Source organism: Panicum virgatum, chromosome 2N (assembly GCF_016808335.1).
Source record: "Panicum virgatum strain AP13 chromosome 2N, P.virgatum_v5, whole genome shotgun sequence".
NCBI lineage: Eukaryota > Viridiplantae > Streptophyta > Magnoliopsida > Poales > Poaceae > Panicum > Panicum virgatum.
Window position 1 is genome coordinate 30671871 of NC_053146.1, and position 72089 is coordinate 30743959.

Below are 72089 nucleotides of genomic sequence, written 5' to 3' on the forward strand. Positions count from 1 at the left end.
CCTGATCAGGTATAGGTCAGGTGGCACGCCTTACATTCTCCGGAATCTTCGGCGTGTGCCGGATTGCGGGCCGTTGTCCGAGGAAGCAGTGCCTACCAGCGCCCCGGCAACCTCACGGCTCTTCGTGTTGCCTGTCGCTACTCGCCGGTGGGTTTTGACTGACAACACATTTTGGCACGCCTGGTGGGACCCTCATTAACAACAACACCCGCCGCAGAGATGACTGGACCCCAAGATCAAGCGCCCGTTCCGCCGGTCACCAAACCTGTCACGTACGAAGAGCTGACTCCAGAACACAAGCAAAAATATGATGAGGTCAAAGCTCAGTTCGAAGCCGATCTCATCGGCTCTTTTGAGAGGACCCGCAACCACAACATCAGGTAGAAGGGGTTCTCACCCGAGGGCGCTCTCGACAACGTTGACCTGTCCGTGCTGTTAGAGGAGCGCACCAGGGCCCTACGCCAGGAGATGAATTATATGGTGGCTCACATGCTTCATCGGCACTCAGAAAGCCTGGTGAACGAGCTCGAGCTCGTGGCACATCGCGTTGTCCAGGAGGTGATCAAGAACCAGTACTCCCCATCGGGACCAGTCCTGGGGAGCCACAGAGGGGAAGCTGCATTGCAATCTAGGCCGCCAGTATCATACTCGCTCACTGCAGCAGGACCGCAGAGTTCGCCGATCTACGTCGTCTACAAGATCGGCGGTGACCCCGGGAAGGGATAGTTCCTGAGCGAGCCGCCCAAGGAGATCCCGCACGGCTACACGTGCGTGTACATACCTGACAATATCAACCCAACACGCATGGGGCAGCTGGTGAAGTACGCGGAGAAACAGGCATGGCTGGCGAAGTACGCTACCGGGCCAAGAACTGAACCCTTGGCCCCAGGAGTTCTTAGTGTGGAGCAGGTCAGTGTAATACTAAGGGACCAGTTCGGCATCTTGCCCAAGAGAAAGGCGATCGGCTATTGTAAGCCATATCCAAGTGATTACGACTTGATCCCGTTGCCACCTAAGTATCGGCTCCCAGAGTTCACCAAGTTCAGCGGGTCAGAAGGGGCCAGCTCTATCGAGCATGTGAGCCGATACCTAACGCAGCTCGGGATGATCTCAGTGTCGGATCCTCTAAGGGTCCATTTCTTCTCCCAGTCTCTCACGGGTTCAGTTTTTGGATGGTATACATCACTGCCCCCCAGATTCGATCCGGACTTGGAGGCAGCTGGAAGATCAGTTCCACACCTAGTATCATTCAGAAGCTGCTGAAGCCGGGATTGCTGACCTCGCCCAAGTCAAGCAGAAGCGAGGGGAAAGTGTGTCAGAGTACGAGCAACGCTTTAGAGAAGTTAAGAATCGATGCTACTCATCGCGCATCACAGAGAAGAAGGCAGTCGATTTGGCTGTCCTGGGGCTCGCTAAGCTGATCAAGGATCTGGCTTTTCAGTTGGAATTCACCTCTCTGGCACACATGGTGTAGAAGCTTACAGCGTATGAACACTATCACCCTGAGCTGTACCAGGAAAAATTCAAGCGCCATGTCAATATGGCCCAAGCAGGTGATTCCGATGATTCTGGCGAGGAACAAGAAGTGGCTGTGGTAGAGTGGACCCAGGGGGCAAACCCCGTCCCGTGCAAGTGGGTCAAACAAAAGGGGCTTGTGAAGGGCTTTGACTTTAATGTGGCCAAGGCAGAGCAGATATTCGACTTACTGCTCAAGGAGAAGCAGTTGAAGCTCCCAGAGAATCACAAGCTGCCAATGACGCAAGAGCTGCAGGGGAGGCTGTACTGCAAGTGGCACCACTCGTTCACCCATGCCACGAATGACTGCAAGGACCTACGTCGGCAGATCCAATCGGCTATCGAGCAAGGCCGATTAATTTTGGCCCAACACACGATGAAGGTGGACAGTCAACCATTCCCACAAGCTAACATGGTGAAGCTGTCGGATCTTGGACATGAGGGCCAGAACTTGGCGTTCCAGATGAACAAGGCGGGACCCATGCGCCGCCGTGTTGAGCAGAGGAAAGAGGCCGCTTCTGGCAAACGGCCCCAGGATGAACACGAGCCGGAGCAGCAACATGTCACTGAAGAACAAGTGCGTCACATCCGCAATCAACTCCCAGCTTCTAATCGGCTTCTGGAAAAATACCAGTATCAGTACAAGTTGCGCCGCCGATATGAATCGGAAGAGGCGGAGTATGAGCATCGCACAGGGAGAACGCTGGGGAGACGCCAGGCTATACGCGACCACTGGCTTTGCCCGTTCTTCAGGTACTATTGGAATTCCGACATGAGCCGATTGCCTACTATCGATGATTGCTTGGAGTGCAGGCCTCTGGGACGCCATCTAGGCGAGACGTCGGTGTTCCACCGCTTGGGGCCCAAAACACGTCACGACAACCATATTGAGCGGCCATCTAGGGACGATCTTGAGCTAGAAGAGGAAGACAAGTATCATCATCCATGATGGTGTCCTGATGGGCTCAGCCATTCACAGAAGCGCCAAGTGCAGCGTCTACGCAATCTCAAAGAGGCAAAAGCAAGGTACCTCGACATGCTGAGGAAAGCGCGTCCGGATCTCGCAGAGCAAGTCAGGAACCCGCGAAGGGTGGAAAGGCGTCCTCCAAGCAGGGAGTGGCGCCCCAAGCAGCCAAGAGCCGATGATAAGCCATCGGCTGATGTCAATATGGTGTTTGTGCTCCCGTCGTAGTTTCGGGCGCCCCAAACGGAGGAATTGGCTGTCGCGCAGCTGGATCTCGGCCCACAGCCAATCATCTTTGAGAAGCCCAAGGAGAAAAGCTACAAGCACCTGAACGGATTGTATCTCAAGGGCCTCATCGATGGCAAGCCTGTGAACAGGATGTTGGTCGACACTGGCGCCGCAGTCAATTTGATGCCGTACTCAGTGCTGCGCTGATTGGGTCGTTCCGCTGCTGATCTTATCAAGACCAATGTGATGCTCAATAATTTCAATGGTCAGCTATCGGAGGCACAGGGTGTCCTCAATGTGGAGTTGACAGTTGGCTGCAAGACCGTCCCAACTTCTTTCTTCATCGTCAACAGTAAGAGTACATACACAGTGCTGCTTGGGAGGGATTCGATCCACGCCAATTGTTGTGTTCCTTCCATGATGCACCAGTGTTTGGTCCAGTGGGATGGTGATGAAGTAGAGGTGGTCCGTGCAGATGACTCCAGTGAGGTTTCGCTCGCAGACATGAACGCCTGGGACGCGGAAGGGCAAGAGCCGATCTCAGGGATTGCGCTAGAAGACTGGGATCGGATTGAAGTGACAAAAAACAGGCTGAGGCTGGTCTTATCCACTGGCCTCATAGAGTAAACACATCCTGGCAAGCTACGGAATCCAGCAAGATTAGACAGGCCGGTCCCAGCGACCAGCCCCAAAAAATGAGTAGTATGTATTTGGAGTTAAAATTGTTACAGTATGTACAAACAATGGCCTGCTCTGGTAGTTGGTCAGTTGCTGAGCATTTAGTTTTGAATGATAATGGAAATACAGGAACGGCCAGCCCGTGCGGTTGGCCGGAAAATTTTTCTTGTTATCTCCCTGTGTTTGCTGTCGATGTTGATCTTGCGGTTTCATGATCTCATCGGCAAATTGGTAGAGATCTATATTGATGATGTCGTGGTCAAGTCCACGTCGGCTGGGGGACATCTGGAAGACTTGCGTCAGGTCTTGGAGCGGACACGAAGGTTTGGGCTCAAAATGAACCCAAAGAAATGCGCCAAGGTGTATCGGCCGGTCAGTTCTTAGGATTCCTTGTGCACGAGCGGGGAATGGAGATCGGCTTGAAAAGTCAAGAAGCTGTAATGACAATGAGGCCGCCTACTACGAAGAAAGATTTGCAGAAGCTCATCGGCAAAATCAACTTTGTCAGACGATTTATCTCCAATCTGTCTGGACGCATCAAGCCGTTCATGGGTTTGGTGAAAGTCAAGTCTGATGCTGAATTTCGCTGGGGGGCAGAGCAACAGTAGGCTTTTGATGAAATCAAAGAGTATCTATCGAAGCCTCCAGTGTTGGTTCCACCCCAACAAGATAGACCTTTCTACATGTACCTGTCCGTGGGTGATACTTCCATTGCTTTGGTATTGGTTCAGAAGCATGATGGCCAGAAGAGGGTGGTTTTCTACCTCAGTAGGCGCATGTTAGACGACGAGACCAGGTATCTCGAGATCGAGAAGCTTTGCCTCTGTTTATTCTTTATATGCACAAAGCTTCGTCATATTTTGCTCTCGGCGGAAACGATTGTAATCTGCAAATCGGATGTCATAAAGTATATGCTGTCGGCTCCAGTTCTGAAAGGCCAGCTTGGGAAGTTGATGTTTGCATTGTCAGAGTTCGATATCCGATATCAGCCTGCGAAGGCAGTCAAAGGACAGGCACTGGCGGATCTCATGGCAGACAGGGTCAGCACCGATGTGGCTGCACTGTTTATACGTGCCTGGGCCATGTTTTTTGACGGATTGGCATGCGATGATGGGTGCGGCATGGGAATTCTATTGGTATCACCTTGAGGGGTGACTTATTCTTTTTCCATCAGGATGACTGTTCCATGCACCAATAATTTAGTGGAGTATGAGGCCATTCGCAAGGGGATGGAATTACTCCTGGAAGCTGGTGCAGAACCAGTGGAAATATTTGGGGATTTGAAACTGGTGATTTCTCCGCTCACGGAAGAATATAAATGTGAGAGCGAGGCTCTTTTCCCAATATGGATGCAGTGCCGTGAGTTGATGTCACAATTCAGGTACATTAATTTCCACTGGATACGAATGACTTTGAACAGTGAAGCCAATGGCTTGGCACAGATGGCTTCCGGATACAAGGAAACAGCCGATGGGGTCGATGTGGAGGTTCAGTTTCTAGAACCTGGAGACTGGAGAGCCGATATCTTCAATTATTTGAAGGATTCGGCTCAGGGGCACCCAGAAGGATAAGACTCAAAGCTATGAAGTATGTTCTGATTCGGGACGACATGTTCTACAGGACTTTGGAAGGACTGCTGCTTAAATGTTTGGGGCCTTCAGAGTTGAATCGGCTCTTGCATGAGGTTCATGAAGGAGCCTGCGGTACTCATCAATCGGTTCATAAGATGAAATGGCTGATTAGACGATCGGGATATTACTGGCCTACCATGCTTGAGGATTGCTTCAAATATTACAAGGGATGTCAGGCATGTCAGAGATTCAGCAAAATTCAAATGGTGCCGGCATCAGTAATGAATCCTATTATTAAGCCATGGCCGTTCAGGGGTTGGGCCATGGATATAATCGGCCAGATTAACCTGCCGTCTAGCAAAGGTCACCAATGGGTGTTAGCTATTACAGATTATTTCGCAAAATGGGTAGAGGCGGTACCCATGAGATCAGTGGCGTCAAGAGATGTGATCAGTTTCGTTAAAGAGCACATCATTCATAGGTTCGGGATTCCTCAAACCATTACGACCGATGGAGGATCGGTCTTTATATCAGAGGAATTTAGAAAGTTTGCCGATGACACGGGGTTCAAGCTGATCAGATCATCCCCATATTATGCCCAGGCTAATGGACAGGCTGAAGCATCCAACCAGAGCCTTATCAAGCTGATCAAGAGGAAGATCGATGAATATCCTAGGCGCTGGCATGAGGTGTTGTCAGAGGCTTTGTGGGCATATCGAATTTTGTGTCATGGATCCATCAAGACGTCACCATACCATCTGGTCTATGGTCAAGACGCTGTGTTACCATGGGAGATCACGACCGGATCAAGGTGTGTTGAGTTTCAGAATGATCTATCGGCTGAAGAGTATGCAGCCTTGATGAACGATAATGTGGAGGATCTTACAGAGCTAAGACTTTGGTCACTTGAGAAGATTAAGGAAAACAAGGCAAAAGTCGCTCGTGCATACAATGAAAAGGTCAAGCCGAAAGAATTCCAGGTTGGAGACCTAGTTTGGGAGGCAGTGTTACCATTGGGAACTAAAGATAGAAAATGTGGCAAGTGGTCTCCAACTTGGCACGGACCGTACAAGGTTGATCAGGTTTTGCCTGGAAATGCATACATGCTTGAGGAATTGGATGGTGTCAAGTTTCCTGTGGCGGTCAATGGCCAACACCTCAAGAAGTATTTCCCGAGCATGTGGGAAGGCGAGTGATAAAAGCCGATGAGATCCATCTGGCTGCATTATAAAAGGCCAACACGTTGAGTTGGCCAGTAAAAAAAATAAAAAAAATGAAATAGGCCAACACGTTGAGTTGGCCAGTAAAAAGAAAGAGAAAGAAGGAAAGGCCAACACGTTGAGTTGGCCGATAAATATATATATATATATATATATATATATATATATATATATATATATATATATATATATATATATATGAGAAGCAAGACAGCCGATGTGCAACCATCGACTTAAGATGTTTTTAATGAGTACAAGTTTCAGGTCTAACAGGCAAACATTTAATGTTTTCTGAATTGTTCTGCTAGTTCAGGAACTCTTCTATGGCATGGATGACTTCTGCGCGTACGGCGTCGGCTCTTGCGATGGTCGCTTCGTCATCTTTGTCATCACCTGTTACTATCTGTTGGCTTAAGGTGCTTATCTCTGCAAACTCTGCCCGTATCTGCTCGGTCATTTCTTGGGCTTCTTGTTTGGAGTTTGCAATCGAAGCTTTCTCCTCTTGGATCAGTCTTTGGGTGGGCGGACCTTTTCTTCTAGTTCCATCAGTTCTTTTTCCAGGAGGTTGAGTCGCCTTGTACTCTCGGAGATGTCAGCTTTAGCATCCAGAGTTGCTTTCAGAGGGATCTAAGAATGACGTAACTCTATTCTCTGTTACGCTGCTTTCACTTCTGCCTGAAAGAAGGGAAGATGGCCGGCTGGCCAAAGCTTGACCCGAAGTGACTCTGGGAGTTGGGATTCTATCTGCTCGAGGATTTTCTGTATTTCTCTGGAGTCATCGACCAGGGTACTGATTGGAGCAGAGAGCAGACCTTTGATGAGTTGAAGCTGATCTGCCAGGTTAGCCGATTGCTGTGGAGTTGGTACTTTTGCTCCAGAGGTAGTCAGACCCATTGATGCTGGGTCAAAGGAGAGCAAGTTTGAAATATCAAAGCCCTGTGAAAATATTGGTGTTAGTTTAAGGGCAAAGTGCATTAATGGAGTTATCGGCTGATTTAGAATTGACTTTTGTAGTGTTACCTGTTGTGAAAAAAGAAGTAATGGTCGGTCCAAGTGCGATCGTTCCAGTTGGGTTTGAGGCAACGACAAGGGCGTTAGCTATGTTGGCCTGTTCGTCACGCGTCTCCACCAGAGCATCAGGAGTTGCAGTTGATTCATGCTGTTCTGGGCTTTCAGTACTGGGGATGTCTTCGCCTGTGTCCTGAAAATAGAATTATGGTCAACCAGAATGTATATGCATGAGGAAGAAGTTTCAGGAAAGGTAAATTACCTGGTTGGAGTTAGATTCTGATGGACTCAGGGAAGGTTGTGTTGTTTTCTTGATGATTCGTCTCGCGATGATCTTCCTTTTCTTAGTTGGGACTCGGTGGGCAACATTTGCAGAAATTTGTCTCCGCTTAGAAGCTGATTGTAGTATGTCTGGCTGAACAGTCATTATTACTTTCTTCATTGACGGCGATCCCTTGCAAAAAAGAACATCAGGGGTAGTTGGAAGAAAGTGGAATGGTTCCCCGTTGCTGGTCACAGGTTCTGGACCATCTTGTTGCTGTAGGAGAGGTGAGCAAGGATTAGCCAAGTAAAGGGATGGAGGATTTAGAAAGAATAAGTGCATAGATTCAGTACCTCTTCTTCGGGGACCATATATTCAGGATCAATTTGCTGTAGTCGAGGACCTAGAGCTTTTCTGAATACATGAGTTTTCCACATTCCCCACCATGTGCTAAAGTTGATTGACGAGGAAGTAAAAGATAGATCGGCTGGTATTGGAATGTGGAGATTGTCAAACATGCTGTAGCATCTTGAACTCGTAAGACCATCAGGTAGATCGGCTCTACTCTCCACCAAGTGGTGAATATGGAAGTGGGGAGGGACTTGTCCTAGGCCGAATTGCCGAGCTGCTATGACTGGTTGATAGGTTTCATAACCTGGTTTGATGATTCTGTTGGAAGTGCTTATGCAACAGGATGGAAGCCGGGTCGGATTATTAGAGAATATAGACGCCGAGTGCTGTCGTCATCGGCAAAACCATCCAGCCTGAAGGCAGTTGGGTTCTCAAAGGCTTCAGATTCAGTAAATGGAAAATAAAGGGGATTGTCTAGGCCTTTGTAGAAAATTCTAAACCAGCTTGCTGCATCTGTTGAGTTCAGTTTACTGCCAGGAAGACTGAATAGAGCTTGGCCATAGCTGGTGCATCTAATTGGATTGCCATTCTCATCAGGGAAGGAATTCTTGGTTAGGCTTTGAAAGTTTGGGATCTGATGCTGAAAGTAGAGTCATGCCCATAACTGAATAAACCACCAAGGGCCTCCGGTTTTGAGATTCTTTTGGTTGAGCAAATTAGTTGTCATCAAATGGAGATATCTGTATGTTTCTCCAAGGAAAAGTTTGCCTAGGCTGATGCGGTTGCCATGGGCCAGATGGTAGGCCAAAGGGAGGTAATTCTTAGTTGGAGCTAAGGAAGGACCACAGAAAATGAAATGTTCTAGCCAGAGATTTAAGAAGGTTGTGTGTTCCTTTTCAGTTACTGAGCCTTTTGTCTTCATGTGCTGGTTCATGTAAGTGCTCCAGTTTGTGCAGTCTGCCTTGGATGAGAGTTTGAAGGGGACTTCTACCATTCTGTGAGCAGCATGATTGGGAGATTCGATGTCAAGGCCAGTAATCATGGTAACGTCCAGCAGAGTAGGGGTCATGGGTCCGTGACCAAAGAGAAAGCAGTTCAGAGCGTCAGACCAAAAATAGCCGATGGTCTTCCGAAGGTTTTCATCTTTGTCGAGAGGAGACAATGATAAACTAAGTGCATCAGCTATGTTTAACTCCTACCACAAAGGCATATGAGCTTTTGCTACTCTGCTATACCATGTAGTCCAGCTTTCAAGTGGATTGGGCCAGACTCTTAGGCAGTCGGCCCAGGAGTTCAGATCAATGTTTTGACTTACGAAAGGGATCCTATTTGCTTCACAGGAGATTAAATCTATGGGATTTTCATAAGTTCGTGGGCCAAGACAAAAGGATTTGGGATTGTAAGGATGCGGTAGAAGGATGTCTGACACCTGAAGTTCAGAGATTCAGAAATTTACATGTGGTGTCATATTTCAGAGTTTAATTTGTTGGAGGCTTAATGAGCTGAAGAAAGTTAAAAGTGTAGGCTGAATATTACCTTCAGGCCGCAGATTGCCGCATCATCGGTTGCAGAATTCGTTGTCTGAGCGGCAGAGTCCGCCATGGTTCAGATCTGCTGACTTAGGGTTTGGTTATTCTGCGGGTTCTGATTCGAATTCTGGATGCTTGGAGAGTCTTTGCTCGAACTTATAGAGTGGGATTTTTGAATTGCCCTTGGATTTGGAGTATCTATTTCGAGTTGGGTTCAAAGTGGAAGTGGTGTTCTGTTCTTATGCGGGTTGCTTCCAGTTTGAATTTTATCGGCTCTTGGATATTAATGAGGCCTGATGCGGTGCCATCGGCTTTTTGGGAGATGATTCAAACAAGTAAGATTAAGGGATAATAAGCTTCATTAAAAGTTGGATTTTAACAAAAGAGCCGATTTGACAAAGGGAGAATCCTTCGGCTTTACAATACTACTTCTACAGTACTACTTACATCTACTGCTCATTGGTACCTAGTATCTACGGCGCTTGGGGCTTCGAGCCGGCGCATCTCCGCCGTCGTTGTCGTCGTCATCACTGGTGCCGTCGAAGGCGCTGCTACCGCCGTCGGTCTCGGCGTAGCTGCTCCGGACGCCGCCGCCGCTGCTTTCTTCCTCGCTGTCTTCCTCGGAGGACCCAAGGAATTGGAAGGGGTTTCCTCCCATCGGGTCGTTGCCGCTGGAGGAGGAGCCAATCTCCTCTTCCGAGGAGGAATCGGCTCCATCCCAGGAGAAGCCTTCCTCGCTGCTGTTCTCCAACTCCTCTTGGAACAGGAGTTGGAGGTCTTCGCCTTCGGTTTGGGGCTCGTCGTCTTCGGAGGCGATCCCGAAGTCGAACTCCTCTGCATCCTAGTGTAGAGGAGCGAGCGCCTTGGACGCCGCTGCTGGATCGTACTCCGGCGTCGGTTCCCGACTCTCAGGAATGGAGTCGAGGGAGGAGGCGGAGAGGTTTGAAGAAGAAGGGGAAGAAGGGTAGTCGATGGAGTTGGAGCTGGAGGAGGAGGAAATCGCCATGGTTACTGAAGGTTGGGGTTTTCTGTGCTACTTGGCTTTGGGAGGAAGATGAGTTTGCGGTGAAGAGAGTCGATTCGGGATGAGATTAAATAGTAAAAAAATGGAAGATGGATCGGCAGTTTCACATTCTACGAGGAATCAGTTGCAGAGACACTGCGTCTTCCTTGGTGGTTACAGTGTGTTTTAATGGGCATTAACGGGAAGATGAAGCAACGGAGTGGTTTTGGAATTATCATTGCCAAAACCAGGGGGCATGTGTTATCGCCATAAATTAACAGGGTTAATTAATGGGCCGCAAGTGAGTTGGGCTTGAAGCAAGAATTAAAGAAGGCTTGAGAATCGGCTCCTGCGTAAGTATTTGGGCCGTGCAGGCCATGTATCTTTAGATTTAGTTCAGTTTGGATTAGAGATAGAGTCCGAATTGGACGCGTTAGGTTTAGATTGTTTCCCAAGTCTCCGGACTATAAATATGTACCTTTTGATATTTGTAAAAGAGAGAACGTCATCACGTTTTGCAACAACACATTGGCGCAACGCCACCCCTAATTCTAGGGTTTCATCCAAGTAAGCGCCATGCTGCCCTGATCGTCTTCTTGCGATCAAGGCAGCATTGTTCTTGCCTTTACCTTGGTATTACTCGTACTGAAGCGTTTTTGATGGCGAGTAATGCTAGTTATCTTGATGTTCGTAGCATGATTTTTAGTAGATCTATTATGCTTTTGTTGTTTACCATCTACGAATATCATGTTTTCTCTATGCGTTCATGCTTGATCTTAAGCTAATTCTCGTCGCAAAGGATTAGTTGCGTAGAGTTAACACCTTGCTTCTTTTCTATCTAGTAGATTCAATCTGTTATAGTTTGTTCTTATTTTATAAGGATTAGCTCAATTTCTGCTAGGTTAGGCCTTGCAAACGGATTGGATGTTCCGGTGATGTAATAGATGCTTTGTTCTAGCCTTGATAGGGATTGTTCCGGGAATCGGCTCTTGCTAGTTCTTAGGCCTCTGTTTTTTGTTATGGTTTAGTTATCTATTATACTCGCTAGGCCTAGTTACGTGTAGGATGTTCCGATCTAGCGGTGAAGCTTTTACTGTCGAGGGTTGGATTAGCTAGATTCAATTGAAGCAAGTTTTCATAGTTATTTGCTTTATCCACTGATATCCGGATATACAGATCAGATCTGACACTGGGACTTGATCGGTTCTTTGAAAGCCGATGCAAGAGTCGTCCCGGGGAGCCGACCATGGCTCGGACTAATATTTACACGTGTTTGTGCATGCAGGCGAATCGTTTAAAGCACGTTCGCACCTTCCTGATCAGGTATAGGTCACGTGGCACGCCTTACATTCTCCGAAATCTTCGGCGTGTGCCGGATTGCGGGCCGTTGTCCGAGGAAGCAGTGCCTGCCAGCGCCCCGGCGACCTCCCGGCTCTTCGTGTTTCCTGTCGCTTATCACCGGTGGGTTTTGACCGACAGCACACACCGAAACCACCAAGGTAACCCACTAATCAAAAGGAGGATCCGGGCCGCTCATGACCGTGAGCACGGCTAGTATACCAGTTTTACACTCTGCAGAGGTTGCACATCTTTACTCACAAGTCGTGAGCTACGCTAGATGTTCATCACACTTCCGTAGGTGAGATGACTAGCAAACTCACTACGAGGCCATTACAAAGAATCTCGTTGGTAAGGAGTAACCGCGAGGGTTGGATCGGCGACGATGGAGCAGGTCTAGTGGGCGTCAAGACACAAAGCACAGACGAGGCCACTCAGTACGAGGGCCATAGAAGCTTACCACCCTTGCCCCATAGGTAAGTTACTCCAAACCAAAAAGACCTAATTAGTAAGCCAAGATCGTCCCATTCTAGTCTTGTGGTTGCGCGGTTGTCCCAGGTTGTCGCTCTAATGACATACGGTCCTTATGGAGAGTAGCTAGCACAAAACACAGTGCGAGCCCCCTAAACCAAGTTTCTAGAAAAACATGTTTTAAGGAGACGTAAACCACTCAAGTACAAAGCACAGAGGGTAACGCTCAGAATTAAGCTGCATAAGGCCATTAACAATTTAATTAAAAAGGACCATGTGTGAGAGCGCAGCAACTAGCACAACTAACCAAAAATGCAACCCAAGGGATATATATAAGGTAATAAAGTGGCTAGGATGATCCTTATAGGCATACAGTATTAAAATGAAGTATGAAATTGTATTTAAAGGTGATAGGTGGTGTTCATGTTATACTCGCCTTCCTCAAAGTTCTCCTGATGCTTAAACTGCTGTGAAGATGGTGGCTGCTCCGGGTACTGGTACTCCTCCGAAGGATCAACATCTACTCACGACTGCAATGCCAAAACAAGTCCAGCACATACACATACATGCAAACAAGAGCAAACACTAAGAAACAGTACAACAATACATAAAAACAGCAAACAAAACTGAGCTAGAACTATTCTACGTGTTACAACGATCGCGTGAACATAAAGAACACCTAAAACAGAGCTAAAACTAGAACAAGAAAACTAGAGCTAAAACTAGATCTAAGTGCTAAATTGTAAGAAAAACAGAGTTTCCAGGGATTTCTGCGCAAAAACCAGGGACTAAAATGTAATTAAAGATTAGATCCAGGGTCTAACGCGTAAAACTGACTGGCCAGGACTGTGGGTTCTATTTGAAAGAAACTCAGGGTCTAAAACGTAAAAGCAGGGGCTAATATGGAATTACTTTTGAACTGGACAGGATGGCGGGTTGATTTCCAAGAAACGCATGGGCTCTTTAGCAAAACTGCCAGGTTGAAGCGGTATCTTCAGATCTGATCCATTGGATCTCGATCCAGTGGCTCAGAATGAAGGGGTACGCTGATCTAATCGTGCGCATTGATCGCGGATCGGACGGCTCGGACCTACTCCGCGCGCGGGAGCGGCGGCTCGGCTCGGGACTCGCCGGAGTATACCAAAATCGGTGCTCTGGGGGTCTTTTCGACCCGTGCTTGGGTCAGGTGTGGTCGGCGCGTTACGTGTGATACACCTAGGCCAAAAACTGGGTACGGCGGGGCTCTGCTCGCCGGGCATGACTGCCGCGGCGGCTCTGCGCGGTGGAGCTCACCGGTGCAGCGTGTTCGGGCCGAACCAAGCCTGGTCCAGGGGTGCAAAGTGTGTGCAAGGCCTCTGTGTGGCACAGGTGAACCCGTACGAGGGTCGTACAGGGCTGTGCTGGGCTGCAGCAAGCTCGCCACGGCGAGGCTGCGGTGCTGGCGGCGGCGAAGCGCCGGTGACCGGTGTTCCGGTACCTAGGGTGTGCCACTGGCCCTAAGATCTAGCGCAAAAGATAGAGCGGGTCGGTCCGGTGGTCACCTAGGATTCAGACCGGCCGGAGATGCAACGGAGTGTGGTCGACGTCGAGGTCCGGCGGCGGCGATGGGGCGGTGCTCGCGGAGGAGGGCGCTGCAGGTCTTCTCCCGGCGTCTGGATCCCACGAGCAGCTTCAGGGCAGCGCTGAAAGGATGCGCAGGGGTCAGCGGGGCCAGAGAGCCACCGGCAGCGAGGAAACGCGGCAGCGCAGCGAGCTCACCTAAGATGAAGTCCGGGCGCGATTCCGGCGTTTGTGTGGGCTATGGTCAAGGCAAGGTGCTCGGGAAGCTTTCTGGAGTCGAGCCGAGGCTGCTGCGCGGCTCCGGTGGGGCTGGGGTGCGGCGGAGTGGCGTGCCCGCGGCGGCGCAGAGCCTCTGCGCAGCGGAGCGGGGTGGAACTCTGGCTCTGGGCGGCGCTAGAGGGTGAAGGTGGCGGCGGCGTGGCGTGTGAGGGCGCAGGGGAGGTCGCAGGCGCTAGATAAGGAGGGCCGGGATTCCTGGGCAAGCATGCCATAGATGGAAAGACGGTGAGGATCGCGGGATTGACTCCGCGCGCACGAGAAGCGTATCACGCAACGGCAGGGCATGATCCCGGCTCTGGTGGCGCTTCTAGAAGGCTGGGCGAGGCTGACCGATGGGTCACGGGGCCGGGGTTGGTCCACAGGGCAGAGGGGCGAGCGGGGCTGAGCTGCACGGACGAGAGCGCGAGCGGGCGTCACGGCTAGGAAGATGGGTCTGAACTGTGGGGCCGGCTCGTCAGCGAGCGGGGCGTGGGCGAGTGGCGTGCGGGGCAGGCCGGGGGAGCGGCGCTGCTGGGCTGGGGCGTGGGCTGCGTGCAGGGTGAGGGAATGGCCTGAAGCGGAGTTAACGGCGGGCCTAGGCGATCCGCGGAGGGAGCGTGCGTGCGGCCTGAATGGGCCGGGCGGAGGAGGGAAGCTGGGCCACGGGGGAAGGAGGGCTCGGTCGCGGGTTGGGCTGGTCTGCTGGGTTGGGTTGGGTTTGGTTGGGCTGGGTTTTCTTTCTCTTTTCTTTTTCAAACTCAACTCAAATCAAATTTGAATTCAAACCCTAAGCACTCAAACAAATAAAACTTATGCACCAGCATGTATGCACAAACATGTTTAAACCTAGAAAATTTTTAATTCCTTGTGAAATAAATTACAATTAAATGCAGGCTACACAAAGAAAACCTTATAAACTTTATTAAAGGCAATTAAATGTATTATAAATGCTGGAATTTTACATTAGGGTGTTACACTCACCCAGCGGATTAAGTGGTTTGTGTGGCCAGTAGGACTTAACCAAACCAAGTACGTGTCCCACGTACTGTCAGGTGGTCGTGGAGACGTACTGCAGAAAGCATTCGGGAACTTTCTGTAGCTTCCCTGCCAACGTGAGCGGTTTGTCTGCATTCTCCTCCGGGATCTCCACGATGTCCACCACAGCTCGAGCTGCAACTTTAAGCTCCTCGATCTCCCGCTGCAGCACGTCCTTGGACTCTGACAACTCCTTCAAATTTTGGAGAGTTGTCGCCATCTCTTGGTCATAGTCCGCCTTGATCTTCTTTAGCTTTTCAATCTTATCTGTGTTTTGGTACCTAAGAATTTTTAGATCCAATACCAAACTTTCTTCAACCTTTAAAGATTTTGTGAGGGCTGTGTACTCGATTAAAAGGAAAACTCTTATAAATACCAGACGAATCAAACTAGTCGGTAGCAATATAAAAGGCAAAGACTAACCTTTCTTGGCTTTGGAGAGCTTCTTGTTCTTGTCCTGGAGAGCAGCCATCTTAGACATGAGCTTTTTCACTTGCTCCCTCAGAGCAAGTAGCTCTGAGTCGTCCCAAGGCTAGCTGCTCTTCTGTTCCAACAACTCCTGCCAAAATGTAAAGGCAAAAGATCAGTATCTACTACTCGGTCAAACAAAACACGAGTACTCGAATTATCCGAGTACTTACTGTTAGGAGCTGGTGCGCAAGCTTCATCTTTTCTTCTTGTGGTAGGGCACTTCCCGATGAAGCAAGGGAAGTACTCGCTCCCACCACAGGGCCCGCCTCTGTACGTGGCGCCTCATCAATTTTCTCCACAGTATTCCTTTGATTTTGGGAATCTAGAGAAAAACTTGGGTCACAAAAACCAATAAAATGAGAGCAAAAGGAAATTGGAGAAAAGGCATAACAAGCTTACCTGTGGGGGTCTCCTCCGGGCGTTTCTCGCCTCCTCCTCCCTTCGGAAGCATTTCACTACCCTTCTCAGCATCCGGTTGGTGAATCCCGCAGCATGGAATTCACCATCTCCTCCACCTCACAAGCATCCACATCAGGAGTGCTCGGGGGCTTTTCCGCTAAAGGTTTGGGGGTTGAAGTAACTTCAGTTGTCCCCCTAGCCTCCAAGAGCGCATCACTGAGAATGCACATCAGAGTTAAAATGTACTTGACAAAAAGATAAAAATCTGCAAACAAGTACCAAGAAATTTACGCAGATGCTCTTATCACGGAGAGCTTTTTTATGGCGAACTTGGGGAGCGGCTTATTCATTAGAGCACTGCTTCCGGCGTTCCCAGCATCACTGATGTGGGAACTACTCGCCGACGCAGATTTCTGCGGTGGAGTAGTCCCCGTCCCCTTTGTCGAGTCCGCTAAGGTGGAAGGGACCTTCGTTCCCACCACAGCATCATCCCCAGATGTTGTAGTCTGTGGCATCTTTGCCACCAGACTTGAAAAGCAAAATACAGATTACAAAAGCAAATTGAAAAACTTCAACAAAGTACTCAATTGCAAAAAACTAGCCACTTACATGTGGCTAGAAGCCCGCGTAGAGCTGGAACATTTCACCGCCACTGATCGGGTACCCTTCGGGTGATCCGCTCGGGTACCCCAAGCTCGGACTGGGGCTGCGCTCACCACCTTTGTCGTCACTTGCCCTTTTCCCATCATCTGCACAACCAAACTCAGATATCATTACTATCTATGTAATTTTCCATAAGACAAGACTCTTCTGGATCAGGTTGGCGGTGTAAGAGCACTTGGGAAAAGGTGGGAAGGACGATCAGTTCCTGGCAAGGGAGGGCTGCTCTTATACAGCTCCACGTCCTCCTGCACAAAAGCAAATTCTATTAGAATCCTGCTAAGACAAAAAAGTACTCGATAATTATAAATCGACTACTTTAACTCATACCTTCCTTGGAGGATTTGCTGTAGAGAAAGTATCAGGAACAAAAGGGACATCCTTCACATCCTTAAGAAGTCGTTGTACTCAACTGAAGACTTCTTCATCTGAGATCTCTTCCTTCGAGTACCGTGACAAGTCACTTGTTCCCTGATACTCAAACTCGAGTGTCTCTCGAGCCTGAAGTGGTTGGATCCTTCTCTTCATCCAGCCGAACACAACAGCATCCCTGGCCATATGCTTTTGCCTTAACCTGGCAATCCTGCTGAGTAGCTCGGGGATTTGGCTGTCATCAACTAGTTTCTTATTCCATTCAGGCTTCCGAGTCGGAGGGCCTAGGGTAATTGCTGGAAGGGTTTCCCATTGGTTTTCTATGTACAACCACTTAGGCTTCCAGTCAATTACTTTGCTAGAAAGCTTATAGGGGATATACAATTTATCCTTCCCCTGTCTAAGCTATTGACCAGCACCACCCACTACATCTAAATTGTAGGAGTCTGGCTGGGGCTTCAGATGGAACAGGAAGCGAAAGAGCTCAAAATGGGGCTCAATGCTCAGAAAGGCTTCGCACAAATGTGCGAAGATGGAAATATGAACAAAAGAATTTGGGGTCAAATGGTGGAGCTGGATCTTGTAATAAGACAAGAGCCCAAAGAAGAAACCAGAACATGGGAGCCCCAATCCCCGTTCAAAATAAGGGGCAAAAGCAATGATTTCGCCCGTATTTTCATACGGACGTTCTTGACCCAAGACAGGACGCCATTGGATAACCGATTTTGTTGGTAATAAACCCGCAGAAACAAGGGCCTCCAAGTCAGAGTCAGAGCACTTACTTGGCACCCATCCCTCGTCGCGGGTCGGCTGTGCCGCCACATTCTTGCCCTTTGTTGATTTCTTGGGTGCCATCCGGAAATGCACTGGTGTCTTCACGCGCATGCAATGGCTAACCCTAACCAAGGAATTGAGCACTAGAGAAGACAAGGAAAAGGTTTAGATCTGGGAGTTCTAGGAAACAGAGCAAGAACAGATCTAAACAGTGAAATGGGGAATGGCGTCGGGTGGGGTAAAACCTAGTTTACTGTTCTATTAAATAATAGTAGCGATGGCAAAATGTTAAAAACCCAGAAGTTTAAGAGTCAGTTACTATTTTTGGTAAAAACGGGATTTTTTGAGACATTTCTTTTTTCTGAGATTACATTCCAGAAAAGAAAACACTCACATCCCTTAACAAACTACTCGACATAACTTTTCTTCTAAGATTACATTCCAGAAAAGAGAAAAGTACTCAAACATAGTAAACTACTCGATATTACAATTCAAGTACTTCTTAGCTTTACAACGACTCAGACCTGCACGCACACCTCCTGGATCTCCTGGGCGAGACCTACTGCAGCTAGATTGCCCCGAGGCCGTTACAAAGCACAAACTTGTTATTTCCATAAAGGGAATAATGATACTCGTACTTTGGGAGAAAAGTTTCAAGAGCAAGGAGGCAGATTACAGTAAGCACCTCTCAAGACCTCTTCTGGCATCTTGCAAAGAATTTCTCTTTCTTCCTGAATACATTGTGACAAGATTAAGTCTCTCCACCAGAGATGTCAGTTCTTGGGTACCCACAACCTGGGAACCCCAAGAGTATGACACAACTAGATGCAACCCATCTACAGAGAACCTGCCTCATTGGAATATACAAGGAAATGATTTGCATCATGGATCCACTGAGAGAAGCAGGGTTGCAGGGTTTGGCAGCAGAGACTTCTCTTGCCACGCGCAAGAACTCTTGTAGCATCTTTTGCTGAAAAACACACTACACAACTTTCAGGAGGGCAAGAGCAAGAACACCAAATGTAAGCCATGGCTTCAGAAGGTTGGTGCTTCTAGCAAGGCCTCTCACCCACCTTATATAGCCGTATGGGCTTCACTGGAGGACAACCCGTGATACTACAGTCATGGCAATCACGGGTGTAATAGTGTAGATTCTCCACATAGTGAATTCCCATATGAATGCACAGTAAAGAGATAAACATCCCGAGTTTTATTTTTGAGGATATCACGGGTGCAATCAGTGTGGCATATCCAATCGTTTTATTTTTCTGGGATATTACCCGAAAAAGGGATCTTTTCGGATATCGGATCTGATTAAACTTGCAGATATTCTTGGAATAAAATTTGACGCCACGAGATACAGGATTTTGATTCAAGGCTCGGGGGCTACCCACAAGATACGGGATTTTGATTTAAGCCTCGGGGGCTACCCACAAGATACGGGATTTTGATTTAAGCCTCGGAGGCTGCGAGATATGTGACATCAATGATTTATTTTTCAAAGTTTTTAGAAAATAATGAAGGAAAAAGACTGAAGTGACCCTTAGCCTGATTTGCAATTCAACCTAAGGCTCAGGGGCTACACCATATGGAGCGCGAGTACTTCGCACACCATATATAATCAAGATTTCTGGGCTTGAGCACCTCACAGTCTCGGAGCAACCGGAAGTACTTGGAAAACTACTCGGCGTACCTGAAGGAAGGTCCAGAAGCAACCAGAAGGATGTTCTGACTACTTGAAGTACTCGAAGACGCCTCACCAAGTACTCGACGCCTATAGGACTCGGCTACGAAGAGCTCGGAGGCTTGTCAGACTTGGGACAACGGGACTGCTTATAGGCATAGAATGTTCTAAAGTAAGGGAAGGCACATGGATGTACCTTACCTCTCTTGTAACTACCTGAATAGGCATAGAACTAGTTGCAATACAAGGGAACTACCCGGACATGTTGTAGTAGGACTCCAACTGTACTCGGCTAGGACTTTCCTTGTAACCATGTCCCCTCGGATATATAAGGGCGGGCAGGGACCCCTCAAAACACATCAACACCTAAGGCAATACAAGCAACCACACAGAACGTAGGGTATTACACACCTCGCAGCCCGAACCTGTCTAAATCCTTGTGTTTCTTGCACCATCGAGTTCCAGAGCAGTAGATCCCTACCTACAATCCTACTACTAAAGGGTATCCCTGAGCAGGCTTGGCGGTAAACACCAACACTGCGCCCCTCCGCCGCTTGTCGCGGCCTCTACCTGCGGCCACCCGTAGCCACCATCCCCGCGCCGTCGCGGCTTCTTCCGCGCCACGCTGAAAGATATCTAGGCCCCTAAGTGGGTTTTGGTGTTCGATGACAAAACCATGTAAGTTTAATGTTGTTATCTAAGCATGTGTGCAGGAGCTACGGTTGGATAAACGAATAAAAATGATGAAGTACACTTCTCAAGAAGGGAAATGAAAAGCGGTGTTGGATATGAATTCATGAATTAGATTTTTAATTTATAATTGAGTATAGGAATGCCGTACTATCATGGGGGATTTTGATCTAAAGGTTGTGACAGAACTCCGGTGCTCAAGGAACAAAAACAAACCCAACGAGAGACTAAAACCACTCAAAATTCCACAAAGAAGCAATCTTGAGTGAGGCATGCTACTGAACCCGGAGTGTCCAGGTTTCAGCTAGGAGAGTCCGGGCATCCTTCCCGGAGTATCCGGGGGTTACCCGGAGTATCCGGGTAACCCTTGAGCAACGACTAGTTTTCTTTGAGATGAGTATATATACCCCTTATATCCCTTCACTCAGTCTCTCTCTTGCTTCATTTCGAAACTGAACATGCCAAACCCTAGAGAAGGCTCTCTCACTCCCTCCCCTTTGATTCTTGAGTGATTTCTTGAGGGATTCAAGTGAGAGGCTTGCAAAAGAGGTGATTCAAGCTAGTAAGCATCCATTCCAACCCTTGAGCACTAGTTCTTCGTCAAGCCGGCGGATTCAAGTCTTTTACTCTTGGAGCTTTGAGCTCCTAGACGGCTAGGTGTGATCGTGAGTGCTCAAGCTGATTTGTTAGCTCCACGAGAAGTTTGTAAGCTGCATTCCTCTCCGAGGAATCCATAGTAAGTAATCTCGGGCTTGAGCGGTGGTCTCGCCCTTGGGTGAGGAGCATAGGGGTTCTTGAGCACCGTCTCTTGAACTCTTCCTCAACGGAGATGTAGCACTTTTGGGTGTGAACTTCGGGAAACAAATTCTCTGTCTCTTGTTGTTACTTTGCTTGCTTTTACTTTATATTTGCTTGTGAGACACCTTTCTTAGGGTTTGAGCTCGATCTACTAGAATACAAGTGTTCGGTGAAGTTTATCTGGTTGAATAGTCTTAGAAGCATCTCCTGATACTCCGAAATTTACTCAATCTAAATTTCCTACACACTCTTTTAGTTTACTGCATGTATTGCTCTCTGACCCGGAGAGTCCGGATCTTCACCCGGATAGTCCGGACACATAATCCGGAGTATCCGGACCAAAACCCGGAGTATCCGGGTGTCCTGTTACTGATCATATTTTTAAGTGTTTAATTTTCAGATTTAGCCTATTCACCCCCCTGTAGGCATCTTCAGATCCTCTCAATTGGTATCAGAGCTTGGATCTCCTTTAGAGCTTAACCGCTCCGAGAAGAAAAGAAGATGTCGGGTGAACATCCAACCAAGAGCCCCATAGATCCGACGGATGAGGAAAACAAGGACAAGAGCAAGAATGATGATGGTAAACCTAAAGAAAAGAAGCATGATGAATCAAGTCGATCAAAATGCAAGAAGAAGAAGAAGAATAAAAATGATGATGATGATGACTCGGATTCGAGTGATGACGAAATGTCATATCGTGAATGGAAAGCATGGAAAAAGGAGCAAAAATTGAAAGGCAAAAAGAAGAGGTCTAGCTCCAAGATTGTGATTGATTCAAGTGATGACTCGGACTCCGACCGCAAGCGAAGATCATTTCGCACTTCAAGAAAAAGTCATTCATCAAAGGACGAGAAAAAGGTTGAGTATCACCGTGTTGCTCATCACTACACATTTCAACTTTCTAGTGACCATAGTGCATCAATTCATATGGGAAAGTCTCCATTCTTTGATGGAACCGGTTACAATCAATCGAAAACCAAGATGTTTGGCTATTTGAATGTAATTCACAGGATCTTTGGAAAGTTGTAGAAGTTGGGTGTGAAATCCCGGATGAAGATGAGACTCCAACACCACTGCAACAATATGTGTTGCAAAGAAACTTTCAAGCCTTAAACATTCTTCACACATCCATGAGCCCGGAAGAGTTTGACAGGATAGAAGATGCACCAACAGCCAATGATGCTTGAGATACACTACAAGTCAATCATCAAAACACAAGAAAATTCCGTGAGTCAAGAATCAAGACCTTGGAAGATGAACTAAATCTTTTCTCTATGAAAAATGATGAAAGTGTCAAAGAGATGTACAACTGTATGAAGAAGATCACAAATCAAATCAAGTCACTTGGTGGTGATAAATGGGGTGATCGTGAGATTGTAGATAAACTCTTGACTGTATACATGGCTAGGGATGTCACTTTACCTAGTTTGATAAGAGCCGAAAGAGGATTGTTGGGTACTTTAATGATGCGAATAAATCCGCAAGCGTACGGATACCGTCGTAGCTTTCCCAGTGAGTATTCAAGGGTATCATATCCACAGAGAACGTGCGTGCACTAACTCCTAACTTAGTCAGTCCAAGGACACACCAAGGTTAAGTGGCAAGGCTAGAGAAGACTCCTTCGGTAGCACTAATGATGAGTTAAAGGTCGATCTCTCGGGTAAGAATATTCGCTTCAGGCACCGACTTACCCCTGAAATGGTCAGGAGACTCCGCCCAATGGCTCTACGCTATACCCGAACGTGGAGGAATACGAAGGACCGATAGGGCTGTCACCACCAGCGGCCTACCTCACATATCGTGGGATATAAGGCAAACAAAGGTAACACTTAGCCTAGACATCATGTCTATGCTACTGATTACTACCATAGTCTAACTATGTTTGAGCTCCCATAGCAAACTATGGCACTCTGTATAAACTTAGAGCGACGAACCCGCGAGTAAGAGAACTGATCTCACTTAAGCAATAGTACTATGCAATACAAGAATCATAAATACTAACTTACTCATACAAGAAGAAGCCAGCATCCGTAAAGGTACAAGACCGGAGAAGACCGCCGACACGCCCGGCGCTTCCCCGAACTACTCCTCACCCTCATCCTACTCTAAGCGCTAGCCTAGGTAGGACCTCACCTTTGGAATGGAGCACTACATCTTCTTGGGAGGTGTGTTGAGCACTTGACGATCTGTTTGAGAGGGGAGGAGGCCCCCTTTTATAGTCTTGAAGAGATGTAGGGGCTACTCCATGTCGCCGTATACAAGGAAGCACCACGACATCGCCTTAAGGAAGAGTCGGGGGCACTGCCCGTCAAAGATGGGCCTGGTTGGGCTCATTAGGGGTTCGGCCGAACCACTTTTGTCACCATTTAGGTCCATTTTTGTTCGGCATACTCCTTGTGCGCTCCTTATGGGGATCGCGGGGTGCATCTTGCGTGGCATGCCCGTTTGCTCCGATTTGTGGACCCTTCTTGTATGTCAGACGCATGACCGGATATTCTGTGTTCTCTGCGTGTTTTCATGTTATTCCCAATTTGCGTCCCTGCAATCAACAATTCACCAACACTCGTGGAATTCATTAGTAATAACTCCTACCACTACTGTTGATGTTTATTCTTTATGTTTATATGCAGGAGTTGACGGCATATATTTTGCACTTAACAGCCGTCAACAACACCCCGCACTTAGCCCTTTGCTCGTCCTTGAGTAAAGTTTGAAGGATTAAGGTGGATGCAACTCCCTTATTGGAACTTGCATACAAGTTATTCTAAGCTTCCTCCGGACCTGTGAACTTTGGAGTGGCTACCATACTTTCTTAGGTAATTGAAGAATGGAACAATAAAGACTTCGAATTCCTAGCTTTTCCTGCTTAAAAACTTGGGTTTTAAAATTTTGAAACAAAAGAATAGTCTTTCTGCTCAAATTGTTCTCTCGAATCACTCTTTGTATTTTACACTACTACAATTCTGGATTTTGCGAGGCACTTAAAAAAGGCCTCTGAGGCGGACACAAAAAGAAAATGCCTCTGTTAATGCCCAGCATTAACAGAGGCGTTCGTTTCTTATTAACTGAGGCGGTTACGAAAACCGCCTCAAAAAATCGATTAACTGAGGCGGTTACGTTATACATGTCCGCCTCAGTAAATACTTCTATTTTCTGAGGCGTTTGCGTTATACATGTCCTCCTCAGTAAATAGGTCGGGCCCAATAATAATCCAAAGAGCCCGGTTCACCAAACCCTAACCTTTTCTCTCCCTCACCCTCTCTCTCTCTCCTCCCTCACTCCCTCTCCCCATCTGTGCACCTCTCTCTCTCCACCCTCCATCCCCTCCCGCGCATGAAGACCACGCCTCCAAGGCGAGCACCGGCGGCGGCGGCGGCGACCGCGGGCCGGCACGGTGCGGCGGAGGCGGCCGCGCACGGCAGTGGCGGACCTTGGCGAACGGCGTGTGGGCCCGAGGCGAGCACAGGCGGCGGCCGTGGGTGGAGCATGTCGGGTGGCGGCGCAGAGCGCGGCCGCGGGCGGGCGGCGGCGCGACAGCCAGCCAGCGACGGGCGTCGGACGACGGCACACGGATCAGGCAACGGCAAGCTAGGGTGGCGGCGGCCATGGCGGATTCAGCCACGGTGAGCCGCGGCCGCGGCGGATCTGGCCATGGCGAGCTCAGGCGGCGGCGGCCATGGCGGATTCGGCCACGGCGGGCCGCGACCGCGACGGATCCGGCCATGGCGACCTCTGGCGGCCGCAGTGGACGGTGGCGCTGTGGACGCGCCTGCGGCGGCGGGCGGCGCGCGGAGGCTGCGGCCGGCAGGCGGACGCGTCGGCGGCGGCAGCGGCACCCGATGGGCTCGGTGGGCCCGATGGTTTTTTTTTGTTTTTTCTAACCTATTAACAGAGGCGTGCGAAAAATGCCTCTGAAAATATAGCATTAACACTAACCCTAGCTCAGAGGCGTTTGGGTCTGCATGCCTCTGAAAATAAAAAATAAATGCCTCTGAAAATATTTTTTGTAGTAGTGTTAGATCCTCACCAAGACAAAGTCGTTGTCTTTTTTTTTCTCCTATCATCTAATCAGGCTTATGTGGAGCTCAGGGTAGGAGTAAAAGAGGCATGTCTAATTTTGCTTATGTTGTTAAGTCAAAGACTAGATCCAAGTAGAAACGAGTCATACAATTTGATCAAGATGTGCAAGTCTGTGGATTTTTTTTGGCAGAGGGTGGATGAACTCCTTTGCATGATCCATCTCTCTTCTTTATTTTCCTTTGATGTGGACTATCTTTCTTTTTTTTCTTTTGACATGCTTTGTGGGCATGTGGTATATTTTCTTTAGGTATGCATCTTTTTCTCTCTTTTTTGGCATGCCTTTGGGCATGTGGCATACTTCTTTTGGTATGGATCTTTTATTTTATTATTTTTTTGTTTTCATAGTCCACATTCTTGATGGTTACTTTAGAGAGAAAGAGTCATGGTATGTCATTGAGTTTTATTTTATGGGTGGATGATAATTTTTGTTATCTTCCGTTATAGAAGTATAGCATGTGAGTGGACGTGTACATAATCTTGATCATGAGAGTATGACAAATCTCTAGCAAGGGTCAAAGAATTTGACAAAACTCAAAGCAAAGTCAAACTGCATATGAAGGTTTGAGCATGAAAAATCTAACTTTGACTTTGGTAGAAAATTTCATTAATTTGAGGAGACAAGCTATTGATGATTTTTTTAAAAGAAATTCCAATACAAGCAACCACACAGGATGTAGGATATTACGCACCTCGCGGCCCAAACCTATATAAATCCTTGTGTTCCTTACACCATCGAGTTCCAGAACTAGTCAATCATTTGCCTACAATCCTACTGCTAAGGGTATCCTTGAGCAGGTTTGGCGGCTAAACACCGACATAGTTGTAGAAACACCGTTAATTTCAATGTATAAGATTTTTGAGGTATTTTTTCTTGATAGATATGGCTTGCCTCTAAGCATAGGACAGATTGCAGGATAGATGTAGAAAAGTTTGAATCCGTGCATAAATTTTTCTACTTTGTTCCGCCCATTATAGCACAAATCTTTTGACTTTGTTCGGCCCAGCATAAATTTCTAACCTAATATCATATCGCAATATATTAGATAAGTAGCGACGACTACAACGGAGCGTGATAAGAGAGTTCTGTTCACTAGGCTTGACAAGTTCCGCTCGACTCGTTCTTATCCCCCTCTACAGTGCTCAGGGGCGAAAGGGGCGACACCGAGGCGGAGAAGTTGCCGGCGGCGCTTCCGCCGGCCCCTCCTCCCTCCGGCGGCCAGACCGGCGTCGGAGGGAGGGGTGGGCCGCGGAAACGTCGTGCGACTGTAGATAGGGTAGATAGTAGTCTATCTAGGTCTAGGTCTTCCTCGTCGGCATCTTCGTTCGGCGAGGCTAGGGTTTGCCGGAGGATGGAGGTCGTCGATTCGGCTGGTTGTCAGCTTGAAGAGGTGATTCTCCTTCTTTTGCGGCTTTGGTTCCTCCTGTCGGTTGTCGGTGACGGCGGCGAGGCAGGGTGGATTTTGTTTCCTCAAGGATGTGTCGGGTGAGTTCTCTGCTTGCTCGATGGGTTCTTAGAGGATGGTTTGGGTCCATCTGCCTGCTTGCGGATGGGTCTCTTGCCCTGGGGATTCCTCTTCGGGGGTGCTGCTAGTCTCCTTTCCGCGCTTGCTGTTGCGGTGCTCTGGAACTTTGGGCGCTAGATGGTTCACATCCATGGTGGAAGATGGCGGATGCAGGGACAAATCGTCGGGGCCGACGGCCGATGCCCTCCCCTCGAGTATTTCTTGCGGTTTACCAATGCTTGGTGTCCGCCCGTCGATTTGTATCGGGGAGATGGGAAGTTTGGAGCTCCTGGGCGCCGGCATCCGAGCTCAGAAGGCGGCGACTCCTCGGCCTGAGGAAGAAGATATACAGTAGGGGCTTTGTTGTAATTTCAGTTTTACTCAAGGTCTTAACTGTAAGATCGAGATGTACTGCTTCCTGTGCTGTTTTAATATAATATGCATCTCTTTCTCGCAAAAAAAAAACAGAGCGCGATAAGAGAACTGTGGACAGTAGCGGAAGTGATGGGGCTGGCGCAATGAGAGGATCGTGGATAGTAGCGGAAGTGAGGGGTTAGAAAGAACAATTGCCCCCAAATAATATATTTTTTAAAATATTTTAAATCTCAGCCTAATTTTAGCTTAGGTTTATAAGTATCTCTTAATTTTAACCCATTTTAGAGCACAACAAAAACCCACAATGTTTATTTGGTTGCTCGAAAGCCCACAATCCACCTTGATCTCTAGCCTCAAAAGTTCTCTCTTCTCCGTGTGTGGCTTCTCCCTAGTCACAGCTCGTCGGTGTTTCAGTGGAGGGCGTCAAGTGGAATCACATCTCACGATGAGCATCGCGAGAATGTACGACGAGTCGCCGATGGCAAGCAGGTAGGCAGTCACTGCCGAGATAGACGACAACATCAAATCCACCTGCATTAGCCATCACAACCATACTTCTACAATTTAAATCTATATATAAATATATTATTGTTAATACGGTATGCTTTGTAAACATTATTGATTATTATATAATAGAATAAATTTTCTTGATTAGGCCTAACCCTGGTATGAAACCAAGGCAGAACTAAAATGAACAAGATATATTAATTTTTGTTTTTATTTTCCTTTATGAATTGTCAATGCGTGATTAAATAATATATATCGTGACTAGCTAGTGCGTATTAGCGCAACCAATTAAAATTTGTGCAAATTGCCAATTTTTGTTCCCACAAATATTATTAGGTTATGTTCACACCTCTTTAAATTTCTTTCTAGTTCCGCCACTAACCGTGGATGAATGCAATAGAGCCTATGATATTAGTGTTTTGCATTAATCTTGAAACTGCATCGAAAGCCAAAACATGCACACACACTGTACTAGGTACAGGACAAAGAAGTGAAAAACCGATGGATGGGAGAAATCGCAGAGTCAGCTGGATGCCACGTAGAGGCGCATGCGACAGTAAGTTGGATTCAGTACGGTCAATTTTCTGACCATTTTTTTTAGTAATTTTTTTATCATTTTGTGACAAAAAAATTTTTTGAAAAACATTTCAAGAAAAAATTAACAAGAAAATTTTGAAAGAAAAAATTCAAAGAGACAAATAAAAAAATTGACCAGAAAACTTTTACATTGAAAACAAAAAAATCTTTGATGAATTTTTTTGCATCATTAAAAAAATATTCATAAGAAAATCAAAGAAAATCAAAAAATATAGAAAACTATTTTGAAAGAAAAAATGAAAACCGGATCTGCGGGCAGTGCTGGGGCGAGCGTCGCGCCTCCGCCGACCCACCGCCGACGACGGGGGCGAGCGCCGGCCCCGCCGCGCCTCCCACCTCCCGCCACAGGTCCCGCCGCGCCTCCGGCCTCCGGCCCTGCCACGCCTCCAGGCTCCCGCCACCGGCCCCGCCACCGGCACCCCCGCTGGCCGCTATGGAGAGATTAAGGGAGGGGAGAGAGGAAGGGGAAGGGGAAGGGGAAGGGGAAGGGGCCGCGCCCGCGGTCAGATCCAGCGAAAGGAAAAAATGAAGGGGAAAAGAGAGGAGTGGGGAAGATGAGAGGTAGTGGGCCTCGCGCACGTGGATAAAAATCAACCAGTGGAGGAGAAGGTTACGGTCGACGGTAAACTAACATTGGCAGACGAGGCCTTTTACCGATTTTCTTCAGCGCTCGCCGCTCTGGTCTCGTGCCGTCTCCGCCTTCAATCAGAGCGGACCATTGAACGCCTCCTCTCTAGAGGGGAGCGCAGCGCAGCGGCGGTCGGCGGAGGCGATGGGCCGGCCGAGGCTCAAGAGAGGGGAGCGGCGGATCGACGCCGCCATTGACCACCTCGCTCAGTACGGCTTCCCCAGGCCCCAAATCCCGCAAGATCATCAACAACCTCCTACAGGTAGCTGCTTGCTCCCCTTCCAAGAATCTTTATTTTATTTGCATCTTGTAATCCACTAGCTTGTATGTGCTGGTTCATGATCTTTGTGATCCTTGGGAGCCAGTACTCTGTGATCTTGTTGTCGCGCATCCTTTGCTTTCCTCCTTTCCTAGGACTTGTCGCCCCGCACCTCCAACGATGTAAACGAAAAACCCGCCTCCTTTTCTCCCAAGATTGTTACATGCATACTGGATTCTTGCAATTTCGTTGCGGATGGATGCTCCGCAGTTGAAATTTTTGTGCGTCGGAGTAGAAAGGCAGGGCCCTTTTCCCCGCTCCAAGAACCCACGGGGCGGCCGAGATTTTGCTTCGTTGGTTCCCTTTTATTTCTTTTTTAGTGGGTTTATCGTTGCGCTGCTGGATCATCTAGCGCAGTGGATCAGATCGTAGATGCAACTGAAAATTTTGCCTCTTGCAAAGAAACTACCTTGATTTCCTCCTACGAGAGAGAGAGCTGGTGTAACATCTTTTTTTATTCATTTTAGGGTGAGGAATGTAGCAACGTTAACACCTTTTTTTAATGTTTCGAGTACTGCTCAATTGATTCTTAAAATTTTGGAAAAAGTGAATGTGCGTTTGATTGAGGAATTCCTTTTCTTTGCTGACAAGTGTTTGATTTAGGATTAAGGAATACTACTAACTAGTTGACTAGTTCTGTTAACAATATATGTTTCAATTATTCAGCTATACGGGAGGGATGGCTGGGTGTTCCTGGAGGAGGGATCATACCGTGTTGTGCTTGACAAGCTCCTGGAAGAACAGGGGCAGCTGGAGGTGAACTCCCTTCCTCACCTGTGTCTGTGTTCTGCCTGAATTTTATACCATAGTTGTGCATACTCTCTTAATCCAGAGCATGTAAAGTTGCAGCATTGCTGAAACATACTGTATTGGAATTGATAGAGCACCGGATAATTGGATAGTGTGGTCTTCCAGCATCATTTTGTGTGATCTTGAAATGCCACCACTGGCCTAGGAACTGTGTAAACAACACTGTGAAGTTCTCAGCATAGTTTAGGCACAAAAGTACATCAGAGATCTTGACAAGAATTAACATAGTTGCTCATTCTGACTAAGTTGCTGCTTGGGATTTATGTTGCTGTCCAGTCAGATTTTTAAATGGACTGACTTTCTATACAGAAACAAGAAGAAGCAGCGGAGGACAAGGCAACACCAGAAAATGATATGGAAGTGTCACAAGCAGTGCATAGTGAGGTACCAACTGAATCTCAGTCAACCCTTGAACAGCAAGCTTCTCCCAATAGTTTGCCTCCCCAAAAACTTGTACTGCCAGTACCTCCAGCTACAAGAGCTGCTCGTGCAAGGCCTCCCTGCTATGGATGGATCAGTGAAGAGTCCGATACAGAGAGAATCAGAGGATGAAGAAATGCTTTCAGATGGACCAAGGCTGACAATTATCCCACAAAAGGATGTACCAAATCCTGCAGAAACCTTGCCTTCTAAGAGGAAGCGGCCAACTAGATGGGATGTTCCCTAATTGGTAATGGTTCTGACTGAACTCTCTCTTGCTTTTTTTAAATTTGATACATCATACACAGTTACTGTTACTAGTTTTATTTTCCCCAGAGTGAAATTTTAGCTGATAGTAATATATGCACTTGACATGACCTATCCATTTTTTGTGAACACACTCTAGGTTTAAATATTGTCTTTATGTCTGTAAGAACAACAATTGAGCTTTGGAACTTCATATGAACATAATGGTCCAATACATGCATGAAATGAAGTTGGTTAGCTGTATATACCTTTGCTGCTGTCACATCAATGTGTTCAGGTTGGTGCAAATCATTTGTGGTCATACATGCTAAAGGTGTCATAGCCAAAGTTCCATAAAACCACCAAATTAAATCTGAAGGCTACAAAAAATTTTAAGGCAGCAGCCACTGGATTGGAACTAGCTGTCTTCTGGAATAAGGAATTTATTGGGCACAAGCTTCGATTTTATCTGGCACCTAAATACACACCCATGCAATAGTTAGCAAAGCATAATGCATAGTTAATCCATACTAGGGCCACATCATATATCATATACTTCTTATTAAAATCAGGACCTTGTTTTCCTGTTTGAACCACTGACCATATCAACTGCGTGTTTGTCTTGTGAAACTTTTAGGGGCTGAGATCAAAGTTGCAAGATGGTGGCCTTCAAGGATGAAGAACTCTTGGCGCCGGGAGCAAGATATCAATCCATGAATTGACTTTCACTTGTATCTTGTACATGTAGAACTTACCTAGCATGGAGCAGCAGACAGTATGGGACAATGTAGCTGCTGTGTGGTTGCAGATTGACAGCAGAATGCAGATTTTTTCTGTCCGACAGTGCCTGAGCACTTCAGACCTATGTAGAAAAACTCTGATCCCTCCTTATGGCCTTGTTTGCTTTCCTAGCATTCTAGGAACAGTACGTCTTCTAGACTCCGCATGAAGGGCTAAATGAAGTCTATTTGCAAAACCTCTTCAGGGATGAGTGTAACTTTTCGCGACCAATCTAATGACTGTAATTAATTGATGATGGCCCACAGTGATGCTACAGTAACCATCTTCTAATCACGCGGTCAAAGGCCTTATAAGATTCGTCTCTTGCTATAGTAACCTAGTTCTGAAGTTGGTTTTGTAAACTTTGTTTGACACTGTAATTAGCGGTCAAAGTGTTACTATTCCTAAAATTCCAGAAAACCAAACACGGCCATTATGTTATGTCATATGACTAGCTATTTAGCTAAAGCATATATGCCTAACATGGTGGCATTTGCTTAGGATCTGATTATGGTGTTGACACCAGATTTTGGCACGTGTCAAGGAAGGGTGTTGCAAAGGGGAAAAAGTTTTGTATTGTACGATCGGTGGATTTGGAGGGGTGGTCGCGTACCACTGTTGAAAATCTTGCTGACCGAGGAAGGGGAGATTGACTAGATATTTTGGTTTCAGTTTGGTAAGAGTTATCTTATTTTTAGAATAGTTTCTTGTTTTTTAAGATAGAATCTGTGTTGTCATAATCGGCTAGGATTGTGTTAGCGTGGGGTATAAATATGAGCCATCTGGCTATTGTAAAGATTGATACACATCCAACAAACACAAATTTAATCTACTTGCAATTTACTTTCTCGTCGGCGGTTTCGCCATCTTTTTCTTTTCCGCGAGTTCTTTCAAGCTGATCAAGGATGCCTCACATTCGAGCGACTTGGTTTGCTGGTAAGTTTTCGTTTACCGAGTAAATCTGAGCTTTAGCTTCCGGGCGCATCGATATGGCTTCGTTCAGATCTATTCAAAATTTATCGAATTTATCTAAGCTTTGATCTCGGGCGCATCGTTGTTTTCTCGTTTAGATTCATTTACAAATTACCCGGCTTAGTGATTTGTTTAATCGATTGTAAGTTTTTTGTTTATCACAATAAACTTTGTAAAGCCGATTAGATTTGATCATAAGTTTAGCTTTGTCCAGATCCATACATTCGTGGGTTTGTACACTGTTACCTAGTACGTGCCGGCTTTAGATCTAACCGTCTAGTTGTTTATCGGCATCGGCAGCTCATCGCCGATCCCTTGTAGATCGCTTCTATTATATACTTATTATACCCGATCTATTGTCGTCTTCTGTATCGGCAGAGCCTTGCTGATACCCCGCGTAAGAGTGATTCGGAAATCCAGTCGATATACTCTTGAATTTCACGGTTTGTTGTTTCCTTGTCAATTTACAGATCAAATTGACTGGCACGCTTTGGTTCAAATCAAGTGCAGTCCGAGTTTGCCGTACGGGGCTCCTTGGCTTGGTGTGTGATTATCTCGCGTCAACACATGGATTCTCTTAAATTAAATTAGTTAATAGTTTAGCCGTTGGAAGATCTTTATCTGATTTGTATGGCTAATTGGTTTGGCACTATCTGATTTTCTTCTACAAGTTATGATTACTACACAGCTTACGATATATATTTTTTATACATAAATTAAGCGATTGGGCAGTTACTACGACTTGAAAGACAATCCATATATTTTTTTCACTATACATAAATTAAGTGATTGAGCAATTACTACGAGATCTTGAAAGACAATCCATTGTAGGAGTTGTATGCTGAATCGTCTTTGCCCTACTTCAATGTAGAATTGTAGAATGATTACTTTGCAAGCTTGTAGCGCAAAATAGTATAGGGGGTGGATGGCGCACCCGTCCCTGCTTTTCGCTGCAAAAAATAGCAGTTTGCAGGGGCGGTTACGTTACACACCCCTTAAAATGCATTTCCAGGGGCAGAGTGACCCTCCCCCCACCCCCAAAAAAAAATGGATTCCTGCAGTTTTGTTCTATCAAGCTAGTTCGCAATCGAATGTCATCTGGATTGACATGGAACATGTTTCATAAATATAAATAATTACGCATGCAAAATTAAATCATGTAGAAATAAAACACACACACATATATATCATTAGAAAGCATAATGAGTATAGTACATCATCAAAATTGAAGCTCAATGCATATTTTTCTCCTATTTACCAATGCTACTAGAGGAGGCACGATGCTTCTTGTTTTCCCACTCACGAAGACCATGATACTTAGGATCTGTTGCTAATTCGTGGTCTTTACTATAAAATGTGCCCCTTGGGTTGACCACTTCGTGCATAATGAAACTGCATAAATCGGCAACTACTTCTAAAAGTTCTCTCCCATGGAGTTGCCCGATGTTCCTTGGTGGATTGTCCTGCAATTGACAAGAATCCATGGAGAAAGTAAGCACGTGTTAGATATATGCAAAAATAATATAACACATGTAAATCTATCCCTAATAAAGAGTAGTCCCTTACACGTTCAGGATCAGTTGTGTATCGCCCTTGCACCCTGAGATGCTCGCACATATAGTACCAGCAATACATGGAACAAACAGGATGCTTGTGGCATGAGAAGTTTGTGTGTAGAGTCATTTCTTTTTTCTTCTCAGGGTCATGGGCACCTCTTAATTTAACATAGTGCTGGTAAGCTCTGTTTGAAAAAGAAAGAAGTGAGAAGTTAGTTTGTAAATGCATAATTTGTATGGAAAGATTTGCATGATGTATGTATGGAGGATAATAAGTTCACTAACATTCTGAGGATGAATAAGAAATCCTTGCAATTATTCTTTGGCCAATCCAAGGAGTCAAATATGAGGATTCTTCCACACTTCGGTTGTATTGAAAAGGCAATCTAATGATTTTTGCAAAAATATTATATGCGAGTTTTAACTATGGATAGGAGCAATTGTATATTGTAACAAATGATTGAAAATAGATGTACCTAACATTGTATGCGCAAAAATGCAATCGGCCACGTCTTGCCATTCTTGCATCATCTTTGCTATGTAGGCCGCAACCGTCTTCATATTCTCTTTGAGCTGTTCTTATCATTCCCGAGCTATCTCCTTAGGCGTTTCACAGTGCTTGAACACATCATAGTTGTTTTCCCACATGTTTGGCACCTTGTGCCTGGCCTCGCAAATAGCTAGAGGATCAGCATACTTGATCCTTTCACCTACAATAAATGCATCACATGTTTGCATCATGTAGAATAGAATGTATGCTAATAAATTAGATATGCATGCACCAGAGTCTAACCATTTCAATGCCAAGTTCCTTAAGGCGGAACATGCAGAATAGACAGGGCATTTGCCCAAGTCTCTGAAAGTATCCCCACGATACAAAATATAATAATTTGGACATGCGTGAATTCTTTCCGCACCCATCGTGAATGAGCTGACAAACTTCTTCGCTTTGTATTTGTTTGCTGGCACTTTATTTAGCTTTGGAAGCAACCAAACCAAGATACGCAACAGACCATCGAAACTTCCATCTGACCAACTATGCTTAGCCTTCAGAGTCAACAGCTCCAGTATGAAACGAAGCACAGTCCAATACTTTGGGCATCCCTTTGATCGCTCATATATATTTGGGAAAAGTCTATTTTTCAACCCTGAACTATCACAATCATCCGATTTTGGTCCTTGAACTATGAAACTAAGGCATTGCAGATATGCCATTTGATCAACTGGGAAACAATGCCAAGGTGTTAGAATTTAAATTCAGCGCCTACCAGTTTGGGTAAAAGACTGAAACGTTGAATTTCAGTAAAACAGCCATATTCAGAGTTATGTTTGAGCATGATTAAAGCAAAATAAGAGAAAGCGCCAACATGAAAATTTTAGGGAAATATCTCCTCTACAACTTTGGCTTTGGACAATTTTGAAGTTCAGTAACAAAAATATGGAGATATCCAGACGTACATGTGGCAGGTTTAAACAGGTTAACTGAAGATCATGTATTTCAGTTAAAAGCCAACATGTTCAGGTCCAAATGTAAATAGGTTAGAGACTGAATCAAAGAAAGTGCATGAAACAAAAGTTGTAGATAAATATCAAATCTATACCTTTGCGTTCAAGGGATTTTGAAGTATGATAACGAAATTGGGAGACATTGAGCTGTAAATTTCAGGGGTGCGAAGGTGAGCAGCGTTTTTCCTGTGTCGTGGGTCGGAGCAATTTTTAGATTTGTTAGGCACTAAATATGAAAATGTGACTGAAATAAAAGTTGTATAGAATTGTCAAATCTACAACTTTGCTTTTTGGAGATTTTGAAGTTCAATGGAATAAATTGGAGAAAACTGCACTGTAAGTTTCAGGTTCAGAAGCATTCAATTTTAACTCAGTGTGAACAGCAGCAATGTTCAGAGCTCTTTTAACAGGTTAGAGCTGGATTCAAGAAAAATGGATAGCATGAAAAAGGTAGTTGGATGAACCATATACAACTTTTATTTTGTACGATTTCAATGTTCAGTGATGAAATTTGGAGAATCCTTGGACCCCAAGATGGCCAGTGTGAATAGAAGTGCTGGAAACTCTGAAATATAGCCTGAACCCGACCTATTTGAGTTGACTTTTGAGAGGGTTGGGGCAGATTCAAGACTCATGCACGTAACAGAAAATGAAGAGGAATAATAGGTCTACAATAGTTATTTTGGACTATTTTCATGTTTATATAAGAAATTTGGAGATCAGGAGGTCCAAAGATCAGGTTGTTCACGGTTCAAAGTCGATTCAGAGAACGACAGTAACACCTCATCCTTATCTTCTTCCTCGAAGCAGCCAGGTGAATTCGCGGGCAAGTTCAAAGTGCCCACGCATCGAGTATGCACAGGATCCACGCATAAGCAGGAGGGCTAGAGGCGGCGAGTGGATAACGGTGAGAATTCAAATAAATATCGCCAGGAGGGGGGTCATCTTCGACTTCCCGCCATTCTGTTTCCCCACGCCGAGCTCCACCTCTCACCAAAATCCTCCACCCTTGAATCATCATCCATCAAATCCTTGCAGCCACACCACCACCAACATGACAAAAACACGTTTGAGCCCACTCCAGCTCAAGCCATCCCTTGTCACCGCCGGTCGCCGTGTTCTTCAGTTTCAGCAGTCGTAGTGCAGGCAGGGGTACGAAGGTGAGCAGTATTTTTCCTGTGTCGTGGGACAGTTCTAGAGAGTCCAGAGGAGTCCTAGGCGTGCGCGGGAGGTATAGATGCCTTTTGTTGGCCCGTTCCGAGGCCGAGGTGGCTGGAACGCGTGCCGTCGCCGTCGGCCATGGTGGCCACCGCCGCCAGCTGCCTCTGTTGGGAAAAGAGAAAGCCAGAAAGGGGAGAAAGTGTGCAGGGAGGTGGAGATACTTGCTCTGTAATCCTGTGATGCCGACGAAGCTCGCCGTCGGCGAGGCGCCGCCGCCGAGGCGCCGCCGCCCCTATTCTGCGGCCTGGCCTAGCGCTGTGAAGGAGGGGAGAAGAAAGGCTGGACCCACCTGTAAGAGAGTAAGAGAGAGGGAAGGGTAGAAATGAGAGGAGTAAGAAGTTCCGTGGGGTTTTTGTGCAAATAAGTGGTAGTTTTAGTTTTCTTTTGCTTTTAATTTGTTTAAATTCCAGAAAATTGAAGAAATATCCAAAATTAGTGAGACTAATTTTATTAGGTTTATTTTATTTTCCTTTACGCATTAAAAATATAAACTCTAGGTTAATATTAAGGATTTCTATCTATTTATTTCCCTTATTCATTAAGGGATTTAAATAAATACTTAAATTCTTATTTCATTTAACAATAAAATTTTGATAATTCTTAACCCATTGTTAAAAATAATTAGAATAATAATAAATAGGAAATTAATGTTTTTCTTATGTAGAATAAATTAGATGACCCCAATTAATTGTTTAAAATTTGTTTAAGGTTTAATAATTAGGGTAAAAATGTTTTAGGGTTTTTAGAAGGGTAATTAGGGTTGGATTGCAACTTTATCGAGCATGCATTGACCCTGCATATCATACGCCTAGAGCCTGGAGTCGACATCATCGAAGTCAAGCTCGTTGAGTCATCGTCCGAGGATTTGGAAGAGGAGAAAGGGAGTTGATCAAGAGAAAGCTCATACAAGAACTTCGAGTTGAAGCTTCACCTTTCGAATCAGAGCAGGGCAAGCACAGGGCATCTACGCCTACTAATTTTAACTTATGTTGTTATTTACGTACTGGATTCGAATGCTTAAGTCTATGAGTTATTTGAATACCCATCTTATGCATGTTTAACTTCCTTGACTTAAGGACATCTGTGCCACCTTTCAACTAGTTTAGATTAAACCATCTAAATGTGTTCTACTTTAAAAAGCAATAATAGTCAAGATACCAGAAAAAGGTTCACTCTATTCAATCAAGGAAATATAGGATAGGTATGGTGGTCAATAAGTGCAGAACAGAAGAGGAGTTCTGATTCTGTCCTCACTTCCAAAGAAAGAAATAAGGATCTATGGCTTGTTTAACCATGAATCAAGTATTAAACGTACTGATTCGCATGCAGGCTGAATAGGATCGGTAAGCCGATATAACATGGTTGACCTATATTCTTAAATCGAGTATTACCCCACTCGACGTGGATATAGGTGGCGGGGTCGTAGTCTAAAACCCTTGTTCATATCAGGCTTGACGAGGGTTCCTTCATGGGGCTGTGAACCCGGGTTTGGGTAAGCTCGGTACAAGGTCTAGTTCTTCCTTGCCAAAGGTTTTCGCTTACGGTCCACCCCGGGAACGCGTACGTGACGTGTGATTAGGGATCCCCTGCAGGGTGTATAATCGATTCGAATCACCGCACTTCTCAGTTATGAATAATGCTTGATCTCGCTTAAACATCGTAAAGTAAGTGTGATGCAACCTTGATAAAAGTTATGTATCTTGATAAATGTGATAACTAAAGTTTATTTTTCTGTTTAATTAGTAATTGGATCTGTTTGAATAAAAGTTAGTATCTAGTAACTCCAAATGTTTCCACAAACAAACCAGTCCACTCAACAAGCCTGGCATATCCTTGAAACCTATATATTTATACTGGTTAAACGGGCCAGTCTAGTACCTTCGTACTCAGTGTTTGTGCTATGTGTGTTTAGCAGATTATCCAGAAGAGCCTCAAAGTCAGAACTTCAAGACCTCAAGACCCGGAGTGTATGTTGAGTCCATACACCTCTGGATGTTTTCATAAATTCTTGTGAGCTAAGGCATGCATGTTAACCAACCCTACGACTGTAGGATCTATGCTTTGAAACTCTATAGTCCTGGCATGCATTAAGGGTTGTGCTTGTTATGTAATAACTCTTATCTTAATTTATGATCTATATGGAATGTATGTGTGTAATATCTGATGCTCTAATGCAAAACGATCATGTACGTATATCTGAGACATAGTGTAAGGATCACCGGGGTGTCCGACCCTAGAGGGGGAGGGGGTGAATAGGGTCGCTAATTCGCTTTCTAACCTAGGGCTCAATCTACTTGCATAAGATAAACCTAACACGTCCTACACATGCTAGTTATGACTAAGGTTTATCTATGCTACTCTCTACTTATCTCAAAAGACTTGCAACCTATAGCCAATCCTAATCAAACTAACTAGGAAAGTAAAGGCACGCAAGATAGAGTAAATGCGGAAATGTAATACGGTAAGTAAAGAGGTAAGGGAGATAATATGCAAACTCCCGTGAAGACACCAAGACACACAATTTAACGTGGTTCGGTTAGGACACCAAGTCCCTCCCTACGTCCACGGTCACTTGTCCAACAAGAACAAGTGTGATGCCGAGTCTCTTCGCTTGATCATGTCTTGCGTTCGCCACCAAGGCTTCCGACAAGCAAAGGCTAAGTGACGCCAAGTCACCAAGACAAGGTCACCGCCACCGTCTCTCTCGAAGCGTCACCAATGGCACCGTCTTCACTATCGGAGCTTCTCACCAAGAGGGGTCTCCTTCCCCGCACAAAGTATCGTTGCCGCTCCACACCAAGTCGGAGGGTCACATGATGATTACAATGATTGCTTGCCGCAGCAAGGCTTCTCTCAAGCTTGCTCTCTCAAGAGCTAAGCCTAATCAAGCACTAAGCACTCTCACAAGTGTGCTTAAACTTATATGATGTACAATGAAGCGTTATGGTGGTTGGAGGTGTCCTACAAGTGTAGTAGACTTCTCTATCTCTTCAGCAACTCCAGCACACACCAAATGAGGTGTGGGGTGGGATATATATAGCCCAACCCTCCAAAACTAGCCGTTAAGAAAAGCTGACAGATTTCCTTAGCACCGGTTAATCCGACGCTCAGGAAAATCGTCATCGCCGGTTTAACCGGTGAGTGCATTTTCCCAGCCGACTAGCCGTTACTGCTCCAACGGCTACTTGATCAATTGCACCGACGCTCTTGAATTCATCGTCGGTTTAACCGGTGTATATCAGCTCAGAAACCCCCAAAAACAGAGTCTCTGGACAACTGCACCGACGCTTGTCTTCAGTCATCGTCGGTTCAACTGATGTTCACGTAGATGTTGCAAAAGTAGATCTAGATGTTGCGATCTTGCATATATTTTACACGCATGTTGCATCTTCAGTGAGAGATTTGATTCATGCAACATGAAATAGATGTTGCGGCAGGTTTTTTCCCTCACAATCAACAGATGACTAATAACCTTTTCAACATATTTTTTGATGTTGCAAACGGTGTTTGTATATGTTGCAGATGTTTATTTTCTATGTTGCAAACATTATTATTTGATGTTGCAATGCTTCAGTGGAGCGTCCAATGCGAAGTTTTTCATCGGACGTCCGAGCGCTAGTAGCGCTGTTATTTAATTGAAGGAAGCGTATGCATTGCATGAGCTGGCTGCCGCCACATTATATGATGATGGTTTGATGTGTAGAGGGAGCCTAGAGGAAGGAATGACACAGGAGGGACAAGATGATAGGGATATGGATGACTGGGAGTCGAGAAGAGGAAGCACTATGGAACTTGTTTGTTGTAACTTGTTAGTTGTATCAAAAACTAGTTTTGTTTCTTAAAAAAGATTGGAGTTTTAGGTCCCTTCCATAGATGATACCAGTCGGACGGAGCACTACCGGACTACCGGAGGATGATTATCCTCCCTCTGTCTAAAGATAAAATGTTTTCAGGATAGATTGGAATTGCCGAAGTAAAATACCATTTTCAGAGTGACGTTTTATTATTGCTATTTTTGTGACACCCTAGGTGTTTAAAAGAAATAATTAAGCAAATCAAATTAAATTACAGTACAAATGTCAGAGCAAGAAGTTAAATAAAACCATAAAGGTCAAATCAAATTCGAATTCATTGAATAACTCATGTGAGGGAGCAAATCATTTATTCAAACCCAAATCATGATACAAACAAGCTACAAAAATAATTGTGGGTTGATTGTGGTCCCATTAGTGATATGTGCCTCATAGTGGTTTCAGCCAAATTCAATTAAAAAATGTGTAAATCTTGAGGCGTTTTAATGCAAAATGGTAATTACAAAATAGTTCAAAACTAAAGCTCAAATAATAAAATGCCTAAAACAAAAGTCGTAGATCTTGAAAAACTACACAAAATGCCTGAGTTCATGTTATTGAATGCTTACAAATGCGCAAGTTTGGCAATTTTTGGATCTGTTTAGCTATATATTTGATTTAATCCATATTAAGTATGTCTTTATTGTAATATATAGTTTCTGTGCTCAGAAATATCTGGAAAAAATTGTGGTACTTCCTTTCGGTCATTAAGAGCAGAGAGAAGAATACTTGAATCCGTATGTGCTTGAGGTTGATATGTACAAATGTCACAAGTTTTTTTTCAATAACTACAACCATTACATGTCGAAGGGCAAAATGGCACATCGACGCCTCCGCTCGATCCAAAGTGGCTTCAGTCCGATGGCTCGGATTACCAAGTTAAAAGATAGTGATTGAACATGTAATCATTGAATAAGGAAAGGAATTGGATATATGTTTATGTGAACTTAGGACTCTATTTCTTTCAAGGAAAAATGTGATTTATTCTTATTTATCTTCACACATGCATGATAGATCCCTAAGATTTAGTGGTATAATAATAATAGGTTAGGTTTTGATTTTTTTATTTAGTACTAGTTAAATTGACTTTTTCCAACACCTATACATATATTTACATAAATATTTAGATTATTTTAATCCATTTAACTTATTTGTTGATGTTCACAGATGGATAGGGCATGGATATACAATACAAACAAGATGAATGCATATTTCGTGGAGAGGTTGATAAATTCATTAAAGTTGCGGAGAGCCACGCAAGAAAGGAGAAGATACGGTTTATATATTACCCATGCCAAGCATGGAGTAATTTGAGATTCATCGACCCAACTACAATCAGATCGCATGTGGTACTGAGTGATTTTGTTAAGGAGTACACGATCCAAAAGAAACATGGCGAGATGGATGCTTCCCCTCCAAAAAATAATTCAATGGATCAAATCATACAAGATGAGGAGTTTCATAGAATGTTTTATGCTTATTATGATGGTGGCGGAGATGATGATGGTATCGATGTTGATGATGGGGTTGGTGTGGTAGAACTACCTAATTTATCCCGGCTTAAGAGTGCCAGGTCACTTTTTTTACAAAGATAATCTCGCTATCACTCTTAAGTTGGAACAAACCCGATAGTCCGTCGGGTTTCACCCGAATCATCCACCGTACAACTATGTGTAGCGAAAATGGCCTCTCATGCCATATTTCAATATAATGTTTTAGCGATTGATGACACACACAACACTTGGACTAATATATGTGTTAAGATGATCATTATCAGGCTTATAGGTCCAAGGGATGAAAAGATACAAAACCCCAAAGAAATCAGGTCGAAAGGACCAAGACAGAGGTAATTTGCACTCACCGGTTAAACCGGCGTGAGGCAAATTACACTCACTGGTGCAATGAGCTCAGAGAAGACTCAGTTAGCATAAAGAACTTAAAATAAAATATGAGATCTTTGAATCTAAAAGTGAATCATCATCGGATAAATCATTTCCTTGCAATATTCCTTGTGCTATTCCCATTGTCAAGGTAGATGCGTCTACCTCTTGTGATCTAACCCCTTGCAATGAGAATGTGATTGTAGAAACATGTGATGATCTCATTGCTAAGGAAAATAATAAGCTCAAACAAGAGGTAGAAAGGCTAATGGCGGACTTGAGATGGCTCAAAGGAAAGTACACTCAAGAGCAAGCCCAACCTTCTCAAGATAACCCCCTCACGGGCGTGAAGAAGCTTGAGAAGGGAGAAACCGTGACTTGGTTCAAGTGTTGCAAAGAAGGCCACAAGTCCTACCAATGCAAGGAGAAAGAGGGCGAAGCAAAGGGCAAAGAAAACGGTAAGCCCAAGAACTTGAACAAGAGCAAGAAGGGACACAAGAAGGCTAAGGAGATCAAGAAAAACACATCTCCAAACTTGAAGGCGTCATACATGTACACCAAGCCCACCCACAAGAACAAGCAAAAGAGCAACCACTACATACTTGAAAAGAAGAAGAATGGCAAGGTGGTAGCTCATGTCATGGGGTGGAGAACATATGGAAGGAACCGGCATATTTCAGTGCCCAAGGATATTATTCATACCATGGATAGCTCTCAAAAGGTTTGGATCCCTAAAACTTAGGCGCCAAACAAGCACTACGGGGAATTTGGAGGCTTGGCAAGGTTTGGGATGCATGAGTAGGGATGCATCATACAAAGTTGAATTAAAGCCAAGTTATGGATTAAAGATTAGTGACCCAAATTCCCCTCACCTACATATGAGGTAATGAGCAAGGTAAAAGGATGATCTCAATTCATTTGATATCCTTCATGCATCATTGTAGCTCAATGCCTCTCTAGGATTGCATGATCTTATCTTTACTATTTTTATCTTTCATAGCATATCTTGCAATTTGATATCTCTCATATTTGTGGTAAAAATGCTTTTGATATCAATTGCTTGCTTATGATGCCTTGATTAGTAAGTTATGAAGTTAAATCCCCATTATGTGAATTACAAGTGCATACATTTGTTTAAAGTAATTCAAACACTATTGCACACATTTAGGGGGAGCTAACTCTATAACTTACGTTTGTGTGACTAATATGCTTTACAAGTGCTATTTGTTGTAGTCACCTAGAGCTATCTCCATGAGTTCAAATTTCTTTTGAACACTATCCCTACAAGTCACAATTGGCATCACAATTTTAAGATGAGAAGTGCCACAAGCTTTGAAAAAGGGGAGCTTGTTCAAACAAAGGGATATATGCCAAATTTAGTGGGTATAATACTCTATCACTAGTAAATTCCTTTTGCTACTAATGCGCCTTGCTGTTAGTGGTTATGAAGCTTTTAGGTGTTTGATGACAAAGGGGGAGAAATGTACTCTAAAAGCAAGCAAATAGTTGGAGTAAATGATGCCATTAGCAAGGGGGAGGAATGGAAAATGCAATGCAAAAGGATGCATGGTGATAGGGAGAGGTACTTAGTCAATATGGGGAGAAGTGCAATTTGATGATCCCATGGACTAAGGTACAAAAATTTTCATTGCTCATATGGTTCAAACCACACAATTGTCTTACATTGGCCACAAGCCATTGTTTCACAATTGCTATCAAGCTGGAAGCATTTCGTCCTATGGACTAATCAAATGCCGATGGCTTTTAAAATGAGCATTGAAATGTCATCCGAGCAAGCTAAGTAGTTTCTAAATTTTCAATTTGGTACCAATTTCTTATTCTCGCAATTCATCTTGCTTGCTTTGGTTGTGTTGTCATCAATCACCAAAAAGGGGGAGATTGTAGCGAAAATGGCCTCTCATGCCATATTTCAATATAATGTTTTGGCGATTGATAACACACACAACACTTGGACTAATATATGTGTTAAGATGATCATTATCAGGCTTATAGGTCCAAGGGATGAAAAGATACAAAACCCCGAAGAAATCAGGTCGAAAGGACCAAGACAGAGGTAATTTGCACTCATCGGTTAAACCAGCGTGAGGCAAATTACACTCACCGGTGCAATGGGCTCAGAGAAGACTCAGTTAGCAGAGTGCACCGGATGAACCGACGAGGAGCAGAGTGAAGGCATCGGTGCAATAAACCCAAAAACTGAGGCTAGGGTTTTGACTTGCAACATTCTTCTAAAACATCTGAAACACTGAAAACATACGCGTGCAATATGCAGAAAAACCTAGCAAAAAAAAGAGAAGCACTGCAAAGGGTGGTGGGAGGAGGACGAGGATGATGAGCCGGGGAGCTCGCCGCCAAGTGATGCGTGCCCCCATACGCCTCGCTAGCCTGTTGTCGCCACAACCTCATGCCCCATGCGCCTCCGTGCAAGAGATCCACAAGGACAAGAGGAGCTGCCCGCCATGGCGATCCTGCATGCGAAGCTCTGGTAATCTGGTGCATAGCCTGGCGCCCATCCTAGCTAGCATGCGCGAGGGAGGGACCGACGTTCGGCCGGTCAGCTCGCACAGTAGGGGCTAGGGGATGCGTATTGAGAGAGGTGCAAATAGAATGAGGAACAAAAAATAAAGATGAGTTGTGTGGTGGGATAATGGGAGTTAAATATGTGGATGAGAGTGAATGAGGGTAGGCCCAAGTGGAGCATGGTAAGATGGTGAGATAGCTAAAGAGTCAATTCCTTGAATAACATTAAAATTTTAGCCAATCTGTTCAATGCCATCAAAATTTAAATCATCCTTTCATTGCCATTGAAATTTTACTCCGATCCCCTCAATGTCATTCCGAGAGTATGCTTTTAGAATGACGGTTAAATGAGGGTAAAAAAATGATACTACCCCTATAAGATGTGAGATGAAATATTTAAATCCTCCACGGTGTGCTAGTGATGCTAGGAAAAAATAGGACCCACACTGAGTAAACGAGCCCCAGAGCTGCAAGAGCCGCAACATGTAGTCTCTCTTCTCCGTCTCTTCCTTCATGATCCCCCGTTGGATCTCTGTCATCTACAAAAATTTAACTCTCTTCTCTTGGATATTGCTTCCCTATTGGTTCAATTGCAAGGATTCGACAGCAACGGAGGGGGGTGGGCTCCGAGCGGCCATCCTCCCATGCGCCCATAGCCCTGCTTGCGTATCGGGGATGGGGGCTGCTCCGAGCGGCGCTCCTGCTCGGCGCCCGTGCTCGGGCGTCGGGGAGGGGACGTGCTCCGAGCGGCGCCCCTCCCATGCACCTTGCTCGCACGTCGGGGAGGAGAGGTGCGCGCCGAGCGGCGCCCTGCTTGCGCTGCCCTGGATCTGCCGGGCTAGAAGAGAGGAGAGGAGACCGAACAGGAGAGGAGAGGATAGGAAACCCTTCGATAGATGTGGCGTGGGGTTGAAGATAAGTTTCTTGGGGGTGGGGGGGGGTAAAAACAGAACAAAAATATATGGGGATCTAGTTTAACGGTATTTTCACAGTTTTTGCTCCAAATCTAACGGAAATGGCACTAAAAGATTGGAGTAAAATTTTAGTAGTAATGAAGGAATGGTCTAAATTTTGATGGCATTGAAGAAATTGGCTAAAATTTCAATAACATTCAGAAAATTAACTCATAGCTAAATGTGTGGATGAGAGTGATTAGAGGAGGACCCCGAGATGGAGTGTCCGATGCTTCGGACGTTTGTATCTTAGCATTATTGATTAAATAAAGATGTGTGGTGTGGCAGTCCGCAATTCTCGACAATCCTATGCTTTTCAATTTGAGTTAATTGGATCCATGCCATTGCAATTTTTCAAGTTTTCTGATCTGCCACTACAATTCATCTATTCTGAAACTTGCCATTATAATTCTTTGTTTACCTGATCCATGCCATTTTCTACGTCTTTTCGATATCTAGGTCCACTGTCAGACCACTATGCATCTTCCGTATGGACCAAAGTACCCATGTTGCTTCTCCCTACCTCCACTCGCTGACATATGGAGCCCACGTGCAGCTCCTCCTTCAACCTCCAGCCATCCTCCACCATGCAGCCACCGGTCTCGACTTGGCTGCCGACGCCAAGGCGGCCGCTGCAGCAGAGGGCCATCTCGGGGGCTAACACTCAGCGCTCCACACTGCTCTCCACATCCACGCTCCTGCTATGAGACGAATCCGCCGCGTCCTCGACCGCAGCCACGACCTCTGGGTTCGAGAGCTCCGAGTCCTTCGCCATTGTGGCGTTGCAGCCAGTCCCGAGGTGTCGGGGGCTCGCCCGGCCGCCCCCCTCCGCACGTCCACACTCTCTTGGTTCCTTCCTCCCCTTCCCAAGCAAAAGCAAGGACACCAGGCTCCACCATAAATAGCAGCTAGAGGCAGCCGACAGCAGCTCGGCGGGTAGATCTGCAAAGCAAGATCTTGAGAAGCAAGTGAGTGAGCGATCTGCTTGTTATTGCTAGCATGGACGAGGCATCGAGATTAGGCACCGGATGGTGGAGGCGAACGGCATCGCAATGCACGTGGCGGAGTCTGGCGGCGAGGGGAGCCCGCGGGCGGCAGTGGTGTTCCTGCATGGCTTCCCGGAGCTCTGGTACTCGTGGCGCTACCAGATGCAGCACCTGGTCGCATGGGGCTACCGCTGCGTGGCGCCCGATCTCTGTGGCTATGGCGGCATCATGCGTCCAGAGGTTGGCGCTGCCGTGCCCGAGGTGCTGCCGCGCTGCTTTGTGGTGGTGGAGTCGGCGTCGAGCGTCAGAGGGATGGTGCGGTGAGGAGAAGGAAACCCAATCTGCTCGCGTCGGGAACGGGGAGCTTCGCGTTGGTGGGGGGCGCTGGAGGGAGGTGGGAAGAAAGGATTGCCTAAGGTTGAAGCAAAAACTGATATGTGGGGTTCACATGTCAGCGAATGGAGGAAGAGAGAAGCTTTGATCCATACGTAAGATGCTTATGCATACAGTGATTTGATAGTGGGCCTAGGCATCTAAAAAGCGTAAAAAATAACATGGATTAGGTAGACGAAAAATTACAATGGTGACAAATTTCAGAATAAATGAATTATAGTGGTAGATCAGTGAACTTACAAATTTGTAATGACATGAATCTAATTAATCCTTTCAATTTTGCATCCTTCAATTAAATAAAGATGCACGGTGTGACAATCATTTGCTTTCTTCAATTAAATAAAGATGTGACATACTAGTGATTAGCGCGCGCCCATACGCGCGAGTTGACAATACTTAAAAGGATTGTTCTAATAGAAATATTTTGGAACTGCTAGCAATATATATAGTAAATGCGAGTTTCTTTAGGATAAGCTTCTTGTGAAGAAGTACAGGTTACGTATTGTGGAAGATCGGAAGATCCATTTGGATGATAAATGTCCAGACGAACAGCTAACAGGAATCCATCGACCCTATGAAGCGTCTGACCATGGAGCAAACAAATTAGGAAACGGTAAAAAATAAAATACATATACCCTCATCAGCTTTAGGTGGTCTAAGCAAAAGCAGAAGCACGCGGGAACAACAAATATGAAAAACCGCAACTGCAGAATAATATCCCGGTGCAAGTAAACCAGATCCAATTCCAATCTAGGAAATAAAATAATAGAGAAAACTTTAGGCCTAATAAGAATCCTACTTCCTCCTTCCACATTTATAAGTTATGGTGAACCATGGTACAATTTTCTAAACAACACTTTGATCATTTATTTATCATATATTATATCACTTATGATTATAAACTTATAATTATTGTAAAATATATTTGATTACAAATCCAATCATACAAAATTTATATTATAAAAATTAAAAATTTACATTATATTTGCTTGGATCTAACAAGGACCAACAAGCAGCATACCGCAAAACGAAAAGGCAAATAGAGGCGTACAAAGGAGAAGACAAAAAGAACCAATAAACAAAGGGGGTGAGCAGCAGGGATTGCAAGCAGAACCAGCGGCACGTAAACAGCGCAGCAATGAAAACAAGAGCAAAGCAGGCATCAAACCTCAGAGATGAAAGGACGGAAGACAGGAAGCAACCAAAAATTTTTGGGCGGGTAAAATTTTTTTACCTTTTTTTACAATACTAATTAGCAATATTAAATATAGATTAATTATAAAACTAATTACACAGATGGATGGGAAATCATGAGATAAATTTATTGAGCTTATTAACCCATCATTAATGGTTGTTTACTGTAGTACGACATTGTCTAATCATTGTATAATTAGGTTCATTAGATTCATCTTACGATTTTGCCCGAGGGTTATGGAATGAATTTTATCAGTTATCCATATTTAATATTTTTAATTAGTAGTCAAACGTTCGAAGTTACTGTAGCATAGGGAAAATTTTGAGGACTGAACGCGCCCTAACAAAACTTACCTTTGAAGGAAAACCAAAGGACCTGAATGCAGAATCAGAACTTATCAACGACCAGGAAAACCGGGTACGGAAGTGATACAGAAGCGCCAACACACCCACATGCAAGCCACGTGGTGAGGTTACTGGCAGCGCATCACAAGCAGTCAGTGGTCTAACTTCTGTGGAAAGGGCAAACATCTCGCCGATTAGCTTCGCCAGCGTCTCCCAGGCAACCGATCGGCATCGCAGGGTCCCAGATTTGCAGCCGACGTGGCAGGGTTGCACGGGCGCCTCCCTCGCCCCGAATGTAATCGGATATATCTTGGCGTTTTTTATTTTTATATTTTTCAAAATCGTTTTTTACAGAAATATATTTTTAGTTTCACAATCTACAGGTTTATACTCCTACCGCCCGGCAGGGAGGCGGCAGGGGCCTAGGGGCGGCCGGCCCCCTGCCGACCCCCAGGCCCCTACCGCCCGGCAGGGGGGCGGCAGACTCCCCCAATATAAAAGCCGAGGTCCCCCCACACCTGCATTTGCAGCAAACAATATCCATAGAGGGAAAAAGGAGAGACGTGTGGTGAGGGAGGGAGTTGCAACAGTGAAGCCCTGCCGGATTCCGCACTTGTAATCTGTAGGTAAGTTACGTATGAATCCATTAATATTGTAAAGCAATTTAATTTAATTAATGATATAGTATTAAAATTTCAGTTCAGTATTAAAATTTCAGTTTATTACAGCCTTGTTTCTAAATGAATTATAAATTAAAATATAATTTATGTTTTGGATAGAATTAAAATATAGAATTACCCCGAGGACATGGAGTTGATTAACAAATCGATACCAAATTTCCGTAAATTGGTATGTATCTTCGGTGGAGTTATACCGCAAACTAGACGAAGGAGGTGGAAAAAATCTTCGGGTGATAGTTCTTGGCCTCCGCAAGAACAGATGACCGGAGATTCGTCAAATCATGTTGCACCACCTCAAGCATCAACTTTAATTAAACCTATTTCTAAAACCATGGTACGGCTTCTATTATAACTACTAATCCGAACCCTAAGCGGTTACAATTATAAAAAACACTAATTATAGAATTAAAAATACAAAAAATTTAGAATGAAAATTGAGAAATATTAGTTACATGCGATTCGGATCCAAAATCCGGCAGGACTTCGCTGTTGCAACTCCCTCCCTCACCCCATGTCTCTCCTTTTTCCCTCTATGGATGTTGTTTGCTACAAATGCAGATGGGGGACCTCGGCTTTTATATTGGGGGGAGCCTGCTGCCCCCTGTCGGGCGGTAGGGGTATAAACTTGTAAATTGTGAAACCGAAAATATATTTCTATAAAAAACGATTTTGAAAAATAAAAAAACGCATATATCTTGCCTAGTCAATTGGGATGGGTTCGTTAGCCCAAGATACAACCTGGAGCCGGGCCACTTCTAAACCCAGCATGAGAAATTGCCCAATCAAAGCCTGGGCCAACTTGAGCTTGCTGTGAACCGTGCAGTTAGGGCGACCACATTTCCTTGCATCTAGGTTCCTTTCCGTGAAAGTGTTGCAAAAGCATGAGCGGAGGGCACCAGTCTCACAAATGCACTACTTTGCGATCGCTTAACCTCCGTGCCTCCGTGCACCTAAGACGTTAATAGATAACACTTAAATGCACCTCCAACCCTAAAAAAAGTAATATAAAATTTTAGACTAGAGAGCATTGAAGATACATCTAAGATGGCTAATTTGCACCTCTAACTACACCCTCATCCAATCAAATCAATAACGAACAACGACGCCGAATAAAGAACAGTAATAAATTTGGTGATAACCCGACATCTTCGATGAAACAACATATCCATACAACCAAAACAACCAATCCATGACAAATCTAGACCAACCCTAGTTCAGCTAATTATAGAGCAAGCTAAAACTCCAATAAACCAAGCAAACCAAGTCATTGCACTCTAGATAGGATAGGTATCAAGCAAAAATTGCCAGCAGCCTCCAATCTATCAAGTCATCGGACACATTCAGCTGGAGACGACGCCGTCATTCAGGGACAGATTAGCCAGCTGCTGCTCGGGGGAAGCATTGGTCGGCTGGAGATGCTGGGCGGAGCGGAGGACCTCCATGGCTTCAGCAACCTTGGCCTTGAGCGCATCTGGTGACTCCAGCAGGTGCAGGACCTCCGTCTGGTCCATCTCCAAAAGCATGCCAGTCACCTTGGCAGCCTGCTCATGCTCCAGCTGATCAACTAGAGGATACAGGTTCTCACCAAGCATCTGCAACACATTACAAGGTAAATAAATCCTTAATTAAGAAAAGAAAAAGACAAGCCAACAAATCACAGGCTCAATATCATACCAGCCTCTGCTGATCCGGTGGGGCGTTGGCAAGCGCAGTGGCTAGTGCCCCAATTGGAACAGGTTGTGACACGCCAGCATCTCTAATTGGCATCCCACCCATCTCATATGGAGATGGCATCACAGCCCCAATACCATGCATGCCAGGATCAGGCATTCCACGTCCAGTGGGATAGCGGTACCCACGCCCACCTCTAGGGAACATCTGCATCATACAGAAAATTCAGGTCAGTTCCACCAAAAGCTGAAAACCAACACAGGGCACTAAAATCAAAATAAAAATGAATAATGTCTTTACTAATACAGGATACCTGTTGCTGACCCCCCATTGGCATGGGTTGCTGCATTCCACCAGCACCAGCACCAGCACGCCTACCAGCAGGACGCTGTGGTTGCTGCCCTTGCTGAACCATTGGCATCATAAAGTTTGGCATTGGACCCCCAGGCCTCATCCCAGGCATCAAAGGTTGCTGGAAGGCAAATCCAGCCTAACAAACAACACAATACTTGTCAGATCCACAAATTCGAAGGCCAAAAACCAGGTGTTCATGTCCATAACACAAACCAAGAGGATATGAACAATCAGTAAAGAATTATTCACAATGAATGATTTCATATTGAACAGAGTTCCATTTGTGTCGAACCATTTTCACAAAGAAATCAGGAAACTAAATAGAGATCACTATCAAGTGCATCGAGGTTGCAGTTCAATACCATATCAATACTAGGGTTACAGACTTACGATTTTTGTATAATAAATCAAGCAACACAGCTTTGGGCGCAAGCAAACCAGTAAAGCTTACAGAAGAGTGGCACAGAGCATAATCAGAAGTTCAGACCAAATATGATATCACAGCACGGGTCCAATAATTTGATCAATACACCCTGTGCTTTTTTCTTCAATTGTGCCCCCTCACTCTTTCATAGAAAGATAGAAAGCGGGGCAGTAGGGTTTAGGTTATCTTTTTCACTAAATATAGTGGTAAGTGTACACAGTAAGATTCATGTCAACAAAGGATATCAATTATCCAACACACCAAGCTGCATACACATAATAAAAGCAAAGAATGTAATACCTGAGGGTTGATGAAGGCTGGAGGTGGCTGACCATAAAACAGCTGTTGACCAACTCCAGGAACACCAGGTGGAAACATGGGCATGCGAGGACCAACGGAAGGTCCCATTGCAACAGGACGCATTTGTGAAAATTGTGCCTGCAAAGTACAAGTAAAATTAATACCAGATTCCAAAGCAGATTACACCAGAACAAATATGAGGATGAAAAGTACATTACATGAACACAAATGAACTGAACACACACAAAAAATCATTCTAGTAAAGCAATTTTGCCAATTAACAAAACAAGTAGGAATAATTATGCAGTGACACTGTAGAAGTGCACAGATTTGAAAGTTAGTGATTCTGATGCCATACAGCTCATGAGTCATACTTTCCAGCTCACATAAAACTAGTCAACTTGCCCACCCAAAATGCCATTTACATATATCTATGAACTATCAAAAGCCAAATATGTTGAACAACCAGAAGCACTCGTCAGTAACCATTACAAAGTGTAATGCATATAGAGTTCTCCCTCTGCTCAAGAACAAAAGATGTATTCTATTTTGATTAGGACTAAAGCTAGACTTCGACCATTGATTTATTGATATCATTTTAGCTATAATAACATTTCGTGATGGTAAATATGAATCTAGCTGTATAAATTCTGTACAGCCTGCCAAACATACTTAAAATTTGATTATATATGTTGGTCAAAGTATAGAAAGCTTGACACTTCTAAAATAAAATATACTGCAATTTTTTTGGGCCAAGGAATCCAATAAGAATGCACATTACATTAACATGTGAAATACAACATATGTGGAGTGGAGATGCATAGCTTAAAAACATCCACCAGACTTATTGACGACATTGTGATGAAAAAACAAGAGATTCTGCATTACAAAAAAGCATGCAAAAGCATAACTAATATAAAACATTGTCATTCAGTAAACTTATGTCCCAATACATATTTACCTGTAGCTTTGCCTTCCTGTCTTCTTTCCGCTGCGCAAGAGCTACATAAAGGGGCTTGCTTCCAACCATTTTACCATTCATTTCAGTGAGCTACAAGGGAGCCAAGAAGACATTATTTTATCAATTTGTCAAATCAAATCAGAATTCCAAAATACATGGACCAAACGAAGCTTACAGCGCGGGCAGCATCATCCGCGGATTTGAAAGCAACAAATCCAGACCCTCTGCTGACACCATTTGAATCCCGCATAACCTACAATATAGTTCCTGTCAGCAACCAAAACTAGGAAGCATATTATGAACGAATTAGCCAGTGAACAGTGAACTGACCTTGCAGGAAGTAATAGAGCCATAGTCAGCAAAGAGTTCACGCAACTTCTCATCATCAACATTGTCCTCTAAGTTTTTCAGATACAAGTTAGTGTTTTGGAACTTCTCAGTTACTTCTTGAATATTCTTTTCAAATTTCTCCTTCAACTCCATCTCTCTTTCTGACTTCTTCTGTGCTCTTCCAACATACAATTCCTTTTCATTGAATACTTTGCCATTCAACTCTTGAACAGCCTGAGCAGCATCATCAGCATTTTCAAAATTGACAAATCCAAAACACCTGGATTTTCCATCAGTGTCCCTCATAACAACAGCACTAGTTATGGTTCCATATTTTCCAAACATCTCCTTCAACTCATCATCAGTTACAGTCTCAGACAGATTCTTCACATAAACATTGCTGAACTTGACATTGCTGGAGACATTTTCACGGTCCTGCTTGCGAACAAAAGGTCCAACATACACTTTCTTGTCATTGATAAGCATTCCATTAAGCTTATCAATAGCAGACTGAGCAGATTCATCCCTCTCAAACTGAACAAAGCCATAGCCCCTTGATTCTCCCGAGGGGTCTGTAGCAATTTTACATGAAAGGATGTTCCCAAATGCACAGAACGTGTCATACAAAGCTTTGTTGTCTATTGATTTATCAAGATTCTGCAAAATAGTACAGAGGGTCAGCCTTCATAAGTGGAAAGTTATAGCATATAGAAATTAAGCACAACATCAACAACAAAGCCCTTTTAATCCCAGTTCATTGGGGCGGCAAAAGATAAAACCCAGCAAGAACCCTCAGATAAGTGCACTAAAAAGAAGCATAGAAATTTGGATCTCACCTTAATAAATATATTTCCTGTGCCACTTTTGCGCGAGCTGGGGTCACGGTTAGAATACATGATCCTGATAGGCTTTCCATTGATAGGAGTGAAGTTAAGCAGTTCAAGGGCCCGTGCAGCTGCAATAAATCTCTAATCAGTAAAAGATCACAAAGAAGATAAGGTTGTTTCACAATGAAGTACAATATGCAAATAAGCTGGAGTCAGAAAAGAATGCAATCACAAATAAGGTCCCAAGGGCAACTGCAATATTTACTTCATTTTTATACTAGACCTCTACAGTACAGCCACACACACACAGCATGGATTGCATGCTATTAATTAGTTTTAAAAATACACTGGGGTAATAAAAAAAATTGGTAACCCATGGATGCAGTACAAACACACAAACATCATGCTGGCACATCTTGCAAGAAAATCAGCAACATACAGAACGAAGTAGCAGCAGCATCCTTTGTAATAAGAATAAAAGAAACTGCTTAGTGACAGATACCACCAGAACCAGCTTAGCAAAAGATTTTTAGCCAACAATCAGGTACAACCCCTCCCTTGATATAACAACACATTAAACCGCACAAATTTGAGAGGAAAGAAACAATTCCCACTAAAGGGCCGTTTGGGAGGGCCCCCCAAAGCGGTTTCACCAGTGAAGCCAAAAAAGTGGCTCCACCCAGATTCTAGTTCATTTTTACCCTAGCTTACAAAACAGCTTCACGCTATAATGCCTCAATTTGCGTTGAACAGGTGAAGCCGAAGCCGATAAAAGCTCTCCTAAACAGTCCCTAAATTCACATGAACAGAAAAGCTAAGCACTTGCAAATGAATGAAAAACATCTCCCTAGAAACATAGGAAGGCTTCAAGCTATCTCACAAGATCTACAATGCCAGGTGATGTCACTTTTGTGGGGCAGCCAAGCTCCTTATTTTGAGGAAAAATTTTAAACCAACAATATCAAGAAACTAAAAATCCACAGAGATAAACATGCTGCAATCCCAGCCAACACATAACAAGAAGCAGCGATCCTAAAGCTCTGTTGCCAGTAACCAAGAGAAAAGTTCTGGCAGCTACATAACATACTCCAAGGTAAGTTACAAAGTGTCGCCGTACAAAAATGCACAGGCATTGCACCTACTTATAAAGAATCCTAGCATATTGAAAGAAGGAACACCAATAAATATTAGTAGATAAGCAATACAAGAGAACATTTTTCTGGCTCCTACGAAGGCAAAAAACAACATGAAGTAACAGGTATACATTAACCAGAAGAACATAACTTGCCCAAAGAAGGAATCAGCAAACATACACCTCCCTTCAATCCACAATTTATAAGTAATTCTTCAGTACGAGGAAAGTTTTTTTAATTAAATAAATCAACAAAACAAATATCCCCACCGACAAAACACGTTGTAAACACAGCAACACATCAAAAGAAGCAACATCCTACACCTCAGATACGGGTGACACAGGACACACCATGATTGCGGGGCAATAGCGCTGGAAACTCTATACAACCACATCGAGTCAACCGATCAGGGATTTGGCGGCTAAACCCTAACCACCGCTAAATCTGCCGGCTTTTACAAACCCTAGCCCGGAGCCGATCGCAACCACCGGCGCCGGAACCCTAATTGACAGATCGGGGGCACTGGAGAGGAGTCCGGGGGCTCACCGTCGGCCGGGTTGTTGTAGTTGACGTAGGCGTACCCGAGCGACTTGCGGGAGTTTATGTCCCTGCAGACGCGGACGGAGACGACACCGCCGACCTGGCTGAAGACGTCGAACAGCTGCGCGTCCTGCACGCTCTCGTGCAGGTCGCCCACGTACAGCGAGGTCGCGGGGAACGCCGCCCCGGCAGCCGCCGCCACGGCCGGAGCCGCCGGGGAGCCGCCGCCGGACTCGGACGCGGATCCAGCCGCCGCTGCCGCCGCCTGCTGCCCCTGCGCCGCCATCTCCGATCGGGTGGTGGTGATTTTTTCTGGGATTTTTTGCGGATTTTTTTGGGGGGTAGGTTTTCTGGTTTAGGGTTTGATAAGGGTTGGGGCTCTCCCGGGGTCAGGGCAGGGCTCCCAACGGCGGCGTCGCGAGGAGAGAGAAGAGAGCGCGGGGGCGTCGCGGCGGGGGAGGGGCGCAATTTGTACCCCCGGGGCAAAACCCTCGTCGGCCCTGGCCGTCGGATCGGGTACGGCGCCAGCGGACGGAGTGGATCGTGACGCGTGGGGAGGCCGACGTGTCCGAGCGGGATGGGGGCTGAGGGATTGGATACGCGAAACAAATTCGGATATCCGTATTTACTTCCAGTTTCCACCCCTAAATGGAAATGGATAGGATACGTATGGAAATAGATTTGGATATCTCGGATATTCATTTTTCTATTTCCTTACCATTTCCATCCGTACTCCGGAGGCAGCAGCACGATAAGACAATTGGAGGAAATAGTGCGAACCTGACCAAGAACTTTGTGGCCGAGTTCGTTCTTTCAAGAATGGAATGTCTTAGGCTGTGTTCAGATTCCAAAAAAATTTGGCAAAAAAACATCACATCACATGTTTGGATACATGCATGAAGTGCTAAATGATGTTTATTTATAATTTTTTTTGCACGTATGGGTTGTGAATCACGAAACGAATCTAATGAGCATACTTAATTCATGATTTGCAACAGTGATGCTACAGTTATCATTCGCTAATTATGTATTAATCATGGATTAAATAGGCTCATTAGATTCCTCTCAGATTCCTCTCGCGATTTACAACTCATCCGTGCAAAAAAATTTATAAATAGACTTTATTTTGTAGTCTGAAATAGCAAGTTCTGTTTCAAAATTTTTTGGCCAAATAAACTAAACACAGCAGTTCCAAAATGGATGAAACACATATGCATCATACATCGAGGTTTGTATAGAGCGAAATCAAATACGCGATCGTGGCAAATCTAAAATGTAAAATTACAAGGAGTTTATTTTCCTCTTCTTCTTCCTCCATTCTCTCATTTTCTTTTTCTTCCTCCTTTCATCTTCCTCTCCTTCATTCGTAGTTAAAAATTATGAAGGGAGCTTTGGGGACTCCATGGGATCTAGGGGTAGGGGCAGCTGGAGCTCCCAAGCACCCCTAGATCCTCCCATGCCGACGATAACAAATTAGATGGTCTTGTGATCATCATGCACTACGCCAGCAAAGATGGCTGCGAGCTCCTCCATTTGACACGATCGTTGGGCAGTATAAAAGCAACTCCAGCAGACTCTCTAAATTACTGCGTAACTAAGCTATTTAGTAGAACTATATGATTCTGGCCCTTCCCTGTCCCAACCTCCTTCATATCCAGTGCCGATATATAAAGGCGCTAGAAATAAATGAGGTATCAGAGTCGAGAGAATTTCGACCATGGTTTGGCTGCCCTAGACTGTAGCAAGAGAGAAAAGAATCAGAGTGTGAAATTATTTAAACAATTTTATCTTTTTATGTAATATTTAATCAAGTTTCGAAGTGTTCAACCAACAGTAACAATGCATAAGACAGCAATATCCAATGGGTAACGTTGTTCGTTCCAATGCAACTATGCATATTAATTTCCGAAAGGAAATTGAGTCTCTTTATCGATAATTGAAAGGATCTTGGTGATGTCTAGAGGGAGGTGAATAGGCGAACCTGAAAAACTAAAAAATTATTCGCAACGGATTAGTCTATCGGAACTTCCAACCCTGTGAAGGAAGTTCCGACCAAATATGAATTTGAACGAAATACAAGTTTTTAGGAGAACCTGGGATAAGTGTTCGAATCAATGTTCACAAGTATATCCTAAAGCAACCTAAGTGTGATCTCACACAAAGAAACAATGCACAAATGTTGATCGGGACAAAATAAGCAATATGTCAACTAGAGCAAGATATGAACACGAAGAACATGAGACACACGATTTGTTCCCGAAGTTGACTTCCACAAAAGAAGCTATGTCTCCGTTGAGGTGCTCACAAAGAGCAGGGTTGCCCTCTAACCCTTTACCTCACACAATCAATCACTTAGGAAGATTGAGTCTCTTACTAGTGATGTCCACAAAGGACGGGGTGATACAAACTTTCTGGGGCGCTCACACATGAGAGGGTGCTCCACGGACAACACCGAACCATATAGGAGTAAGCTCCAAGAGTAACAAACGTGAATCGAACGTTGGAGATGCTTCTAGTGACCTTGAAAAGAACTTAGCTGCTCACACAAGTGAATGGCTCAAGCTCACACTCAAATCTTGCTCACACCCAAGCCCTAGCTTGGATTAACTCAAGGATTAGCTCTTGAAGGGAATGGGGAGAAGTTTTGGAAGCTTGAGGAGTGTTTGAGTTCGTAGAGTCAGCAGCACAAGAGATAGGGGCTAAGGGGGGTATATATTCCCGAGCCCCAAAAATTAGCCATTACTAGGCGTTTTATGTGTTTATCGGAACTTCCGACACAAGGTTGGAACTTTCGACCAGTTAGAGAAACATTTTCCCAAGAGCCCTTTGCCGAAAATAACACAGAAGTTCCGAGGGGGGTTGGTGTTGGTGTTTACCGCCAAGTCTGCTCAGGGATACCCTTAGCAGTAGAATTGTAGGTAGGGATCGACTGCTCTGGAACTCGATGGTGCAAGGAACACAAGGATTTAGATAGGTTCGGGCTGCGAGATGCGTAATACCCTACGTCTTGTGTGGTTGTTTGTATTGCCTTAGGTGTTAATGTGTTTTGAGGGGGTCCCTGCCCGCCCTTATATATCCGGGGGGACAGGGTTACATGGAAAGTCCTAGCCGAGTACTGTTAAAGTCCTACTACAACCCGGCCGGGTAGTTTCCTTGTACTGCAGCTAGTTCTACACCTATTCGGGTAGTTACAAAAGAGATAAAGTACATTCATGCGCTATCCCTTACTCTAGAACATTCTAAGCCTATGAGCAGTCCTGCTGCCCCGGGTCTGACAAGCCTCCGAGCTCTTCATAACCGAGTCCTGCAGACGTCGAGTACTTTGTCAGGCTTCTTCGAGTACTTCAAGTAGTCAGAACATTCTTCTAGTTACTTTTGGGCCTTCCTTCGGGTACGTCGAGTAGTCTTCCAAATACTTCCGATTGCTCCGAGCCTGTGAGGTGCTCAAGCCCCGAAATCTTGATCATATATGGTGTGCGAAGTATTCGCGCTCCATATGGAGTAACCCCCGAGCCTTAGGTTGAATCGCAGAATCAGGCTGAGGGTCACTTCAGTCTTTTTCTTTTTTTATTTTCCAAAAAAATTTGAAAAATAAATCATTGATGCCACATATCCCGCAACCCCCGAGCCTTAAATCAAAATCCCGTGTCTTGTGGGTAGCCCCCGAGCTAAAATTTGGAATTAAGGATCTAATTCGTGGTGTCAAATTTTATTCCAAGAATATCTGCAGGTTTAATCAGATCCGATATTCGAAAAGATCCCTTTTTCGGGTAATATCCCAGAAAAATGATACGATTGGATATGCCACACTGATTGCACCCGTGATATCCTCAAAAATAAAACCCGAGATGTTTATCTATTTACTATACACTCACATGGGAATTCACTGTGTGGAGAATCTACACTATTACACCCGTGATTGCTGTGACTGTAGTGTCACGAGGTATCCTCCAGTGAAACCCATGTGGCTATATAAAGTGGGTGAGAGACCCTGCCAGAATCACCATCTTTCTGAAGCCATGGCTTGCATTTGGTGTACTTGCTCTCGCCCTCCTGAAAGTTGTGTAGTGTTTTCCAGCAAAAGATGCTTGTCGTGGCTCAAGGAGGAGGGCCACAGCCGGGTGGCGTAGTGCACCCGCCTAATCCCGAAGGGTGGTTACTCGGGAAAGTGCAAGCTATTCCTCATATTTACTCATGAAGCAAGAACACAAGAACACACGAGGATTTAGAGTGGTTCGGGCCGCCGGAGCGTAAAACCCTACGTCCACTAAGAGTTCTATTGCTCTAGTATTCATGGATGAGTCTATCCTCTGCCTCCAAGCCCCTTTTGAGACTTGAGTCATTCTCTAGCGGGCGCCCCCCTTTTATAGCGCAAGGAGGACGCGTACACAGGCGTTCGACCCCGACAGATGGGCCCAACAAGGATGTATATTTTACTATAAAAAAGACACTAATGGTGCTACAGTGGTTGAGAATCTCTTCCCGGATACGCTTCATTGCACTGTAGACTCTCTGACCGAAGGGAGTCTTCACTTGTCCCATCGGCGAGGCGCCCGTTGAGGCAGTGTAGGTTGCGGTGTAGACTGTTGGGTCTACCGCGTAGGCGTTATGATACTCCGTTGCCGAGCTGTCGTAGCAGACTGACGCGCGTGGCGTGGGTGGCGCCATCGGCTGTACTGTGCGCCTTGGTAACGCGCGATCAGCAGAACAGCGTGGCAAAAGTCTCCTCTGGCTCTGCTGTGGCAGAGCGCACTTAACGTCCCCCGCATTGAATGTGGTAGGTGGGCGAGTCTTCCCGAGGAAGCTAGGTGGCCGCGCGCGTGCCTGCGCCTGCGGACATGTGGCGACTCCGGACCCCCTTAGGTGGGGTGTCTGTTCCCTCCCCGCTGAGGGGTCCGGATAGTATATGGTGGTTCGGGACCTCGTGGGAGGTCCGGGTCCCCCGGCTGTTTTGGCTCAGCGCTCCCCTCTCCGGGACACGTGGTGACCCCGGACCCGTTCACGAGCGGGAAGCGGGTCCGGGACTGTTGGTCCGATGTGGTGGAGGCGGACCCCAGGGGTCCGGTTTGTTCAGCTCCTTAGGGCGTAGTTACAGATAACTACGCGAGTCTTGATATAGCAAGAGGGGGTACCCTAGTCCAGAGGTACCGACAATGCTAGAAGAGTGCTTGCGAGTGGCAAGAGAAGTCTCTGCTGCCAAACCCTGCAACACTGCTTCTCTCAGTGGATCCATGCTGGAAATCATTTCCTTGCATATTCCAATGAGGCAGGTTCTCCGTAGATGGGTTGCATCTACTTGTGTCATACTCTTGGGGTTCCCAGGTTGTGGGTACCCAAGAACTGACATCTCTGGTGGGGAGACTTAATTTTGTCACAACGTATTCAGGGAGAAGGAAAAATTCCTCTGCAAGATGCAAGAAGAGGTCTTGCGAGGCGCTTACTGTAATCTGCCTCCTTGCTCTTGAAACTTTTCTCCCAGAATACGAGTATCATTATTCTCTTAATAGGAACAACAAGTTTGTGTAACGACCCATCTCTGATAATGCGAGATTGAAACGTCAAGTGACCATAATGTGTAATTTTGTTGACTAAGTCAACATTGGGTCAATATGAAAAAGTAGTGCTATGTATGAGTTTTGTAATGGAGCTAAGTTGGAAGGTTTGGAATAGTGACTTGGTCATGTTTGAAAGCTCCCAAGATCAAGAAAATAAGAAATTCAGCAAAGGCTAACTAATTTGCTAAGTCTGAAAACAGTAATAAATAGTTGAGTTTGAGGGTGAGTAAAATGACATTTGATGTAGCAACTTTGTATCACAAGCACCAAAATGAAAACTTGGATGTTCAAGCTTTACAGTGGTACTACTTGTTTGTATGGGAAATGGCAACAAGTCATTTAAATTTGACTGCAAAAACTGGTAAATGGAATGAATTTGCTGAAATTCTGAGAATGGTTTGAAACAGCCATTTTCAGTGCAGTTTTGACTACCTTAGAGGCAAAATTAGAGGAGGTGGATGAAAGGAAAAATGTAGCCTAACGTTAGGGCTAAAACGTTTGTTTAGGGAGATTTCAATGTACAGTGGAAAATTTTGGAGAAAAGTGCACTACAAGAATCAGGTTTAGTAAAGTTCAGACTGAATTCAATGTGTACAGCAATGTTCAGAGCCGATTTTGAGTATGATTAAGGCCGAATCAGAAGAAGTGCATGTGGAGAGAAATGTTAAGGAATGTCCCCTCTAAAAGTTTTGTGTTGGGCGAATTCAATGTTTTTGTTGACAGTCAAAATTGGCATCAACCGGTCTGGTGATGTAGCTGATCCGACTGGAGACCGACCGGTCTGACCGGTCTAGGAGGAATCTGACTGTATTAGAGTTCTTAATAGATTTAGATCTGTAAACAGGATTTCTTGCGGGGTAAGTCTGTCCCACCGTATAAATATAAAGGGTCACGGCCGATTGAGGGACAACCCAATCGAATCTATCAAAAACACATCTTTTATCTATTTACCTTTTATCTTTACTCTACTTTTCCAACCTCGACATGCTGTTTTTCTCTCGTCTCCATGGCGTTTGAAGACGCCCTAGCTGGCCTGCCGAGTCTAGGGCAACCCTATGCGCGCTTGCCCCGACGGGGTCCCTCCCGGGCGAGCGTTCGTCGGATCGTCGTCGTTCTGCACGGCGACTGGTCTGACCGCTCAACGCAGGAGGTACTGCAAGGAGCTCCTCCTCGCGCTGCGTGGCCTAGCGCGTTCGTGTGTTGATCCGTAAAATGTGTCAACACAAATTGGCGACTCCTCTGGGGAAGAGAATCAAGTTATCATGACCGATTTGTCAAACCCTAGCAATATGTCGTCACATGAAGAACTACTTCAGAAGTATCGGCGAGAGTGCGATCAGGCGGACGAAAGGTTGCTTCTATCCTGTTATCGTAAAATAGAGCAAGGCGTCATCAAGATAAAGGAGTGGAAGCCACCATCCGCGATTGATCTATTAAAAGAGGTACAATCTTCAGATACGTTATCCGATGCTCTATCTAATCTTGTCCAGTATTTGATTGATCAAGAAGATAATTCAATTTCAGTTCCTATTATTCAAAAGTCGGTTATTAAAAAGCCGGCTAATAATCCTTGCAAAAATTTGCCTGATGTTGCTGGTCAAGATACAATTCGGCTGTCCCAAGCCGAAATTGTTGAACCAAAATCCCCTAGCAAGAGCACAGAGATTAAATCTAGTACTTCAACGCTCAGGGGACAACAAAACAAAGGCAAAGATGCTGGTTGCATTGCAACCGGTATGACCGGTTCCAAGACCGGTCTAACCGGCTCATCTAGGGTTTTGCAAAATAAATCAAAACCTAATGTGGTAAAGCCCAAAAAAACCCCAGATTAGTGTTTGGAAAACCGTTGAATCCAAAGACCATCACAAGCATCAAAAGAAAAAGCCGAAGTCCTTTATTGGAGATCTTCCGGTTAAATCCAAAAAATAAAATAATGATGCTAGTCGGTCAAAATATCCAAAACACTCGAGATCTACTCCAAGACAGCAATTCCATGATTGGAATCGGCAGCTGAATAATTTTCCTAATTCAATGTCGTTTTCATCACATAAGTCGTCTATACATATGCCATGCAGATCTTATTATAGCATGCCTTGTTCTTATCCATCATGGTATTATAATTCCTGTATGCCGTCTCTTCCTAAATATTTATATCCAGAATATATTACTTATAGGGAGCCGGCAATTAGTAAACCATCACCTACCATTAATGACCATTTTGATGAAAAAGATCGGTCTATGAAGAAAAAGAAATACAAGGTGATCAAGCAAGTTTATCGTGTCAAAAAGGATGGACGGTTAAACAAAAATTCAGATTTGACACTAGATAAAGAAATGCCGGTTGTTGAAGAGCAATCGGATAGCTCAATTAGTAAAATTGTCTCCAATGATGTTCCTGATTCAAACAATTTAGTCGAACAATGTTCAAGTTCAGCCGGGGGGCAAGATAAGAGCAACCAAATCGATTCTGACAGGACCGGTCTGACCGGTTCGTCAGACCGGTCTGACCGGTCTGAACCTAAGAAATCTGGTGGTGCAAAAAATAGAACCAAGCCGACCTTTGAGGAGCGTCTGGATAAATACAAGAAGATATCTGAACAAAGCAATCAATTGGAAGGCAAACGAAGAAGGAATTCATCATCACCAAGATCAAGAAAGTATCAACGGTCATCGTATTGGTCTTCATCATTCATCCCGTCGATGCACGTACCATGGACTACATATTCAGGTGTGTTTAATCCAGGGTTTGGTCATAATCCTTGGCTACCATATTATGACTATCAGTTTTATGCTTTACCAAGGAGCTATGATTTGTGTAATCGGCCGCATTGGCCCTCTCAAGATTTTTGTTATTGAACATGCTAAGGAATATAAAGCCGAAATAATTTACTGATCTTAAGTTGGAAATTGTTACATTTGCTAGTTCTCTTATTTCGGCTATTTTAGCATGTTTAAAGATAATATGTGGCCGATGTAATGTTAATTGTCGCCCTTAGACAATTTTGGTTCAGAAGAATATTTTTTGGCAAGCAAACTTTACCAAAAAATAGGGGGGCATATGTTGACAGCCAAAATTGGTATCAACCGGTCTGAGCGGTCTGACCAAACAGTCTGACCGGTCTGGTGCTGTAGTTGATCCGGCTGGAGACCGACCAGTCTGACTGGTGGGTCCGACCGGCCTGACCGGTCTAAGAGGAATCCAACTGTAATTAGAGTTCTTAATAGATTTATATCTGTAAATAGGATTTCTTGCGGGGTAAGTCTTTCCCATCGTATAAATATAAAGGGTCACGGCCGATTGATGGACAACCCAATCAAATCTATCAAAAACACATCTTTTATCTATTTACCTTTTCTCTTTACCCTACTTTTCCAACCTCGACATGCTATTCTTCTCTCGTCTCCATGGCGTTTGAAGACGCCCTAGCTGGCCTGTCGAGCCTAGGGCAACCCTACGCGCGCTTGCCCCGACGGGGTCCCTCCCGGGCGAGCGTTCGTCGGATCATCGTCGTTCCGCACGGCGACCGGTCTGATCGATCCCTCTGACCGGTCTGACCACTCCACGCAGGAGGTACTGCAAGTAGCTCCTCCTCGCGCCGCGCGACCTAGCGCATTCGTGTGTCATCCGTAAAAAGCGTCAACAGTTTTCTAATGAAATTTGGAGAAAAATGAGCCTGAAACTTGGGGTTTTCACTCGGGTTCAGAGGAGAAGGGATGAACAGAGACAAGAGAGAGCCGAGCTCGTGTTCATCAGGTTCAGTGAACCTGGCGGCAATGATTCAACCCAAGCCACGCGTCGATTCAGTTGTGTGCCAGAAGCTAGCAAGCAAGCATGAGGTGGATGATCCGGAGGCGGTAAAAGTTTGAATAAATACTGCTTGGGCGCAGGTCATCGTCATCCTCCCGCTCACATTTTCCCCCAACACGAGCTCTCTGTTTCTCGCCGATTTCGTCGCCCTCAAGCGTTCTTGGTTCGATTCCTCGCACACGCCGCATAATCAGCTTCCCCTTGAGCGATTATGAGTGCTCCTAGACTTTTCCGTCGATCACAGTCGCCGGCCCACCATCTTCTTCTTCCTCGGGTCGCCGTCGTGCAGAACTCCTAGGTCGCCGGTGAGCTCTAGGTTCCCGTGGTTTTGGGTCGTGATTGAGTTGCCTAGGAGGTGTCCTAGAGGTCGTAGAAGGTGTACAAATCGCGTGCTGGCCTGATTGTGGTCGTGGGTGGCCGGAACGCGCGCGCGGCCGCCGGGGGTCGCCGCGGAGCCCCTTGCTCCGGCGCCTCCAGGGACTGATTGGCGATGGGTCTAGGTTCAGGGATTTGAGGGGGTGCTTCCCAGCGTGGGTGTTTGGCCGGGGAAGGCTGGGAGAGGGCCGTCCACCGCCGCCCGAGCTCGGGCTCGGCGCCGGCCATGGCGGGCGGCTGCGGGACAGGAGAAGAGGGGGAAACAGGGGGCTTAGGGGCGCGGGGAGTTGGGAGTGCTGGGTCGCGCCTGAGGACCTGCCTCCAGCCACCGGCGCGGCCGCCGCCGGCGAGCTGCCCTGCGCGCGTGCCTAGCCTGTGCGCCGAGCGTGCAGTCCAGAAGCAGGGGAGGAGCAGTTTGAAGAAGAAAGAAAAGGTGGAGGGGGTTAAGTGCAAAAGGAAGGGTCTGGTTGAGAAGGGGGAAAGATGGAAGAGGGGTTTTGTGCAAAAAAATTGTGTTAACTTTACTTTTAGTGCTAAAAATTGTTTTCTTATCCAAAAATTATGAAATAAATTTTGTTAGATTTCTTAATTTATTCTATATTTAATAAATATGCAAAAACCATAGGTTTTATATAAGGATTTTTATTTATTTATTTAGTTCCTTTATTCTTAAGAGATTTAAATATAACAAAATCTTTATTTCTTTTAAAATAAAATTTTGGATAACTATTTAATAATTAATAGGTATAATTAGGAATAATGAATAGGAAATTTAGATTTATTTTCTTAAGTAAAAATAAATCAAGTAATTTCAATTAAATTTAAAGACTTGTTTAGACTTAATTGTATTAGAATTAATTGTGGTAATGTTTTTGAGTGTGTCTTTTGTTAGATTACAGCTTTTTAGGAGTTTTTAGGTTGTAATTCAACTCTTACAAATGCTTGCATTCATGCACTAACATTGCATTTCATTACGACTAGAATCCGAAGTCGCGGACGTCAGCTTCGAGTATATCGAGCTACCGTCCGAGGGACCCACCGGAGAGGAGGAGGTGATCGTGATCGAGCACGAGCCCGATTCCCCAGCCGAAGCTCCGCCTACCGAAGCAAATCATGGCGAGCACCGGAGCATTTACACCTACTAATTTCCTAACCATTGTTGTTATTATGCTTTTGCACATAAATGCTTAAGTCTAGGAGTTGCTTGAAACTCATTTTATGCATGGTCCACTTCCTTGGCTTAAGGACATCTTTGCCACCTTCTCAACTAAATTAGTTGAACCAAATGTCTAAAAGAAACTTACACTAAAAGCAACCAAAGGGTTCAAATATTACTCAAAGGTTCACTTAATACAACGAAGCTATTAGTTAGGGTTGGATTTGATGGTCGGTGGGTACATAGCAGAAAAAGGAATTCTGACTCGGTACTCACTTGCAAAGAAGGAATAAGGAACTATGGTATGTTTGACCGTAGAGAGAGCGGAACCTACTGGTCATATGCTGACATATGGAACCAGTAAGCCCGGTAGCTTGGTTGACCTAAATACTTGAACCCAGTTGTACCCCACTCGACGTGGAATTGGTGGCGGGGTCGTAGCCTGAAACCCGTGTTGAGATCAGGCCCGACCGGGGGGTCCTTCACGGGGGTTCGAACCCAAGTGTTGGTATGCTTGGTTCAGGGTTTAGGATCTTCCTCGTGAAAGGTTGCCATGTGCGGTTTGCGCGAAACTTGTATGTGACGTGTGGTCCGGTATCCCCTGCAGGGTGTAAAATCGATTCAAATCGCCGCAATTCTCGGACATGAATTCCACTTGATCTCGCTTGAACATCATAACTAATTATGTTGTAACCTGATTAAAAATGTTGTTTGTGAACCTAGAGATATCTTTGTGCTTGTACTTTAATGATATTCTTGGGTTAATATCTTTATGTGAGTCCTTGAATGGGTAGTTGCTGTCTAGAGTCTAAACTTTTGAAAAATGAATCAGTCCACCAAATATAGCCTTGCATTCTCCTTGATATTATGTTTATTTTCGGTTAGTCGAGTCAGTCTTGCTGAGTATCTTTTTGTACTCAGTGTTTGTGCTTAAATGTTTTTAGGCATGTTGCCGGAGGATCCACAGGAGTGAAGCCCCAAGACTCGGAGGATATGTTGAGTCCATACTCCTCTGAGTGTTTTGCAAACTCTTGTACTATAAGAACTTGTATGGCAATAATCCCTAAGACTGTAGGTGTTCTTTTGAAACTCTGTAGAGTCGGTTTGCACTAAGTTTGTTCTTATATTGTAATAACACTTTCCTGGTTTTATGTTCTGTAATAAATGCCTGAGTGTAATATCTGAAGCTTTATGCCAAGTGATCCCTTATGCATGATGATGGAATAGTTGTATGGTGGAGAGTTCGGGTGAAGCCCGACGGACTACTGGATTTGTTCCGTTTGAGGGGTGTTGACTGAATTACCCCTTGGGGGAAATTACCGAATGCTCTTATTACGGGATAAATTGGGCGGTTCCGCCACAGTTTGTGCTTCGTTACGGCCTCAGGCCGATCTAGCTGCAGCAGGTCTCGCCCAGGGGATCCAGAAGGTGTGCATGCAGGTCCGAGTCGTTTTTAAAGCTTAGAAAAAGTACTCGAGGTGTACTATCGAGTAGTTTACTATGTTGAGTACTTTTCTCTTTTCTGGAATGTAATCCTAGAAGAAGGAAAATTAAGTCGAGTAGTTGTCAAGGAATGTGAGTATTTTCTTTTTCCGGAATGTAATCTCAGAGAAAAAAAATGTCTCAGAAAATCCCGCTTTTACCGTAAACGGTAATTGACTCTTAACCTTCTGGGTATTTACCGTTTTGCCACCGCTACTATTATTTAATAGAACGGTAAAATAGGTTTTACCCCACCGGCCGCCATTTTCGCTCCTTTGCTGTTTAGATCAGTTTTCGCACCTCTTGCTATTTATAGATCTAAACCTTTCCCTTACCTTCTCTGGTGCCCAATTCCTTGGTTAGGGTTAACCATTGTATGCGTGTGAAGACACCAGTGCATTTTCAGATGGCACCCAAGAAATCGACAAAGGGCAAGGATGTTGCAGCGCAGCTGACCCACGACGAGGGATGGGTGCGAAGTAAGTGCTCTGACTCCGACTTGGAGGTCCTTGTTTCTCCGGTTTTATTACCAGCAAAAACGGTTATCCAATGACGTCCTGCCTTGGGTCAAGATCGTCCGTATGAAAATACGGGCGAAATCGTTGCTCTTGCCCCTTATTTTGAACGGGGATTGGGGCTCCCATGTTCTGGTTTCTTGTCTGGGCTCTTGTCTTATTACAAGATCCAGCTTCACCAGCTAACTCCAAATTCTTTTATTCATATTTCCATCTTCGTACATTTGTGTGAAGCTTTTCTGGGGATTGAGCCCCATTTTGAGCTCTTTCGCTTCCTGTTCCATCTGAAGCCCCAGCCAGACTCCTACAATTTAGATGTAGTAGATGGTGCAGGTCTCCAGCTTAGACGGGGAAGGATAAAGTGTATATCCCATATAAGCTTTCTAGCAAAGTAATCGACTGCAAGCCAAAGTGGTTGTACATAGAAAACCAATGGGAAACCCTTCCAGTCATTAGCCCAAGCTCTCCGACTCGGAAGCCTGAATGGAATAAGAAACCAGACGACAACCGCCAGATCCCCGAGCTACTCGACAGAATTGCTAAGTTAAGGAAAAAGCACATAACTGAGGAGGCTGTTGTATTCGACTGGTTGAAAAGAAGGATCCAACCGCTGCAGGCTCGGGAAACATTCGCTTTCCAGTATCAGGGAACAACTGACCCGTCACGGTACTCGGAGGAAGAGATCTCAGATGAAGAAGTCTTTAGTCGAGTGCAGTGACTGCTTAAGAATGTGAAGGATGTCCCTTTTATTCCCGACACTTTCTCTACGGGAAATCCTCCAAAGAAGGTACAAGTTAAAGTAGTCGATTTATGATCATCGAGTACTTTGTCTTAGCAAGATTCTAATAGAATTTGCTTTTGTGTAGGAGGACATGGAGCTGTATAAGAGCAGCCCTCCCTTGCCAAGCACTGATCGTCCTTCCCACCTTCTCCCAAGCGCTCTTACACCAGCAACCCATTCCAGAAGAGTCTTGTCTTATGGAAAATTGCATAGATAGTACTGATATCTAAATTTGGTTGTGCAGATGATGAGGCAATGACTGGAGATGACAGTGGTGGGGAGCGCAGCCCCAGCTCGAGTGGGGGTATCCGGGCTGATCTCCCGAAGGGTACTCGATCGGTGGCGCGGAAACATTCCAGCTCTGTGCGGGCCACTAGTGACAGGTAAGTGGCTAGTTTGTTGCAATCGAGTACTTGGTTGAAGTTTTTGATTTGCTTTTTGTAATCTGTATTTTGCTTTTCAAGTCCTGCGTCTAAGGTGCCACGGACTACAGCATCTGGGGATGATGCTGTGGTGGGAACGAAGGTCCCTTCCACCGCAGCTGTCGGTGTTTACCGCCAAGCCTGCTCAGGGATACCCTTAGCAGTAGGGTTTGTAGGTAGGGATCGACGACTCTGGAACTCGATGGTGCAAGGAACACAAAGATTTAGACAAGTTCGGGCCGCGAGTTGCGTAATACCCTAAGTCCTGTGTGGTGGTTTGTATTGCCTTAGGTGTTGATGTGTTTTGAGGCGGTCCCTGCCCGCCCTTATATATCCGGGGGGACAGGGTTGTCAGACCCGGGACAGCGGGACTGCTTATAGACATAGAATATTCTAGAGTAAGGGATAGCTCATGAATATACCTTACCTCTTTTGTAACTACCCGAACAGGCATATAACTAGCTGCAGTACAAAGGAAACTACCCGATTGTATTGTAGTAGGACTCCAACTGTACTCGGCTAGGACTTTCCATGTAACCCTGTCCCCCCGGATATATAAGGGCGGGCAGGGACCCCCTCCAAACAATCATCAACACCTAAGGCAATTCAAACAACACAGGACGTAGGGTATTACGCAAACTTGCGGCCCGAACCTCTCTAAATCTTTGTGTTCCTTGTACCATCGAGTTCTAGAGCAGTCTATCCCTACCTACAAACCCTACTGCTGAGGGTATCCCTGAGCAGGCTTGGCGGTAAACACCGACAGCTGGAGCGCCAGGTAGGGGATTCGGCGAGTTCACCAACGAATTCGATGGTCGGATCAAGCAACGCCAACAGCGTGCCAGAAGGCACGACTTTCGTTTTCGGTTCCTGAGCTTGCACGGCTGATGGAACGGGAGGCTTTTCCAGCCACCTTGTCACGCCTAACTCGCCTAAATCGAAAACCCGCTCCCAACTCGCCGACATCCGCGAGTCCGCGGATCTCGACAAAAAAGAGTTCCACTCGAACACGACTCGGACAACCCAAGAAACGTGACAACTCAAAACCGAACTCTTGGTTTGGTCGAGTTCGGCACAAATTCTGATTCCGGAAAGCCTTACTTTTCCAAAACTCTTGGAAAATACATGGCTCATCTGAAGACAATCAAACGCCCTAAGATCAAAAACTTAGAACTACTCGCCGGAGTGGATCAAGTATCACGATCGATAGAGGACTACATCAAACTTGCAGAAACCGCTCTCAGCCCATCTGCGCTATAGCAGAATCCTAAAGCACTAAACCCACCGCAGAAGAGGTCGGGCGACATGCTCTCAGGAATCGATCGGGTAAATTCAAAGCTTGCTAACTGCATTAAGGTGGCTGAAAGCACTCTGCAAAACAAAGAGCAGAAATCGGGAGGAGGAATTTGCGGGGGAGCTGGTGAGACAAACCCCCTGGCTTGTTTGGATGGGACCGTCTATCTCCAGGATACGTCAGAGCCCTTCACCGAAACCTACTCACACTCGGTCTCCGAAACCAGTTGAGTCCAAGTTCGATCAGGACTTCGATCACTTCATGAACGGTCTCGAGAACTTTGAACCATTTGACGATCTTAAAGAGTGGTCAGACAATGTCGAGCTGTTCATGGACGCCATGGCCAAACGAACCAAGCATGCCAATGCTCTTTTGGAACTGGCCAAGCTTAAAAAAGGAAAAGCCAAGGCCCCAGAACAATCTAGCGACTCAATCTATGACAAATCCTGGATTAAGGAGCCTGAGGGGCTAACTCCTACTCAATCGTGGCTACACTAGATGAACGAGAACGCCCTCCGTGTGGAGATGGGCATACCGCTTCTCGCTCACCCAAAGCATACATACTCAAAAATCGGTGGGCTAACCGACTCCGAATCTGAGTACTCCTCCGACTCGGAGGAACAACTGGACGACCTAATCCAGTACAGTAAACAAGTCGTGTCTAACTCGGCTAAGAAGCTCAAGTCCAATCAGGACACCCTCCCTAACCTGATTATATATGCAATGCCGCAAGGACGGATAGTTCACCTCAGGAAGGCACAAGATCCCAACGCTTCTACCTCACAGCTAGAGGATCTGCCCTACCAACAGAGCACTCCTTTAGACCCGTCCTCAAGCAAACAAGACCAAGAAGTTCAAGACCTCTACCGTGAAATCCTCATGGTTAGTACCGCCGAAGAACCTGAGGGCGATCCCACGGAGCGTCTTAACCTCGACGACTACAATTCTGATGATTTCAACGAGTACCTTTCTGACAATAT

At 45.2% G+C, this 72089-nt stretch overlaps 1 protein-coding gene, 1 long non-coding RNA gene and 1 pseudogene across 4 annotated transcripts; 1 reads left to right on the forward strand and 2 right to left on the reverse strand.

Moving 5' to 3' along the window:
- The first annotated feature begins 28198 nt into the window (after positions 1 to 28198).
- On the forward strand, positions 28199 to 31394 carry LOC120660197 (annotated as a pseudogene).
- Positions 31395 to 33233: 1839 nt separating this feature from the next.
- LOC120660198 lies at positions 33234 to 36654 on the reverse strand. Of its 3 annotated transcripts, none has more exons than XR_005669430.1 (6): positions 36520 to 36654; positions 34425 to 34854; positions 34108 to 34341; positions 33917 to 34017; positions 33642 to 33816; positions 33234 to 33538 (listed from the first exon to the last, which is right to left on the reverse strand). It is a non-coding gene; the product is annotated as an uncharacterized LOC120660198 (long non-coding RNA). The 3 variants fall into 3 exon arrangements; XR_005669429.1 differs by lacking the exon at positions 36520 to 36654 and adding an exon at positions 35233 to 36509; XR_005669428.1 differs by lacking the exon at positions 36520 to 36654 and having other exon boundaries at positions 34425 to 36509.
- A 13617-nt stretch (positions 36655 to 50271) lies between these two features.
- Positions 50272 to 56162, reverse strand: LOC120660199 (polyadenylate-binding protein 2-like). The gene is made up of 9 exons (XM_039938609.1): positions 55728 to 56162; positions 54058 to 54176; positions 53222 to 53878; positions 53067 to 53144; positions 52892 to 52981; positions 51931 to 52068; positions 51166 to 51342; positions 50856 to 51059; positions 50272 to 50773 (listed from the first exon to the last, which is right to left on the reverse strand). Exons 1-9 carry the CDS (start codon positions 56005 to 56007, stop codon positions 50522 to 50524), a joined length of 1995 nt encoding a protein of 664 aa, XP_039794543.1. The 5' UTR covers positions 56008 to 56162; the 3' UTR covers positions 50272 to 50521.
- Positions 56163 to 72089: the final 15927 nt, after the last annotated feature.

Excerpts from the sequence above, each read along its gene's own strand:
- LOC120660199 (XM_039938609.1), bottom strand. The coding sequence starts at position 56,007 with ATGGCGGCGCAGGGGCAGCAGGCGGCGGCAGCGGCGGCTGGATCCGCG. Across the intron at positions 52,982-53,066 it reads CGGATGATGCTGCCCGCGCT|CTCACTGAAATGAATGGTAA; the intron begins GTAAGCTTCGTT and ends GCTCCCTTGTAG. Across the intron at positions 51,060-51,165 it reads CAATGGGGGGTCAGCAACAG|ATGTTCCCTAGAGGTGGGCG; the intron begins GTATCCTGTATT and ends TGTATGATGCAG.